Raw genomic sequence first — 72,089 nt, 5'->3', positions numbered from 1 at the left:
GTTCCTCTTACAGTTTTAAAATTGAAAAATGCTTTGGAGCTTTAATTTTTAAGCTTTAAAGGTAGCTCTAGTGAGTTGGCAGTGGACTCCACCCCACAGCGATGTGATGTTTTGGTCTTGATTTGTTCTTATTTTATTTTTTTTGTTCATTATCATGTCATTAATGTTCTATTAGAACACCAAAATTAGTGACCTAAATCATTGTTGTTTAAAATTAGAGCCCACAATCATTCTCGTTCCAATTATATTACGCACAAACGCAATATGTCTGACACCAGCATGGGTCTAGGAGTATTTTTTTTTTTTGTTTTTTTTTTTGGTCATCCTAAAGCAACCACAGAAGAGTGTCACTGAAAGTATCTCTAATGGAGCTATTAAAGAAGTTGCCAAAATTATAATTTAATAAGAGTAAAAATAAAATAAAAAAGAGTTTTCAATGACATGTTATTCCTCCTGTCAAATATAGGAGACGTCATTTCTGTTATCAAATTTAACAGGAGATTTGCCATTTATCAAACATGCCACATTATCAAAAATAACAAATTTTGGCTCCAAAGCAGTTGATTCTCTCCCAAAAAAAATCTCCCAAAATGTTAGAAGTTTTTTATTTTATTTTTTTTTATTTACAACGAAATTCACCATATTTTGTAAAAAACAGAATTCGTTTATTTATTATGTTTCTTCAATTCTTTTTTAATGAAAACAAATTTCACCAATTTCTGCATTTTCCAGACACAAAATTCACAAATTTCATAATGAAAGAACAAGAACTTGTTTCAAGAATTTCACAAATTTCGATCAAGAACAAATTACAAATTTCACAAATGTCAACAATTTCCGAATGACCAGTCAACAATTTCAAAAAATTTATATAAATTTCTGAAGCAATTTGAAACGAATTTAGAAGATAAATACCTGGATTCCAGCATGATTTATGAACTTTCTCTTCATTCAACCTCTATCGACCTCTAGGGCTTGATCTTCATCCACTTGTAGGGCTCATTCCCAGACCGATCGAGCTTCATTGAAGGCCAAACACTGGTGTTCCATCGAAGTCGGCGATCGACGATCAACGTTGGTGGTAGTGATCGAAATCAGAGAGAAAGAGAGAGAGAGAGAGAGAGAGAGAGAGAGAGAGAGAGAGATAGCCGATCGGTTTTGCCGATCGGTGCTGGTGGAGATGATGATCAAATGAAGATGGGGACAAAGGAGGTCGACTGCGATGGGTGGTTCAGGAAGAAGATAGGGATGGAGAGAGAGAGAGAGAGAGAGACTCAGCCTAGATGAAAATAAGAGTTTGCAGATGTAAAAAGTTGAAGAATATTACGTAGAGCCAATCTCAGCCGTTGGATTATGAAATCATCCAATGGTTTAGATGGTGTCTTAAAATGCAAATTTATAAAAATTTATTATTTATGGTGTTTTGGATGCTCAGCCTTGATTATTGCTTGCTTCATAATTTATGAAAATTTATGAGAATTTATTAAATGTTTTCTAATTTTTTATATTTATTTAGTCGCGTAAAATGTAAATATTTAATTTATTTTACAATTTTTTTTATAAAGGTCATAAAAGGAAAAAAAATAAATTATAAAAAATTCACTAAAAAAAATATATCCAAATAAACTTACAAAATTAGAGGAAAATTTGGTTAAGATTTACTAAAATAATATATGACCATTAGATCACTATTGCTATAATCTGACAATTTACTATTATTTATTATCAAATTAAAATAATAACAATACTATTACAGTAAATATCATTAGAAAAACTTTAATGGTGTCAATTGATTACCAATAAAAAAATAATGTTTTCCACTGTGGAAGTCACCACTCACACTAAAGGACCATATTGGAGGAATTGAGATTTTGTTGCTATGACAGGCTAGTTTCATTATTTATTATTTATTATTATTTTTTTTTTTGGTGGGTGACTTTTTTTTTTTTTTTTTTTTTTGGATAAATAACCAAACTTTATAAAAAGCATCAAGAAGATGCAAAGAATACAAGAAATGGCCTCAAGAGCCCATCGAAACTAACAAATCAAATTCTTCACAAAGAAAAATGCTTCATACCACTAATTTAGCATCACTAATGCATCACTAATGATGTGGCATCATGTGGACCCCACCACTGATGTGATAGTTTGGCCTTTGTTTTATTTTATTTTTTTTTCTTTACATTGCCACATCATTAGTGGTATTTTTAGAGTTTCAAATTTAGTGCTCTAAATCACCACTCCTTCACAAAATCTGTAAAAGTCAATACATCTGGATCCACTAATCCTGTCACCCAACTATACAGAACAGTAAGAAGGCGCCTCTCTAACCAAGTGATGGAATGAGCGACCCCATGAAACACCCGCTTGTTTCACTCCAACCAAATCAGCCAAAGTAAACAGTGTAAGGCAAGAATCCAAGCCTTTTAACGCCTCTGCTCCACCCTCCCCCCAACCCAACTCTGCAAAACTGCAAACAAAGAACCCGGTTGAACCCAAACCAGCCCAAACATTGCCACCATAAGCATCTAAAGACGAGAAGAGACCGAACAATGAATAAGCAAATGGTCAATCGATTCTGCATCATGACCGCACAAGCAACACCAATTCACCAAAATATGCCCACGACGAATCAAATTATCAATAGTCAAGATATGACCCAAACTCGCTGTCCACACAAAGAAGGCAACCTTGAATGGCGTGCCTGGCACCCAAACACTCTTCCACGGATAGACGAATGTGCCATCAACAACACACTTATCCTCAACAAGCGCCCCATAGAACGAAGACACCGTAAAAATACTTTTGGCCCTAGGACAATCTCAAACCAAGGCATCATTATCCGCATGTCCAAGATGTAGACCATATAAAAAACCAAGGAGATCCACTAATTGATCTAGCTCCCAGTCTTGGACATGACGACGCAACTGCACGTTCCACACCCTCAATTGCCCCTCCCCAACCCGCCCAGTACTCACCAACACCTCAGAATTCGCAGCAATAACAAATATCAAAGGAAAACGAAACTCTAAAGACAAGTCACCACACCACCTATCCCGCCAAAATCGAACTCTATCCCCTACACCAATTTTGAACCTCACGTGCCGCCAAAACACTTCGGGGACCCAACCAAATACCTTTCCATAACCCGGAACCATGAGAATGACCCACCCGTCCCGAGCACCACACCCCCTAACCACACCAAACTTAGCAACCACCACCCGCCTCCAAAGCCACTCACTTTCCTCTACGAAACGCCACAGTCACTTCCCTAACAAGGCCAAATTAAACAAGACCAACCTCCGAACCCCCAATCCCCCTTGCTCCTTAGACCGGTAAATCCGATCCCAAGACACCAAATGATAATGACCACCCTCACCCCACAAAAAGTCGCTTTGCAATTTCTCAATCCGCCTTGCTACAGAGACCAGGATCACATGAACAGACATAAAATAGGTAGGGATACTCGACAGAACACTTTTAATCAATATAAGCCGCCCTCCATTCGACAAATACTGACGTTGCCACCCTGCCAACCGACGACGCACCCGATCCACCACTCATTCCCAAATCCCTGTCGCTTTAAAAGGAGCCCCCAAAGGCAAGCCCAAATATGTGACAGGTAACGATACCACTTTGCACCCCAAAATGGCTGCCAAAACCGATGACCTCGCCACTTGCCCCACTGAAATTAATTCTGATTTTGCTAAATTAACCCGAAGCCCGGACACTGCCTCAAAACACAACAACACACATCTCAAATGTCCAATCTGGACCTCTTCCGCATCACAAAAAGTAAGCACATCATCTGCATAAAACAAATGAGACACCATCACATTCCCCGGAGCCACTCCTACCTCAAATCCATTCAGCAAACCTGCTTGCACCGCCCTTGCCAACAAACGCCCCAAAGCTTCCATAACTAGAATAAACAACAGAGGAGATAAAGGATTACCCTACCGCAGCCCGCGATGAGTCGGGAAAAATCCTGCCAGGGAGCCATTAACCAAAACTAACATTCGCACAGTAAAAATGCAAAACAAAATCCAACGCCGCCACTTCGCCTCAAATTGCATTCTCTCCAACAAATACATCAAAAATTCCCAATTCACATTATCGTAGGCCTTCTCAATATCTAATTTACAAATAATCCCCTCTTTCCCTTGACACAACCGCGAATCCACACATTCATTCACCACTAAAACCGCATCTAAAATTTGCCTACCCCCCACAAAAGCATTCTGGGATTCCGATACCACCCCTACTAACACCTCGCGTAAACGATTTGCCAAAAATTTAGCCAACACCTTATACACACTCCCTAGAAGACTAATAAGCCGAAAGCCCCTAATGTCCTCCCCCCTCCTTATTGGGAATCAAGGCAAGAAATGTAGCATTAAGACTTTTTTCAAATTCGCCTGACTGATGAAACTGCTCAAACATAGCTGTCACCTCCAACTTCACCACCCCCCAACAGTGTTGAAAAAATGAAATAGTGAACCCATCCGGACGAGGCACCTTATCCCTAAGCATACTTTGCAAAGCCTTAAACACTTCATCTTCTGTAAATGGCCTTTCTAGAGAAGTACATTCTTCATATGAAATTACATCAAAACTTACCCCATCCAAACCCGGACGCCACTCCTTCCCTACGAACTAAAATAAATGCTCATAAAAACCCACAATACATGCCTTGACCTCTTCTAAGGATGAAAACTCCACCCCATTTACTCGAATCCGACCAATTTGATTAACTCGCCGGTGAGCATTCGTCATACGATGGAGAAACTTAGTGTTACGGTCACCATCCTTCAACCACAGACATCTAGACTTCTGGTGGAAACTAATCTCCTCCATGTGTGCAATGTGACCAAATTCCTGCCGAACTTCCTCCCGGCGAACCACATCAACCTCAGACAACACCTCACTACCTTGTTTCTCCTCCAACGCCTGCAAAGCTTCTAAGGCTCTAGCCTTCTGCCCCTCCAATTGCCCAAAAACCTCCCTATTCCATATCTTCAAATCTAACTTAAGGAGTATTAATTTTTTTGCTAACCGTGAACTAGGCAATCCTGCCACATTGTAAGTCACCCACCAGCCTTTAACCATCTCCACAAAGCCCTTAGATTGTAACCACATGTTCTCAAACCGAAAAGGCAACGGACCACTTCTAATACCTCTACTATCCAACAATATTGGCCAATGATCTGAAGTTGGACGTTGTAACGTTGGATGTTGTAACAGCCATTGAGTTGTCTGAAAGAAATGCTCCTCCCAATCCCCTGTGACCAGAAATCTATCAATTCGAGACATAGCTCCACCCCCAGACCAAGTGAAACCACCGCCTTGAAGCTGAAAATCTACCAATTCCATATCATTAATGAAAGAAGAAAGACGCCGCATTGAACCCCTCCCCGAGAAAGCCCCCAATTTCTCCTCCAAACACCGAACTACATTGAAATCCCTACCCACATACCACGGGACCCCCCGGCGATAAACAATAATCTGTAGCTCCTCCCAAAAGCTTGGTCTCTCTACTCCCCGAATTGGCCCATAAACCCCTGTGAAGGCCCATGCAAAATCATCCTCTACACATCGAAAGAGGCAAGACAAAGAAAAAACCCCCCCAATTCTACATCCTCCTTTACCACCACTCGTTGATCCTAACATAGAAGAACATCCCCAGCCGCCCCCAGTGCAGGGAGGAAATCCCAGGCCACAAATCTACCACCCCAAAGATCCCGAACTACCGCCCCCTCAACACAGTCCATCTTTGTTTCCTGAAGACAAACAACATCTGCCTGTGCACTTCTAAGGACGGATTTCACCAAAACTCGCTTTCCCTTGTCATTCAATCCTCGCACATTCCAAGACAAAAATTTTAACCGCATGATAACAACAATGGCTGATCACGTCCTCGTCTGGTACATCGCACTCCACCTCCCTGAGACCGGTCATAATTAACAGTATATTCTAACCTACGTTATTCCCTAGCATTTTTGTCATTATGGCTAGCCGAAGCCATCCCTTGCTGAAGAGGAACCTCACCTCTCCAAGATTCCTCTAATGCCAAAAATAGTCTCAAAGCTTCTTCTTCATGGCCCTCAAAAGAAACCCCCAGTAATTGGCTTACCTCATTAATTCGAGACAAAACCCAAGCAGAAACCTCTTCTGGCACCGGTATATTAACATCTAAACCAACAGTAACACTGTCAAGCTCAACCTCGTCTGAACCAATCTCCCCATTCACACCAAGCTCCACAGCCACCTCATCCGAACCTGCCTCAGGCCTAACCACCATGGCCAACTCATCCATCATATTAGACCAACGATTTTCATCACCTACAGGTTGCTGCAGTTGCGATTTCGAAAGCCCGGCTAGACTAGGCCGCTGTTCCGTCACCTCGCCAACATGCCGCTCCACACCCTCTAAAACTGAAGGAACATCAACAACACCACCAGACAACAGCGGTGGACCAGTCGGCACCCTCTCGACAATACCCATCGAGTCACGCACCACCGGCGAAGACCCGTCATTTGGGCTTGGACCTAACCCAGCTATCAGCGAAGAGGAAACCCGACTGCACCGCTCCACTCCCTCTAAATCTGAAGGAACATCAACAACGATAGCAAACGACGGCAGTGGACCAGTGGTCACCCTCTCGGTAATACCCATCGAGTCATGCACCACCGGCGATGACCCATCATCTGGTCTTGGACCTAACCCAGCTTTCAGCGAAGAGAAAACCCGACTGAGAACTGGGTTTGCATGGGCTTCCACAAATTGAGCCCACTCATCTCTCCTTTGACTAAATAAGACACCTTGAGATGGCCAACTTTGAGTAACCCCTTGATGTTTGGTCCATTTCGGTTTGGGCAGACCCACATTCTTTTTAGCTTGGACCTTAGCAAAGCCCAAATGTCCCCTTTGATTACGTCGATTTAAATCTCGATCCAGACCGATGTGGGTCCATTCAAATAAATAACCACGTCCACCTTTATCCCCATTTGTCGGCCCAAATCTCTGCAGATATTTATTGACCCCCAGATTTCGCCATTTTCTTCAAGCTGATTGCAATGAATCTTGGCCATCCTTATCTGTTCCCCCTCCTCCACTGCGCACCATCTCTGGCACCGCCAGCTCCACCGAAGGTCCCTCCTCTACCCAAACAGGTAAAGAAAACTACCACAGACCCTATCGGACGACCACACGCGTCGGTGTGCCATGAGAGCTTCTAATTCGCAGCCGAACATAGCCTGGATCCACAGAGGATTCATCTGCTTCCACATAACCACCACACCGATCACCAATAGCACAGTAAACATCTTCCTCTCGAAGATGGATGGGCACCCCCATCACCCGAATCCAAACACTCTTCGCCATCAAGGTTGTAGCTTTCGAAGTACAAAGTGCTAAAGGCAACCACGATTCCAACTGGAGATCCCTCCCATCAGCAATCCACCGCTGTCGCAGCAACATCTCTGTTTCACATCTGCTTGACAAAACAAAGAGGAAGGCTTGGCTACCTAACGGACGCACCTTAACCTTTCCCGAAGTCTTCCACCAACCTTTTACCCAATCAGACATTGCAGCAAAGCTCATCCCCTTGCCACCCATCTCTCCCACTCTACCAACAAGTGACCTATCCAACATACGAAACCAATCCACCTCTGTTGCACTCCGTACTGACTTAACCCCGTCAGTCACTCCCTCCATGGTGGATAGCGATGGACAAGGTCTCGCTCCTTCCTTACCCTGCACTGGACCACCATTATGCAGCCTAAAACCTTCAAGGACCAGGGCCACTCCTTCTTATCCATCCCCAAAATCGGACATGGGAATGAAGACTTGCTCTCTTCTCTTCCCTGCAGTCACCACTATTTGAAAGGACGAACCACCACTTTTTTCGCTACAAACCCATACAACCACAGTCCTACTACCCCCAGTGAGTTGACCCAAAAATTGTAAGTTACCTGGATCCTGCGAAGCAACCTGCATTTGCGCCACCATCCAACGCACGTCATGACCATACACCACCACAGCCCGACGAAGCCCCGCACCCTTCTCCACAATTAACATCCCGCGACGTCCAGACGCTTCCACTGAAACCTCCTCAAACTCAAAAGATCGGTCACCAAGGAACAAAATCCGCCGGCGTGGGCCGTATTCATTCAATGCTGGAAACATCCGCCGCTCTGTTCATTGCCTAGTTATATAACTCTTCATGGTCTTTCTGGATTTGTGTTTTTTGAGTTTTTTTAATAATCAGGTGTTCGGAGTGTATTTTGACTAATTTCAGAAAACCAATCTCACTGCATATTTATAGGGGCCTCATTTACATTTACTTGTGAGGTCTATTTAAAGTCAGAACAAACGTCTTGTATGAATTGACCTCAAGGAATTTATTGGGATTAGTGAATATTAAACTTGAAACATGAAGAGAATATATCCCTGGCCCCAAGTTATGTTCACTAATCCAACCCCTTAAGATTGATTGGAGGCATTATTCAGTAATCTCATAATATTATATATATATATATATATTGGTATTCATAATTAATGACATAATGTAAATTTTTAAAAATAGAATAATGTTGACTCACATAACTTTTTGTCAAATGATATATGATTGTATTAGTTACTTTGTCATAGTGGATGATATACCTGTGGAAATTTGAAAATCCATTACAAATGTAATTGTTTATAAAGCTAAACTAAGGTAGCACTAAGTGCTTGTAGAAACATATATAATTGAGAGAAGTTGATAGAGAAAGGTTGGTTGACGGCCACTTCAGTTTCCTCCATCTCCATTAGTTATCTCTTCTTTGCTTGTCTTGTTTCCCTATTTCTTCACTTCTTAGAGAAAGGCTATGCTTTGCATGATGATAATACTCTACAAAGCCACCACCATACCCTTCAAGTTAGCTCTCTTCTACCAGCATCTGTTTGTAACTCATCTACCAATGGTTAATACACATACCTTCACATCTCTCTCTCTCTCTCTCTCTCTCTCTCTCTCCACACACACACACACACACATATATATATATATATATATATATTACAAATAGACAAATTATACATATAGCATGTGTGTAAGGCTAGGGATTTCTTTATTATTTTATTTCTAAATCCTAATGCATGGTTAACCACACAATCTAGTGAGAATTTTAAAACAAGGGACTTTCAAGAAATAATCATGGATTGAAAGTGCATTAAGAAGAGAGAAATTCAACATTAAAAATAAAAATAAAAATTTACGCGTGGGTAGGCTAAGGTGGGGGGCAATTGCCCTGCTAAACTTATAAATTTTTCCCTTTGAGATTTTATTTTTGCTCCTAAATTTTATATTGTGTGAATTTTTTAAATAAAGTCTTTGCAATTGCTTGTTTAATATTTTGCTAAGTAGACATTTTTTTTATTAGTAATGAAATTGACAATCCACTAATATTACGCACAGTCGCAATATGCATGACACCAACATGGATCTAGGAGTATACTCTTTTTTTTTTTAGGGGGGGTCATCCTAAAGCAATCACACAAGAGTGTCATTTAACGCGATATTTGGTTGAGAGATTTATGAAGGGATTTGGAAAGAGAAAAAGAAAAAGAAAAAATATGTGAAATTAGATGAACTATAGGTATTATATTTTACCTACTTTTTCCCTTTTTGTTTTCAATTTTTTTTTCAAATCTCCCAACAAAATACAGCGTAATGGTGTCAATTGATTACGAATAAGAAAATAATATTTCCCACTGTGGAAGTCACCACTCATACTAAGGGACCATATTGGAGCAATTGAGATTTAAAACATGTTTGGTTGAATTTTTTTTTTAAAAAAAAAGCGGGTCGCTATTAACACCTACCTTTATTCTTTGAACCCCTAATTTTAACTCTTTATTTATTTATTTATTACAATTATAACCTAAAGTAAAATTACAATAAAGGATAACTTTCAATGGAACACCCACCACTACATGAAGACAATTAAAATCACACTCTACAACATTGTACACCCACTTCCACCCTCACCAAACCATTTGACAGAGACCATTCACCAACCTAAACATTAAATGATATTCATCTTCTCATCACCATCCTAAACCCTAAACCAAAAATTATTGTTACTGTGGGTTGAAATCGTTGGTTCAAATTGTTGTCACCATTCGTTGGTTGAAATCGTTGGTTCAAATCGAAGAACCATCATTCTTAGCTTCAGATGAGTCAGAGAACCACAGAGATGCAATGGTATAAACGTGAAGAACTGTCGTTCATCGTCGTTTAGTTTCAAACGAGATGCAATGGTGTTTTCACTGTTAATGGGTTTAGGGTTTCAAATAATCAAAGAGAAAGGGGGATCGTCGTTCTTCAGTTTGTTGGAGGAGAGGAACCGTCATTCATCGTTCACTGATAGAGAGGATGTGCAAATGAGGTGGGTGTGCATAACTTGGGTGATGATATTATGGATAGGGGTAAATTTTGGTATTTAGGGTGGGGGTTCAAAGAAATGAATGGTCCAAAGAATAAAGATAGGCATTAATAGCAGCCCTAAAAAAAAATTTAAAACTACTTTCTTTTTATTACATATTAATCAATCATTTTTTTTTTCTCTCATTTCTTATTTTCAATCACTTTTTCTACCAACATAGATATAGGAGTAGTCCCTTTTTTTTTTTTTTTTTTTGGTAGTCATCCTATAGCAACCACACAAGACTGTCATGAATGGTGTTGATTGATTACCAATAACCACTCAATACTAAGGGACCGTATTGAAGCAATTGAGATTTAAAACATATTTGGTTGAATTTTTTTTTTTAATTATTTTTCTTTCTAATCAATCACTTTTCTCTCTCATTTTTCATTCTCAATCACTTTTTCTCTTACTTTTTCTCCCAGAATGGATCTAGGCGTAAACCTTTTTTTTTTTTTTTTGTCATCCTAAAGGAACCACACAAGAGTGTCACTAATGGTGTCAATTGATTACCACTGTGGAAGTCACCACTCATACGAAGGGACCATATTGGAGCAATTGAGATTTAAAACATGTTTGGTTGAATTTTTTTTAAAAAAAAATTCAAAATCATTTTTTTTACTCTATATCAATTAATCACCTTTTCTCTCTCATCTCTCAATTACAATCACTTTTTCTCTCACATCCATTTATTCAATTACAAAAAAAATATCAAATCATTCCGAACTCTAAAACTCCAAAACTATTTTTAAAATATACAACCAATTTTTTTTTTTAAATTTTCTAAACTCTCCCCAAAAAATTATTTTTGAAATAATATCTCAAAACCCAAACTGAAGAAGGCCAATGTGACTAAAAATATTACGGTTGTATTTAAAATTTGAATTTAGGGAGGAAAAAAAAATTTGATGATCTTTTTAAGTGGCTAACATGACCAATCTAAAGTAATTAAAATAATTTTATCTCTTCTTATTTTCTTTCTATAGGTAAATAATTGGTTTCATTTTGTTCATGAGAGGAAGCAAAGGAAAATATAAAACTATTTTTCTCTATTTGCTTACAAGAGAAAAATATCGAGGTAAAGAATAAAAGAGGAAATAATATGGGATAAATTTTTACTTCTAGTTCTAGAAATTATTTTTCTCTCAGCAATACTAGATATCTAGAAAAAAAAATCTAAAAAGTGTTATAAATTTAAAATATATTGATCAGATTATCTTAAGTGTGACTTATGCCACACTGAATTTAAATCTCCGCAACACATTCAAATTATTGACATTTTTCTAAGTATTTTTTTTTTCTTATGGGTAAATAGAATTTCAATTGTTTAAATATTTTTTTATTTTCTCTTTGGTTAAAATTAAATGTTAAATTACTAGAAATTGCAAGAAATTAATAATAAGATAAGGAAATGTGAAGGATGACCAGAGAAAATGTAAACTTAGAGCTTGTTTGGGAAGAATTAAAATGCCTAAATAAGCACAAAAATATAAAATAAGCTAATAAATTTATAAGATAAAGTGTCACATCCAAACTATAATCATTTCACATCTTTTTTTTGGATTTTTGTTTTTGTTTTTTTTAATAATCGGATGTACGAACTAATTTATGCGCATTTCGACTAATTCTGATAAACCAATCTCACTGCACATTTACAAAGGCACAATTTACGCTTACTTACGAGAGCCTATTTAAAGTCAAAGCAACAAAAAGCACATTTGGCAACCAAAAAATTGGTCACCAAAAGTACAAATTTCGCCAAAAAAATCGGCGACATGTACACAATTGGTCGCCAAAAGCCTGTCACTAAAAGTATTGGCAACCAAATCAGAAATTGTCACCGTATGTAGACATTTAGCGACAAGAAAAATTGGTCGCCAAAAACAATATATTTTGTCACTATAAAATTCTAATTTGCCACTAAAAGGTTAAAATTTGGATAGGCTATGTAGTTTTAGTGACAAATAACACCCTGTATGGATTGGTCTCGAGGAACTCATTAGATCAATTAGTAAATATTGAACCTGAGACCTGAAAAAAATACACCCCCTTACCCCAAGTTATGTCCACTAATCCAACCCCTTAAGATTGACTGTTGAGAAGCATTATTCAAGCCTCATTATGCAACACTTTTAGCCTAAAAGTCAAAAAATTACTAAAAAAATTACAAAGCTTATAATCTATACCAAAAAGTCAAAGATTTCATTTTCTCTCTACTTTTTGTACATATTTTCATAAAAAATCAAAAAGTCTATCCAAACATACTAGTTTTTTTTTACCTCATATTTTATTCAAAAAGCTAAAAAATTACTAAAACAGCATGTTTCCAAATGAGGCCTTAGTAATCTCAAAATATTATATATAACAAAGTGTAAATTTTAAAAAATAGAATAATGTTAACTCCCATAACTCTTTGTCAAATGATGTATGATTGTATTATTAACTTGTCATAGTGGATGATATACTTGTGGAAATTTGAAAATCCATTACAAATGTAATTGCTTATACAGTTAAACTAAGATAGCACAAGTGCTTGTAGAAAGATAATTGAGAGAAGTTGGCAGAGAAAGGTTGGTTGATGGCCACTTCAATTTCCTCCATCTCCATTAGTTCTCTTTTCTTTGCTTGTCTTGTTTCCCTATTTCTTCACTTCTTAGAGAAAGGCTATGCTTTGCATGATGAAAATACTCTGCAAAGCCACCATCATACCCTTCAAGTTAGCTCTCTTCTACCAGCATCCACTACAAGAATCCACACTTTTAACTACCACTTTCTGCGACCAATATAAAAGTTGGTAGCTAAAAGTTACCTTTTGGCGACAAAATATTAATTAGTTGCGAATGATCATTATTTTTGGCGACCAAATATGAGTTGGTCGCAGAAGGTCATATTTTGGCGACCAAAAAATGAGTTGGTCACAGAAAGTGGTATGGTTTTGGCGACCAAATACAAATTTGGTCGCGAAAAGTCACATTTTGGCGACCAAAAAATAAGTTGGTCGCGGAAGATCAAAAATAAGTTAGTTGTGGAATTGGCGACCAAAAGTTTGGTCGCCAAAAACTTATTTTTAGCAACAAAAAAAATTTTAGCCGCTGTATATTGAGTTTTGGCTACTAAAACAATGTAGTCGCTGAATGGAAAATAAAAAATTATTTTTTATCTTTTGGCGACCAAAATTTTGGTCGCCAAAAACTTATTTTTAGCTACTAAAAATATTTTAGTCGCCGTATATTGAGTTTTGGCTACTAAAACTATTTAGTCGCCTAATGGAAAATAAAAAATTATTTTTTTATCTTTGGCGACCAAAATTTTGGTCGCCAAAAAATTTATTTTAGTTGCAGTATATTGAGTTTTGACTACAAAAACTATTTAGTCACCGAATGAAAAATAAAAAATTATTTTTTTATCTTTGGCGACCAAAATTTTGGACTCCAAAAAATTTATTTTTAGCGACTAAAAATATTTTAATCGCCGTATATTGAGTTTTGGTTACTAAAACTATTTAGTCGCCGAATGGAAAATAAAAATTTATTTTTTATCTTTTGGCGACCAAAATTTTGGTCGCCAAAAAATTTATTTTTAGCGAATTTAGGAAACCCTGACTCGTACCTAAGGCCATGTGTTCGTCATCACCAAAGTTGTCTCGGCTCGGGAACTTGGGTTCGATTTGGGGAAGGTCATCTATGAGCACCCCCGCTCGCCCGATCAAAGATCGGCCACTACTAAACATGATATCTTGTTTTTGAAAACACATGCGTTCTTATTCCGATTAATTAGCTAGAATTATTATGTGATGTGCACAACACACAAGTATAGACTAGATCGCCTAATTTGGAACAAAGCATCGCACATCCGTTTGTTTGGAAATGGTTTGAAATTTGCTACTCGCAAGTAGGCAAAAACACGAATTTCAATGAATCATTTCAATTCAAGCAATCCAACCTTCACCCACAGACATTCAGGCAGTTATATCACATAAGCAATTAGCCTCATGGCAAGCATGCTGTCATGTTAACACTCACATACATGCAAGATACTAAAGCATAAGCACTTACAGTGTACTTCGAGCCAAAACAAGAAATTAGTTAGTAATCATTCATGATCCTAGTTCATGTTGAAATGGCTAATGCATCGCATGCAAAATGCAACTAGAAATAGGCTCGGCTATTCTAAGATGGCATATGAGATACGACAATTCGATATATGTATTCAAGTAGGAATTGAAATACGATGCAGTTAGTATGATGCGCCGAGCTCGGTTCATGCAATACGAATGAATGGATGCAAACATGTAGGCATAGGAATGCTAATTGAAACATGACCTAGAACTAACCACTGAAAGCAGGTAAGTAAAAGGGAGAAAGACGTGGGGTTGGAAGACATTCGCACACTCACGCACACTTATTACAAAATTCGCCATCTTGACGGAGGGTCCAAAAGAATAATACAAACCAACTAATTAACTAACTAACAAGCTAATTAATTATTACACAACCAAATCGAAACAAATAACTATTCTAAGTTATTAAAACACTGAAATGGCCTCGAGACGAGGGATAAATGCATGCTCGGATGGCTTCGCTTGGAAATCCATCGCCATGCTTCATGTGGCCCCTGTTTGCACTGCTCTGTACCTCTGAAAATTGTGCCAACTTCTGTGACACTTCTAAACCACCTTGTGGGCATGCTGAGAGGCCATCAGCCAAAAAACAAGGCCATCGGCCATGGGAAATTGGTCATCGACCAAATATAAGGATATCGGCCAAATGATGTTAGCCAACCGGCACTGAGTATAACCGATCGGCCATCTCTTCCCACTGAATGCTTCTTTTGCTATAACAGAGGACAGACAGAGCATGGCAATGCATTTGCAAGACAATGTTTGCAGCTACACCCCTTATCATGTTTGAGACTCAAAGGAGTGTAGTTCTCGACATTCGGACCACCAATCACGCATTTCAATGCATGATGGCCAAATGAGCCAAGTGTGCAATTTGATATCAAATGAAATGCACAAAAACACACAAGGGGCCCCAACCTCTATCATGCTTGATCAAAAGGTAATGCAATGTACACACAATGCGATGCAACCTAAGCATGCAAGAAAACATGCAAACAACTCAAGCATGCAACAACATGCAACAATATCATGCAATACAACTAATATGCAATAGGCATACAACCTAAGCATGTAAAGATGCATGGCATAGGTATGTGAAAACAATACCAACAATAAGCATGAGACAACATGTAATCCAACAAGTGTGCAAGATGGATGAATATGCAACAACATATCAATTAGCAAGTATGTAACAACATGTAATGTGCCAAGTATGCAACAAGCATGCAACAACATGCAAGGCAAGCACGCAACAACATGCGAAGATGGACTTAAACTAAAATGGACAGTTCTCAAACACGGCCAAATCAGTGGCCAATAGTGTTGAAATGATGACTTGAAAAGTAAGGAAATGTATGCTCATGCATTGGCCCATGACTTAAGCATAATAGCACAACTCTCAAATATGATGAAGATGTGACAAGTGTGAGCATGTAGCAATGAAGTAAGCTTTGAAATTACATTCCAAAGGAATCTAAATCATGCATATATGACAAATAAAGCATGCTAGTGGACTCAAAGCTTAAAACTAACCAAGGAACTTGCACCATGGCCATAACAAGCAAGCCCCAAAGGGCCAAGGTGACTCAAAACAGTCCCAAGACAGGCCAAAACAAGGCTAGAAACATACTTGAACAGGGTTAACTCATGCTAGAATGGAAGGCACAAAATATGACGCATACAAGGCCAATGAGGAGGATTGCACTACACCTACCAAAACCAAGCATGGGATGACTTTACCAACAAAAATTAGAGTCATGGCATGTCAAAATAACACCAAAAATGCACTGATACCAAGTCAACACATGCTAGAATAACAAGCTCACTCATTAGGCATGCAAGACTAGTAAAGAGGACTTACACTACAAGTGTAAGAAGCAAATGAGGGATGCTCTAACCAAGTAAAAACAAAGCTATATCATGGCAAAATAGGACCAAAGACACACTGAAATGGTGACCCAAAAGCCTAGGCAAGATGGCATACACAATGACCCATTCTTAAGGTATAAAACACCAACTATTCAAAGCATTGAAAGAGTGGAAAGTGTGAGGGCATGGCAATGAAACATGCTCTGAAATATCATTCCAAATGATGCTAAATCATGAAAATAGCCTAAGCAATGCATGCTAGTGGCTTGGAAACTCAAGGCTAGTGAGCTAAAATGTACTACGGCTATAAAAAGCATGGCATGCATGACCAAAACAGCATAAATCAGACCTTAATCATGCTAAAACATTGCCAAAATCTTATTGGAGTTAAGCTAAAATCACACTAGAATGATGGTCTAAAGCATGATGCATGTTAGGCTAGTGTGCAAGTTTACACTACAAGTGTATAAACCATGCAAGAGGTGACCAAACCAGCCTAAAACAGAGTTATGAAAGGTCCCAAAAGTCACAAAAATGAGCCCAAACAAAGCCACAAAGAAGTAAAAACACATACTCATTTGGTTGGCCATCAATACTAGCAAGCAAGACAAGAGGAGAGGGGACCACCCTCTCCTATTTGGGCCCTCAAAATAGGATTTTTACCACTGAAAATCCTCTGGATTTCAGTGGTTCTAAGGCCAAAAGGAAGTTGTTTGAAAAGTTTGAAAGTTAGCTCACAAGGCCTTACAAGCCAAGGAGTAAAAGGGAGGACAACCCCCTAGCCAACCAAGGCACAAACCAAGACTTTTAGGACTGAAAAACAGAGAAAAAATAGAGGTTTTTTTAGTTCAACACCACCCCCAAAAACAGCCCCAAAACAATGGAAAAAGGGTGGTGAAACAAGAATGCAAAACAAATACAAAAGAGAAGAGTTATACCTCTTGATACACAGCAGCAAAACCAGCCAAAATCTGAGCCAAGATCAGCCTTTTGGAGCTCAAACAAAGTCCCAAGTTACCTCAACCCAAGGATGATCAACTTTGGTCAAGGGTCTCTTTGCAAAAGTGTAGGAAATTCTCACTTCTAAGCCTAAAACAAGAGGAGAATGAGAGAATTGTAGGGAGGGAAGAAGTTTTGCTCACAAAACTTCTATAGAGAGAGGATTCTAGAGTGAGAAGCTCTCAAATTTCTAAGCCTTCAAGAAAAGTTCTAACCCTTGAAAATGAGATATAAGGCTTCATTATATAGCAATCCAAGAGTTTTTGGTCGAAATATCTCAATTGGAAATATCTGATGCAGTGTATAACAACTAGAGGAGAAATATCTGTCAATTCTGGGCTTTGTGGACACTTTTGGCCGACCGACCATCTTTGGTGCCGACTGGCCATCATTTTTGGCCGACATATAGCTGCTGAGGTCAAATTGTGGCCGATGGCCTTCCATAGAGGCTGATGGAAAAAATCAATGCTAGTCCCTGATTTGAAGCAAGCCTAATTCCTTAATCTGGACTCCTTTTCAAGTCATTCTTGAGCCTAAACTGTAGCCCCGGAAGTTGTCTTTCCAAATTTGGAAGCCTCACCTCAAAATTCCATGTGTGCTGAGAGATATCCTTCTTTTAGTGAAGGTTGCTTAGTTTCGGTCTAACCGGAATGATGCCCAACTTCAACCAATCATATCTCCCCCATCCGGACACGGCTTTAGGAGATTATTAAGTGAAAAACGAAGCCCCGGAAGTAATCTTTCCAACGGTGGTGGCCTGATATCTGAAATCCAAGTATTCAAAAGGATAGACCTGATTTAACGAGGGCTGCTCGACTCTCTCTTAACGATTCATGCCCAACTCCTTCCCCAACTGGGTTTCTTCCCTCTCCTCTTCTTTTCTTCAACTCCAAACCCCTAAGCAAGGTGTTTTGAAAGATTTTTCAAAGATTTCACCTATTTTTCATTCATTTCCACTTTGTCCTTGCTCGGTTTACCGAAGAGTGCAACATTTGACAAAATGCGAGCCTCGGAACATCGTAGAAACTTCATTTCAAAAATATTTTGAAAGAGAGAATTTTAAGGTCTAAAACCCATTCAAAATAGCGTTGGTCCAAAATGGGGTGTGAGGTTTGGATTTGACTCTCCTCTCGCTGAAGAAATTGACCATTTTGCACTACACATCTTTTACTACCAAGTAAACCATCAGTAGTGTCAGTCTTAAGGACGGTCAAAAATGAAATGTCTACAATGACCAAATTTATTTTTAGTCGGGAAAGGTGTGAAAATTTTGGAGGAAAATAACGCCCGCATGTTCTCTATTTAAACAAGAACAGATTGTTCACTCTCTCACACTAATTCTCCTTCACAACCAAACCCCATCTCTCTTTAAACCCATTCCTCTCTCTCTTTAAAATACGCAGAACAGAACCACCGCTTCCCCTTTCCTCCGGCGACGCGCCTCCTCCTCACCTACTTTGCCACTAGAACCACCATCTTTCTCTACATCTTCTATTTCATCTCTCTCTCTCTCTCTCTCTCACACACACACACACACGCACACACAGTTCTGATCGTAAAACCCTAGCCGATGCTATGAGATACGGTGGCGTCAGCCATGTTCCGGCGTAGGTCTGACAACCGTAGGCCGAGATCTGAGTCGATCCACACAGATCTGTGAGTGATCTACACAGATTGCAGATCCATACCCCATCTATGTTACAGCTAATTACCCTTTCCATGGAAGTAGTAGAGTCTTCTTCTTCATCTTACCTCTCTGCATCGGACAGAATTCATCAATTACCTGGCCAACCCCAAGTCAGTTACCAGCAATTTTCTGGGTATGTGACCATTGATGCCAAGAAACAGAAAGCTATGGTTCTTGAAGCTGAATCAAACCCGGCTTCCAAACCTCTTGTTATCTGGTTAAATGGAGGTACTCCAACTTCTCACTTCCTCATACACACCCACATTATGGGTATTTAGTTTTAATTTTAATTTTTTAAAATTTTGATTTTTATTTTGGTGGTAGGGCCTGGTTGTTCTTCATTGGGGGTTGGGGCATTCTCTGAAAATGGACTGTTTAGGCCTAGTGGGAAGGCACTGGTCAGGAATGAATATAGCTGGAACAGAGGTACTATACTATACCATACTTTATATATACCCTTACAAGTTATATAGATGATTTGGCTTCTAAGAATTGATTTCATGTGATTGTGTGCTTATTGATCCACAAAAACAAATATGTTGTATTTGGAGACACCAATTGGACTTGGGTTCTCTTACTCATCTGATTCTTCCTCCTATGTGGGTGTAAATGACAAGATCACAGGCATGTCTCTCCCATTTTACCCACATTTTCCCAACTTTCTTCAATTTTCTTGAAATTGTTTTCTAAAAACATTTATCTTCTTTCTATGCTCAAAATACAGTCAACTTGTTCTTCTTCTTTTACACTTTTCATTGTTTAGTAGTAAGCATCCTATAATGGTTTAGTACTGAATACTATGTAAACTTTTCACTTTTTTGTGATTTTTATGTTTACTGTTTTTGTTTTCTTTTTGGGGGTTGAAAAAAGTCCCACTTTATACACTGCCTTGGAATTTTAGAACTTTAAATCTAATTGTCTGAAATTTTTTGTATTATAGCCGGGACAATCTAATTTTCTTGCACAAATGGTTTGTCTAATTCCCACAATATAGAAACACAAGTTCGTTCATTATAGGAGAAAGCTATGCTGGTAATTTCTTTTCACTCATAACAATTTAGTTTTTCCAACTGGAAAATGATTAAGATTAAGAGTTGAGGACTGATACTTACTTTTTCTTTGCTTCCACACTCCATCTCTGTCCTGATGGTCGTGTTATTGGTGGTGGCATTGCTAGTTTGTTAATGGTTGCTAGCCCAATCCAAGTAAGAATTTATCTACATATATACACTTATGATTCTTACTTTCAATTGCATACTAATTATGATAATTGAGCACTGTTCTGCTAGATGTTAAATAAGACGGTGAATCATTATGTGGAGTGATTGTAGCATGCTATGAGAAACCAAGGTTCTGCTTGGATTAATGCATTTCAAATGAAGGGATTTCAGATTAAACTTTATAAAAATATGGGAGTGTTGATTATTATATACAGATTGACAAAAGGGAAAGATGGAGTAGAGTAAGAAAACAAAAATTTAATTGTAAATTACCCAATAAGAAAATAACAGAAAAGAGAGAAGAGAAAATTATTAGTTTCTGAGTAGAGTAATGAAATTCTCTCTACTACAGTCCTATGATAAAAATATTTTATGTTTCCCTCCTTCCTAGATCAAAAAGATGTGCTTTGGACCCAGTTTATAATTTTTGTGCACGTCTTTATAATAAGTCGTTAATAGCTTCAAGATGATGCCAACCATTCTCTCATGTATAAACTTCGGTTGGCAATTTATTTGGTTCAGGTATGAAGCTTTTCTTAAGCTTTCAGCATTTTGAATATTATATAAATAACTAAATTAAAAAGTCATCTTGTGGCTTCTCACTCACAGTGCTTGTGTTCACGTTCAACTAGTAGTGTCTTCACATCAAATCACGCAACTACATGGTGTTTGACATTGATAACGTTCTTCTTCCCGGGTGGATGGGTCGGGCTAGTCCAGGCTCTTCAGGTTCCGGTTCGGGGTGATGATTCCGTCAAATGACCTGCATGCAAGCCCAAAGGGGAACGGGGCAGTCCCCCAGTGAACCCTCCGGTGTGAGAATTAGTAAAGGAAGGAGTAGTGAATGTAGAGAGAGGAATCGAGAGAGAGAGATAACTTAACCTTGTTCTTGTCTTTCTATCCTTGCTTATATTCTTTGGTCATCATTTCCCTGTCTCTTGTGACGTGCTTCCTTTCGCCGAAAGCCTGTGCCGTAGCTTACCTTGTTCAGGGTGATGGGGCTCTGTTCCGACGGGGGGGTGTTGTCGTAATAAATGCTGTGATGGGATGCATTAATGGTGATGTGCTGTGATAATAACTCTGCAGATCTTTGTCTGCTGATGTGGCCCGTGTCCCACCTGCCATGTGCCCAAATGCCATTGGCCCTCCATGTCTAGATGGCCTCCAGCTGTCCTGGGCTTTGCCAACCGGGTTATGCCATTGGTCTTAAGCGATGGGTTTGGGGTGGTTTACTGTGGGCCGTATGCCTTGTGGGCCTATCCGTGTCAGTAGTCCCCCATTTTCGAGTGCAGCTTTAGCCCAACGAAGGGAATAGTAATAAGGAGAAGTGCGAACCGAGTGGAGAGGCCGACTGGAAGCCGTGCCGACCGCAAGGGTGGCTGAGCGGGGGAAGTTGACCGTGAGGCGTGCCGACCGCGAGGGGGGCCGAGCGGGAGGGGTCGACCATGAGGCGTGCCGACCGCGATGGTGGCCGAGCGGGAGGGGTCGACCGTGAGGCGTGCCGACCGCGAGGGTGGCCGAGCCGGAGGGGTCGACCGTGAGGCGTACCGACCGCGAGGGTGGCCGAGCGGGAGGGGTCGACCGTGAGGCGTGCCGACCGCGAGGGTGGCCGAGTGGGAGGTGGTGACCGTGAGGTGTGCCGACCAGGACGGCGCGGGGCTCAAAAATGTGATGATGTGAAATGGAAAGGACAGGGTAAGGGGAGGGGACAGTGTATCGTGGCCATACACGTGGCAATATCGTGGGGGGAATGAAACGTTGGAGCAGAAATGAAACGATAGGTCACGAGGGGGGGTTTTGAAAAGGCGGTTTTGGCGGTTGATTTGAAAGGTTTTGAAACGGGCGAAAATTAATGTGGATCCATGGGATACGGGTAAAACCGTGGGTTTTTGGTATAATGCGCTTCACCTACCTTTTTACAAAAACTCAAAATATCCAAGTGTTAATTCCTTCACTGCGTACGACATATCTGTGTAGCATTCTCTCACCTTCCTTGCGTCTGCGTCAGAAGTGTTTTGTAAGCAAACCCTAGAAATGGCGCAAGAAGAAGTAGACAATGTGAGGGTGGACCCGCTGGGGGATGATGATGCGGAGGAGTTAGCAGCGCGATACAGGATGGAGGTACGAATGGTGGGGGAAACGGTGGGAGAATCGCAGGCGTCGGTCCTGGTATTGGCGCCAAAGCCACTAAGCCAGGTAGAGCCAGATCAGTGGCATACTAAGGCGGACAGATCCACACTCACGGCGGCGGATTTGGAGGTGATTAGGGAACGATACCAGATTCTGGCGGAGGTAGAGTTACGGCTGCCAACATCAGGGGAAAGGCCGTCTACTGTGATGCCAGGGGAGTTTTCCCTGTACGAGGAGGCGCTGAAAGGGGGGCTGAGGCTGCCATTGCCTCAAGTGGTTGTTGACGTGCTAAATCGCCTGGAGGTAGCGCCGGGGCAATTGATGCCCAATGCGTGGAAGATTCTGATGGCCTGTGCGAGTGCGTGGCCTAAAGCGATTGGGGAGGAGGCCATGACGATAGACGAGTTCTTCTCATGTTACAAAGCGTCGGGGCAGCAAGAAACTTGGGTCACCCTACAGGCGGTGATGGGGAGGGGGTTGGTGGCAGGGCTGCCTACGTCGATCAAGGGGTGGCGGCCACGGTGGTTCTTCGTGTCAGTTAATGGGGGGATGGGGGTGCGCACCATCTGGAAGGTGCCAACCCGGTCGATGGAGTCGAGACTGGGGGCGGTGGCGGAAGAGAGGGTGAAGAGAGTGAGGGAGTGGAAAGAGAGAGAGAAAGCCAAATGGGACGATCTTGTCCAGCTGTCTGCACTGTTTGAGGCGGGGTTGGGACCGCAGCCGAAAGGTAGAGACCTCGGTCGGGCGGAGTTGGAGGGGAGGAGGAGAGCGCAGGAGGTAGAGGATCGAGCCGTTATGGCCAAGGCCGCGAAGTTGATGGAGGCGCAGAGGGACCGACCGCCTCAACCGATCGCGCGGGAGAGGATCCGACCGCGCCCCAGGCCGTTGGGGGAAAAAGACTTAAGCAGCTTTGAGCCGCGTCCGCCGCCTATAGACCCTGTAAAAGAATAGGCCAAAAAGGGGGTGGAGGCTCTGAAAAAGAAGAAGAAGAAGAAGAGGAGTGCCCCAGAGGAAGTTGCAGAGGAGTCTGGGGCCAAGAGGGCGAAGGTGGCCCCAACGGAGGTGGAGGTCCCTGCGGCAAAGGACGCCCCAGAGGTGGTGGAGATCATCCCAACGGTGGAGGTTGTGGAGATTGCTCCACCAGTGCAAGTGGAGGCTGGGGTGAGTGAAGCGGCGCCGAGCGGAAGGGAACAGGTCCAAAAGAGGCTTGGCCCCCAGGAAGGAGGGGTTCGTCTGGCTACGGCGATTTATCATGCCCGCGCGGTGGCTGGAAGGTTGGAGGGAGAAGAAGGCCCAGCCAGGGCGGGGGCAGACCAGTGTTGTGAAAAGCGTGCCTAGGCGCGCGCCTAGGCGCGAGGCGCAGCGCAGCGCATGAAGTGCGCCTTAAGGGGTTCAAGGCGAGGCGCATTAGATGAAGCGCGCGCCTTAGATGCGACTTTGGCAGGTGCCGAAAGGCGCAAGGCTCGTGCCTAAGGGGGCTTTGTTTTTGTTGTTTCTGCTGCTGATCTAATGGCTATGATTTGTCTTCGAAAGGCTCAACCACATAGGATTACAACTCATTCAATGAGTTACTCAACCCAAATCAGTAATACGACTCGCAAAGCCCTAATCGATTGAACAAATCTGTGTCGTCTCTCTTCCTCTGGGCTTCTTCTTTCGATTTCGACTTCGACTTCGATTCAGGTCAGTGTCGTCTCTCTTCACTATTTATTGCTTTTTCTCCTTCTTCTTCGTCTCTCATCGACTTCTTCTTCTCGATTTCGATGACGACCTCCCGTCGACTTCGTCTTCTCAACTTCGACGATTTGACCTCCCTTTGACTTCGATCGCTCTCTCTATCTCTCTCGTCTTCGCCTCTCTCTCGCTCGCGATCTCTCTCTCTCTCTCTCTCTCTCTCTCGCTCACGATCTCTCTCTCTCTCGGCTTTTCTGCCCTTATCTATTCTCTGTTAGGTTTTTATGTTAATATATATACGTAGTAGTATATATATATATATATATATATATAAGTATAAAATAATTTTACATATATCTTATATAATATATATAAGCATATATTGTCTTATATCTTATATAATATATATTTATACATATTAATAAAAAATATATATATATATATGTATGTAAAATAAAAATTAAAAAAAATTTAACAAGAACATATTATTTAAAAAATATAATAAATAAATGATTAATAAGAACATATTATTTTAAAAAAAATTGCCTTATTACTTTCTATTCTCTGTTTGGTTTTTATGTTAATATTTATACGTATTAGTATATATATATACATATATATAAGTATAAAATAATTTTACCTATATCTTATATAATATATATTTTATTTATATATTATATATATACCTTTATAAATTATATATATGTTTTAAAATAAATTATATATATGTTTCAAAATAAAAATATTTATAAAAAAAATTTTAAAATTTAAGAAATAAATAAAATACTATATATATTAAAAAAATTAATGATCCACATAAAAAAAAAATAAAAAATAAAAAAAAACCCAAAACCATTTTCCAATTTGCACAACAAACCATAATTTATTCATCTCCGGGATTCACCCCGATCCACATTTTACACCACAACCACACAAAAAAAAAAAACAAAAACAAAAAAAAAAACAAAAAAAACAAAAAAAAACCACACAAGATCACCATCACCACCACAACTGATTTGTTTTCTTTTCTGCCGACGGCCACCCACCGACCTACTCTGCCGCCGGTCTCTTCTTTTTGCCTCCGTCCTGGGCGGTCCTTGACGGTGCTGCCTCTGTGCTTCCTAATCCACCAAGCACATTCACTCCCCCCTGCTCCTCCACTGCAGCATATGGCGGACCTCCAAATCGAAACATCACGGTGGCCTTCCGTTTCAGCTCCTTATTTTCCGCCTTTAGCACGCTTATCTCTGCTCGCGCATCCTTATACATGCGTTGGAGCAGAGCCAGCTGGGAGTTTAACTGCTGCACCTCATTTGCCCTACTCTGCAGCCGGTTCGACAAGTTTGTGACCGCCGTCATGGACTCCACACATGCTTTCAACGTATACTGATTAGCCTCCACATCCGTTTGCACCGCCATTTTTTGCTCCACCGACCGCATCGGAAAGTTCAACGGCGCAAAACCGGCAGTGTTTGGTTGAGGTTCACGGGCCACCGCACCAGTTATCTCTCTTGTTGACTCATTGAGGTCGGGAAAGAGAGTGAGCAGACCACGGGAAGACGAGGCCATTTTCTGGGCAACAGCGTATTACAGAGTGTTACCGAGTATCTCTCTCCGAAAACGAAGCGTTTTTCAGAGTTTTTTAGCCAAGGCAGAGTTTTTTCAGAGTTTTTTATCTCTCTCCGAAAACGAAGCGTATTACAGAGAGTTTTTTAGCCAAGGCAGCCTCTGCCTCAGCCTCGGTTAAATAGCCAACGCAGATACTTGACGCCAGACGACACGCCTTTTGAAAGATTGGGCACGCCTTTTGAAAGATTGGGCACGCCTTTTGATGGCGCGCCTTTTGATGGCGCGCCTTTTGATGGCACGTCTTTTGATGGCGCGCCTTTTGATGGCACGCCTTTTGATGGCACGCCTTTTGATGGCACACCTTTTTATAATCATATAATCATAATAATTTTTATTTATGAATTAATTATTTTTTTTTTATGTATGTATGAATTAATTTATTTATTTATTTATGTATGTAATAATCATAATAATTAATTAATTTATGTATCTATTTTTTTTATTTATGTATGTATGAATTAAATAATTATACTAAAATTGTTATTTAATTTAAACATTATACTGAAATTGTTTAAAAACACTCTATATTAATTTTTCTATTTTTTACGAAGACTGTGCGCCTTATTTCAATAAAGCTCGCGCCTCGCCTTGCGCCTTGCGCCTAGGCCCCGAGAGACCTTCAGCGCCTTAGTGCGCCTTGAGCCTTTAAAAACACTGGGGCAGACCGCCTGGTGAAGATTGTGGAGGAGGGAGCTCTGCGCGCGGCATTTGGGTATAATGAGGCTGACCTGCTGAGGGGGTTATGCTCCGCCCAAATGGAGGTAACTACCTTGGCGGGGGCCCTTCTTAGGAAAGCTGGGGCTGCCAAGTTGAAGGCTGAGGAGGCCAGGGCCCAGTTGGCCAAATTAAGGAAGGACAGTGCCGACTAGAAGACTGCCCATGCCGATCTGCCAGCAGTCAAGTTGGAACTGGAGGACACACGCCGTAAGGTTGTGTCGCTTGAGTTCCAACTGGCTGGTGAACAGAAAAAGTTGGAAGAGTCTGAGAGGGCCTGCGCTGTGGCAGTCGAGCGGCATGAAGAGGCCATGACCAGCAATGAAGAGCTGGTTAGGCAAAAGGATGAAGCGGACTCCAAAATTGGAGATCTGTTGAAGGAGTTGGGGGAGGAGCGCGCCAGAGCAGAGGAGGAGAAGGGGAGGCTTCTGAGGGAATGGAAGATAGAGAAGGTGAAGGCGGCGGCGGAGCTGGAGAGTCTGAGGAAGGGGGTGGAAGAGGAGAGGGCGACGGCGGCTGCTGAAAGGGGGGCCCTGCAAAGGGAGCTGGACGAGGAGAGGGCTAAGGCGGCGTCTGAAAAGGCGGCCTACCCTGATCTATGCGTCGCAGCAGTGGAGCAATATAAAGGGTCCCCCGAATTTCAGATGGTGGTGGATGCTGCTGTCGCCAGGAGTCTGGCTGGTCAAGAGTCTGGGGGGGTGGGCCCATCAAGGAAGACTGCTGGAGGTAGGACAGAAGCAGAGGTGATTGAAAGCTTCCAGCAGTCAGACTTCTATAAGCACGAAATGGCCGAGTTCTGGGACAGCGGTTGGAAAATGTTCAAGCGTAGAGCTGAAGAGCTGTTCCCACACTTGGACCTGAGTAGTGTGACAATAGGCGAAGATGATGTGGCCCAGACCCCCCTGGACGAAGGCGTTGAAGAAGAGGATTTGGCATCCAGCGAGGAGGAGTAGCCAAGGAGAAGAAAAACTGGGCGTGCTCTGTGTTTGTTTTTTTTTGTTAAACTTGTAAACACATTGTAAAGGAATGAGTGAATGAATGAAGGTATGGAGAATTTAACTGTAATGAAGTTGTGTACAAAGATTATTTAATTGTAATGGATGAATGTATAACCAGTTGAATTTTGTGTATTTTGCTTATGTTGCCAGCATGAATGAAATGTTGTGATTAAAATTGGTCATAAAGATTGGGTCAATAAATTGGAGTTGTATGAAATTTGAAAAGATAATGGAAAAATTGGAGTAAGAGGCAGGTTGTAAATTGTAACTAAATAGTTGGCAAATAATCTGATCAGTAAGTGAAATACGTGAGGGTATGTGGAGAATTTAACTAGGTAAAGACGTGGTCCTGGAACTGTGAAGAAGCTTCAGAATGTGACTAAGTGTTGAAAATGTGGTTCTGCTTTGAAGTGCTCAGTCAGGCTGAGGCAGTTGAAATGCTCGGTCTGGCCAAGGCTTTTGAAGTGCTCGGTCTGGCCGAGGCTTTTGAAGTGCTCAGTCTGGCTGAGGCTTTAAAGTGCTCGGTCTGGCCGAGGCTTTTGAAGTGCTCGGTCTGGCCGAGGCTTTGAAGTGCTCGGTTTGGTCGAGGCTTTTGAAGTGCTTTTGAAGTGCTCGGTCTGGCCGAGGCTTTTGAAGTGCTCAGTCTGGCTGAGGCTTTGAAGTGCTCAGTCTGGATGAGGCTTTGAAGTGCTCGGTCTGGCCAAGGCTTTTGAAGTGCTTTTGAAGTGCTCGGTCTGGCCGAGGCTTTTGAAGTGCTCAGTCTGGCTGAGGCTTTGAAGTGCTCAGTCTGGCTGAGGCTTTGAAGTGCTCGGTCTGGCCAAGGCTTTTGAAGTGCTTTTGAAGTGCTCGGTCTGGCCGAGGCTTTTGAAGTGCTTTTGAAGTGCTCGGTCTGGCCGAGGCTTTTGAAGTGCTCAGTCTGGCTGAGGCTTTGAAGTGCTTTTGAAGTGCTCGGTCTGGCCGAGGCTTTTGAAGTGCTCAGTCTGGCTGAGGCTTTGAAGTGCTCAGTCTGGCTGAGGCTTTAAAGTGCTCGGTCTGGGAGCGACATAGAGACAGTTGAATTATGAAAACCGAAATGACCAGGCGGAGTTTGCATTATGTATAAAAAAGGGAAATACAACGATATTGTCAATACAAAAGTACGAATTATTGATAGTAACGCTTCAAATGTTCCGCATTCCAAGGATGGGGCAGGTCTCGGCCTTCCATGTCTTGAAGTCGGTAAGTGCCTGGTCGTGGTCGGGTTTTCACAACGTAGGGCCCCTCCCATTTGGCTGCCAGTTTGCCCTCGGATGGATTCTTTGTGGCAGGAGTCACTTCTCGTAAGACAAGGTCCCCTACGGAGAACTCTCGTGGTCGGACTCGGCGGTTGTAGTGTGTTCTCATTTTCTGCTGGTATGAAGCCAATCGGACAGCAGCGGTCTCTCTGAGCTCTTCGACGAGGTCCAAGTCTGTCCGATGGAGTTCTTTGGCTGCGGCCAGGTCCGGATGTAAAACCCTGGGAGTAGGCAAACCGACTTCAACCGGAATAATTGCCTCAGCGCCATATGTTAGGCGAAAAGGGGTTTCTCCAGTGGGAGTGCGAGCAGTGGTTCGATAAGCCCAGAGTACGTTTGGTAGTTCCTCAGCCCAAAGGCCTTTAGCAGCTTCGAGCTTGGTTTTGATGATTTTCAGGAGGGAACGGTTGGTGACCTCAACTTGGCCGTTTGCTTGAGGGTGACCGGGGAAGGAGAAACATGGTTGAATCTGGAGGTCGGCGCAAAATTTTCTGTACTTTGCGTTATCGAATTGTTTGCCATTGTCAGAGATGATGGCCTGAGGGATGCCGAATCGGCAAATGATCGATTGCCAGATAAACCTGGTGGTGTTCCGCTCGGTGATTGTGGCAAGGGGTTCAGCCTCGACCCACTTGGTAAAGTAATCAATGGCAACAATCGCGAACTTGGTCTGGCCTCGACCGGTGGGAAGTGGACCAACCAGGTCGATCCCCCACTTGGCAAACGGATAGGGGCTGTAGAGTGTGATTAGCTCTGTAGGAGGGGCATGGGGGATGTTGGCAAAGCATTGACATTTGTCGCATTTGAGTACGAAGTCGGTCGCATCCTGATTAAGAGTTGGCCAAAAATACCCAGTACGGAGTATCTTCTGGGCAAGGGACCTGCCACCTGAGTGATTACCACAAATTCCTTCATGGATCTCCTGCATTACATAAGTTGCTTGGGCGGGGTTGAGGCATCGTAGATACGGCCGGGAGAAACCGCGCTTGTACAATATACCGTCCAGAATGACGTAATTGGATGCTCGGGATCGGACTTTGGCAGCCTGCTGCTGGTCGTCTGGGAGGGCTCCTGTGGTCAAGAATAGGAGGATGTCGGATGCCCAAGGGATGGGTCCATTTTGGATGTATTGTACGACTTGCAGAGCTGGTGAGATGGCTGGGTGGTGTAGATATTCAACGCGGACATCATGGCTGATAGTAGGGTGGTCAGCAGAGGCCAACTGAGCCATCTCATATGCTTTGGAGTTTTCCCTCCGGGGGATGTGCCTGATGTGGAAAGTATTGAAGAGGCGAGCAAGGGGGAGTGCCAGATCTCTGTAAGCTCGCATCGTGTCGTCCTTGGCATCAAAGTCCCCCGTCATCTGACCGACGACGAGTTGGGAGTCGCTGGATACTCGAAGGTGGTTGACCCCTATGTCCTGGGCAAGGTGGAGTCCTGCTATTAATGCCTCGTACTCGGCTTCGTTGTTGCTTGCTTCAAACAAGAAACGGAGGGCACATTTGAAGTAGCCGCCCTCCGGGGAGGTAAGGATGAGGCCGGCACCACTTCCTTCTCTTCGGGACGAACCGTCGACGTTAAGAGTCCAAGAATGGGGATCTTCTGGCTCTGTTGCAGTTGGTAGGAGCGGGGGTGCTGTGGTTGGGGTCGGCTTGGTGAACTCCATGATGAAATCAGCTACAGCTTGCCCTTTGATTGCTGTCCGAGGGCGGTAAGAGATGTCGAACTGACTGAGTTCTACGGACCACTGCATCAGTCTACCTGAGAGTTCTGGTTGCTGCATGACCTTCTTCAGGGGCTGGTCAGTGAGGACCACTATGGAGTGGGCTTGGAAGTATGGGCGGAGTCGTCTGGAGGCAATGGCCAAGGCCAGGGACAGTTTTTCCAGCAGGGGGTAGTTCTGCTCTGCGCCCCTGAGAGCCCGACTGATGTAATAGACCGGGCGTTGGATTGAGCCATCTTCTCTGAGGAGAGCTGCGCTGACTGCGGTTCCCGATACTGCTAGGTAGAGGAAGAGGGGTTCGCCCGTGATAGCTTGGGAGAGAAAGGGGGGGTTGGCCATGCATTGCTTTAACTGTTGGAAGGCCTCTTCGGATACAGTTGTCCATTCAAAAGTCTGTCGAAGAACTTTGAAGAAGGGCAAGCACTTATCTGTTGCACGGGAGATGAAGCGGTTGAGGGCCGCCACTCGGCCGGTGAGTCTCTGAACCTCTTTGACCGTCCTAGGCGACTGCATCTCAACCAAGGCCTTGATCTTCTCAGGGTTAGCTTCGATGCCGCGCTGGCTGACCATAAAGCCCAAAAATTTGCCAGACCCTACGCCGAAGGCGCACTTCTCTGGGTTGAGTTTCATTTGGTACTTGCGCAAGGTGGCGAAGGTCTCACGTAAATTAGTGAGGTGATCGGAGGAGTATTTGCTTTTGACTAGCATGTCGTCGACGTAGACTTCATATTCCGGCCTATTTGGTGATGAAAAACGGTGTTAACCAGCCGTTGATAAGTGGCCCCAGCATTTTTCAATCCGAACGGCATTACGCAGTAGTGGTAGGTACCTCGGTCGGTAATAAATGATGTGTGCTCCTGGTCAGATGTGTGCATCAGGATTTGGTTGTACCCAGAGAAGGCATTCATGAAGCTAAGCATTTGATGACCGGTTGTGGCGTCGACCAGCAGATCTATGCGAGAAAGGGGGTAGCTGTCTTTGGGACAAGCTCGGTTCAGGTCAGAGTAGTCGACACAGAGCCGCCATTTGCCATTGTGTTTGCGAACGAGGACCACATTGGACAACCACCTAGGATAGTCCACATTTTTGATGAATTGGGCCTCGAGGAGTTTGTCAACTTCGGCGGCTATAAGGGTGTTGCGCTCCGGATGGAAAATGCGTTGCTTCTGGCGGTGGGGTCGAAAATGGGGTTCGATGCTGAGGCGATGTGTTATGAAGGAGGGGTCGATGCCTGGCATGTCAGAATGGGTCCAGGCGAATACATCTCTGTGCTTGGTTAAGAGAGCAGTAAGGTCGGCCTTGGCCTGGGCGGGTAATTGACTGCCGATCTTGGTGGTTCTGATTGGGTTGGTGGGGTCGATGTTGACTTCAACAAGTTCCTCTACAGGTTCACCTCTGACCAGCTCGTCCTCGTCTCGGACGTCAAGCCCTTCGATGATCATGGCCTCTTTTAGCTTGACTTCCTTGAGTGAGGCGACATAACACTCCCTGGCCACGGTTTGTTCTCCTTTGACAGTTCCGATGCCGAGATCGGTGGGGAATTTCATGGCCAGATGATATGTGGATGTGATGGCTTGGAAGGCATTTAGGGCTGTGCGGCCAAGGATAATGTTGTAAGCGGAGGGGCAGTCGACCACAAGGAAGGTGAGCAACTTAGTGGTCTGCCGCGGGTGCTCGCCGATGGTGATAGGCAGATCGATGGAGCCGATGGAGGTCACTCGGTCGCCGGTGAAGCCGACCAGAGGGGTTTGGAGAGGGGACAAGCTCTCCTTCCCGATCTTGAGTTGGCGGAAGCAATTGAGGAAGATGATGTCTGAAGAGCTGCCGTTGTCTATGAGGACTCGTCTGACCTTGTAGTTGGAGAGGATGGCGGAAATGACAAGGGGGTCATTATGTGGGTAACGGACTCCTGCACAGTCGGTGCCGGTGAAGGTGATGGGTTCGATCCATTGTTTTGACTGTTTGGGAGGTCGGTCCACCGTCGCCACTGCTTTGTCTGAGCCTTGCCTGATTTTTCTGAGTTCTGCCTTCTGAGCCGAGCGGGATGGCCCCCCGCAAGCAAGGCCCCCCGAAATGACTCTGATTTCTCCGACTGGTGGAGGGGGATTGCCCGGAGGCCGAGGTTGCGGTGGCGGGCGATAGTGGCCTTCGTTTGGTGGGGCTTGATTGCGGGGTGGTGTGCGTCGGCGATTGTTCCTGGGATGGTCAGTTCTTTGCCTCTGTGGGGGGCGGGGGTCTGTGAATCGGCTGAGGCGGCCCTGGCGGATGAAGGTTTCGATCTGGTCTTTGAGGTTAATGCACTCGTCGGTGGTATGGCCATGGTCTTGGTGGAAGCGGCAGTATTTGGACTGATCTTTCCGGGTGGAAGGGTTTCGGGACGGTAGGGGCCACTTGAGGGGGTAGTCCCGTTGGTTTGATTGAGGACGTGCTCCATGGGGGAGTTGAGAGGTGTGTACCGCTCAAACCGACCGGGCGGTCGGGTCGGAGTCGACCGGTCGGTTCGGGGGGGGTCGGTCATTATAGTGGGGTGTTTGGCTATTATACTGGGCGGTTTTGGGCTCGGAGTCTTTCCTCTTTTCTCTGGGGGTCGGATTTTTAGGGGTTGGCTCTTGCCGAGCGGCCAGGGAATCTTCAGCATTCATGTATTTCTGGGCTTTGGATAGTAGAGCTGCCATGGTGGTTGGAGGGTTTTTGGAGAGGGAGAAAAGGAAATCAGACGACCGCAGGCCGGCCATGAAAGCGGTGAGGATGACCTTGTCGTCATTCTCCGCTACTTGAAGTGCTTCGGTGTTGAATCAGGTGACAAAGCTGCGGAGCGACTCCCCTTCGGTCTGACGAATGTTAAGGAGCTGGGTGGCTGGGCGTCTCTGACGCTGGGCTCCAATAAAGTGGCTCAGGAAGGAGTCGCTGAGGTATTGAAAGGTGGAGACGGAGTCCGCCGGTAACTGGCTAAACCACAGCCGAGCTGATCCCTTCAGTGTCACTGGAAAAGCTCGGCACATGATCTCGTCAGGGAAGGCATGGAGGATCATGAGGGTGCGGTAGGTTTCCAGATGGTCGACTGGGTCCGTCGTGCCATCGAAGGAGTCAACGGTAGGCATCTTGAACTTGGCAGGCAATGGTTTGTTGCGGATGGAGGCAACAAAAGGCGAGTTGGTGGTGACTGAGGGCTTGTGCTGAATGTTCTGCATGACCCCTTGTAGTTGGAGTTTCATAGCTCGGATTTCAGCGTCCCATAGGGGAATGTTGTCGCCATGGTCGGTCAATGGAGGCTGGACACTGCTAGCTTCCCCCTCAGGAGCCAGTGCTGCGACTGGCGGGCGTGGAGGTGGAGGTGGTAGGTTTTCATGTTGGGGAGGAAGGAGCTGCGAACCTTCTGGGTTAGGCGGAGGGGGTTGTGGAGCAGTATGGCCTGGGGTTGTTCCTTGGTTGGGTGGGATATTTGGAGGTGGAACGGGAGGGTTTCTTTGGAGTAACACATTGATCAGGGCCTGGTTTTGCTCGGCCATGCGGTTAATGCTGTTGGTGAGCTCGATGATGTATTGTGGTGGGTTGGTTGGGTGGGAAGGATCTGTTTGGTGATCGGCGGCGTTGTGGTGAGAAGCCATGGACCTAGTCGTGACCATACACCTGGACGGGCAAGAGGGAAAGGTGATGGTGAGAAGGGAGGGCTCCGGCGGTAGTGAACACAACTAGCGCACGGATAAACCACTAAGTTCCCACAGACGGCGCCAACTGATAACGTTCTTCTTCCCGGGTGGATGGGTCGGGCTGGTCCAGGCTCTTCAGGTTCCGGTTCGGGGTGATGATTCCGTCAAATGAACTGCATGCAAGCCCAAAGGGGAGCGGGGCAGTCCCCCAGTGAACCCTCCGGTGTGAGAATTAGTAAAGGAAGGAGTAGTGAATGTAGAGAGAGGAATAGAGAGAGAGAGATAACTTAACCTTATTCTTGTCTTTCTATCCTTGCTTATATTCTTTGGTCATCATTTCCCTGTCTCTTGTGACGTGCTTCCTTTCGCCGAAAGCCTGTGCCGTAGCTTACCTTGTTCAGGGTGATGGGGCTCTGTTCCGACGAGGGGGTGTTGTCGTAAAAAATGCTGTGATGGGATGCATTAATGGTGATGTGTTGTGATAATAACTTTGCAGATCTTTGTCTGCTGATGTGGCCCGTGTCCCACCTGCCATGTGCCCAAATGCCATTGGCCCTCCATGTCTAGATGGCCTCCAGCTGTCCTGGGTTTTGCCAACCGGGTTATGCCATTGGTCCCAAGCGATGGGTTTGGGGTGGTTTACTGTGGGCCGTATGCCTTGTGGGCCTATCCGTGTCAGACATTATGAAAATTTCCTGTTGTGTTGATTGTTTCTTTTTCCATTTTTAATTGTGTGCATTCATATCTGGAAATCATAAGATCTTTTTTCTATTAATTTGCCTTGTGATTGCAACATCTGCCTAAAAGTGCCAGGATATTTAACTAGGGACAATTACTTGACAGTTGGGTCAGTGGAAAAAAATTACAAATTAATAAAGCTCTATCTTTGAGAAGCTCTGCTTTGATTGGCCTTGTGATTGCAACATCTTCTTTGAGAAGCTCTAGCTTCGGTTTGTTTAGAGCTTTGCCAAACTTGTATTATGTCAAATACATGAACCTCAAGCCTAGACTCCAAGCTTCTTTGTTCTATATGTGAGCATGAATTCTGCAGTTTGCTTTGCTGGTTGCATTCCTTATCTTGGTTCACGAACACATTTTTCCCCCTGAATTTGAATTCTTCTACTGTGAGCATCGTTTTCGTATTGATTGGCACTTTGGCCGCAGGTCGATCCTATTTCAGCTGGGGTTCAGTATGATAAGATAAAGAATTCATTGTGTGCTCTTTGGACTTGTTCTCTGGACTTGCTGAAGGTCTTGGTAGTGGGATAAGGAGTTTGGTATTCCCCCTTCTCTAATTCTCTCTCTCTCTCTCTCTCTCTGTGCAATATGTTTTTAGTTTTTGCTAAATGATGCTCCATGAAAATGAAATGATGCAAATAAATTTTGATTTCTGATGGTCATTTATATGTTGTTGCACACTGTCATTTAATTGTTTTTTACATCCTCATTCATTGTGTCAGGAAAAGACAAACCTATTGTCCCTAGATTATGGTAAATCTGTCCATGTGTTCATAATTTTATCTTCATAGACTGTCATTATGGAGGAGCCTGTTGTGTTGCATGTGCTGTGGATGTACCCTGTGCATTAAAATTTGTTGGCCAGACATAGTCTTGCCAAGTGTAAGCGTTTCTATATCACTATCAGTCTACTTGCAGCCTTATGCCATTAGCAAATTGTGGCAAGATACGTGACGATATTGAGGAGGATGCCTTCCGAGGTCTATGTGCCATGGTATGCCTATACTTTCTTCATCTTCCAATTAAGCTGAGATTAGAAATGTAATCCTAGTTTGGTGTGCAATTGTTTGCAGGTTAGAGCAAACCCATCAGGGGCTTCGAGTTCACTTGTTTTCATGTGCAAAGCTATTGCAAGTTGGCATGTAAGAATGACATTTCTGAATTAATTTTTTTGAGTAGAAAATAAAAACAAAAAAAAATATGATTTTTTGTATTTTCTTTATTTTAATACAGGAAATAAGGAGTGAAGAACTACACAATGAAGTTTGCCAGGTGTTGCATGGTTATAAACAGATCAGCGGTGTTTTGGTTCTCTGTCAGTAATAAAAACAAGCACTTTTTGAATTGTGTGTTTTATTGGGGTGAAATACAGGTTCAAGATGTGGCAGGAGTTGAACTATGCGGGACCTTGAAAAATGTTGTGGCATTTGCAGCAGGTTTTGGCAGTCCACTGTTTGTTTCGCTTTCAAGTATTCTTTACTATGTTTTATGAGTTAATGAAACGATTTGATGTAAAATTGAACAGGTTTTGTGGATGGTTTGGAGATGCGAAATAACACAAAGGTAAGGCCAAAAAAAAAAAAAATTATAGGTGCTTTAAACTCATTATTCCAAGTCCACACACATTACCTTTGGAAAATTTTGCATTTTGACCGTTTATATGATTACTAGGCTGCAATAATGAGAATTGGTTTGAGAGAAATGAAGGCCTTTTCCAAGTTGCTGTTCTCATCTGTCAAGGATAGCACCTTTTTCGAAAGCTGTGGTGTGGTTGACCTTATAACAACTTGCTGTAAGTAGCCAGATAGATTTCTTTGCTTTCCTAGTTATACAAATTTTTCCTTCATAACATCGGTTGCTTATGATAGAAACATGCAACCTTATTATGTTGTTTTGATATGGCAATAGGGGGAAGAAACAGGAAATGTGCGGAGGCTTTTGCTAGGAATGGCAAGAAACGGTCTGCATCTGTTAGATCCATTTAGTGCTCAAAAACTTTTAGTAGAGATTAATCACTAATCATGTTTGGCCTCGTTGGTCTTCATCTGCAGGTCTTTTGATGGTTTGAAGAAGAGATGTTGCAGGGCCAGAAATTACAGGTACATACAAAAAGACTACTTTAGTGAAGAGCAGCACTGCTATTAGTTAAAGAATAAATAAATAATAGCAGACTGCTAGGGTTAATGTCTTGTGCTTGAATTCTTATCAAAGTAAATGTGTACAAAGAGGGTTTATGAGATGATTGAAAGACTTCTAGCTGAAAACGAAATTGTTTTGAAAAATGTGCACATTCAGAATCTTGAAAAACAAGCTTGAACTACCTGCTTGTGTTGACAATTTGTGTGTTGTTTAATTTTGAGCAAGAAGACCAAACGGCTTGGTGATGTTTTTCCTAGCACAGGCCGAATTATTCCCTAGTTTTCATTGAAGCTTGAAGCTAATTTATTGTAATCTTCAAGGCTGCCCCTGGATTGACTGTCACAACGACATTTGGTTTGGATTGAAGGTCGAAACTGATGATTGCAACTTAGATATGGTGTACATGGTTGTGATTTTTCAAGCATTTTCCGTGAGTTTTTTTCCCTTATCCAGGTTTTGAATTTAAAAAGAGTTTACTACATCTCATTCAAGATCTAGATTTATATTTTTCCTAGCTTGGCTAGAGTCTGGTATACACCTTATTGGCAAATAGATTTCAGTCTGTGATTTCCATAGATTTTGTTGAAGAGGTCAAAATGTTGATTATTATAATTTGTTTTCCTTTATATTTCACATTTGGGCATGGGGATCGTTATTGCCATTTGGAGGTGGAGCGGAATTTTTGTTATCACTGAAATCTCATTTTGCTATAATATTTTTTGGCTTTCCTGGGTGTATCATTGTATTGTTTGCTGTCTTTCTTATTTATTTATTTTTATTATTATTTTGCCAATTTACATATCAGTGCACATTTATTCTTGTACTGATTTAGAGGGTGACTGGACACTGTACAGAAATGGAACTTCTCTGTTTTATTTTTATTTTTTTGTTACATTTTAAATGAAATCTATATCTGTTTCATTTTAAATATGTTGAATATTTGATTTTAATTTATTTTTTACAGTATTTTGGAGTGATGCTTTTGTCTAATATAAACATATTTACGCATGTCACTCACATTATATATATATACACGTTAAAACATAAGCTCATAATGTGTAATATCATATTTTGTTATGTAATGCAAAAAATGAGGACATTTCAAGACCGTTTGAGACATGACCCCATAAGAGCGTGCTAAATTGCTGACTCAAGTTGCCAGTTTCTTAAGAAACAAGGTTTCAACGGACAATTTAGGGGAGGGGCATCCCTAGATTGCCTTTTTGGTAAGTCTATCTTGCTTTATCTTTTCATTTTTCTCATGTTGGATAGTATATATTGGTTAAAACACAACTGTTTAAGAAAGTTACACTTGCAACATTGTTAAATTGCTATTACAAACTTTGAAACATTGAACATGATCATAACATACTAAAATGCTTAGTTTTATATTGTTTATGTCGATCTATCTTAGTTCAAATTTTGTGAAATTGAAAACCCATTAAAAACATTCAACCCATATTAGTATTCTCATTTCTTTCTAAGCAAAGTTAGAGAAACAGTGAGTGAGATAGTAAAGTTGTATCAAAGGGACATCCACTGGTAGATAGTGAAATTTGTGGAGATAACTGGAGTTAGTAGAACAAAGATCCAACTTTCATTGAACCATTCTATATGACAATAAAACTCATCAATATTAGCAGGTTCATTGTTGTTCATATAACTTGCAAGAGCTTGCCCCCAATTAGATTAGCTGTTGTTTTGTGATTTAGTATAGATGAAAGTCAAATTTCGGTAGAAAATGCATTTTTGCTAAATTGGTAATTGATAATATATTAATGTTTTTCTTTTTTATTTTCTTTGCAAATTGATTTTTGATGACATTTGGAAGCATACTTGGACGCAAGGTTAGATATTTAGACAAAAAAATGTGATGAAAAAAGGTGAAAACATGTCGTTTGGGGTCAAAAATTGAACACCAGTTATCTTTCCATACCTTTTTTTTATCTAATTTCAAAGCAAGCGTGAATTTTTTTTTTTTACTCGTTGGAATAATTTTCAGTCTTTGTTCCATACCATTACAAAACTAAAATATAACACGTGGGGTAGTATAGGGTTTACAATGATCTTTGTACAATTTTAGTAGGCTAGTTAAAGGAGATACATAAATCTCAAACACAACATGCTTTTAGGTAACCCAGTAAATGAATAAGGACAATGTGGTAGCATAGGCAGGTGCACCAACATACCCAAATAGTGGGCTATCAAATTTTGCAATACTTTGTAAGACTAAATTCCAAAAAGAACATAAACTGATGCAATGAATTTTTAATTGAGGTTCCACTCGGTGATCAACAACAAACATTTTATCATATTGTTTAAGTTAACGAAAATGAATTACTTACCCAAACAAAATTAAAAAATTATTAATGAAAAGACACTGTTTAGTGTTGGCCCCAAGTCTTCCGAATTAGGAGGGAAACCTGATCTCTGGTTTCTATTAAGTATTAATTAGCTAGATGTAACTGCCTCTAAACAATGTGATAAAAAATGCAAACACCGGCCGTGAGAAGTCCATTGCATATTATTGTGAACTGTTGTTTTATTATTGTGAACTTAACTTTGTTTAGTGTTGTTTAGTGTTGGCCCTAAGTCTTCTGCTTATTTGCTAGTTGAGAAGTCCATTGCATATTATTGTGAACTGTTGTTTTATTTAATTATTTTTAACTTGTTCTTCTTTGAATTGCATTTAAGTCCGTTCAAAAAACTAAACAATGAAATACAAAAGTGGTAATGCTATAGACATAAGAATGTTGTTGTTTTATTTACAATTTGATAATGATAGTCATTTAATTTGGTAATGTGACCTTAACTTTTCATGGACATTTTTCATTATTTGTCCAATTTTACCTGACATTATTTCTCTTTTTCGGCTGTACAGATGGATGAACTCGCGCACAAAGCCAAATTGTACAGGATAAATTGGCACTTTTTTATATTTTTGGAAGGATTATATATTTTTGTATAGATGTATATGGAAAATATTAGGGTAGACTAGTAGTTATATTTTTAGATACACTAGTAGTTATATTTTTGGATGGGTGTGTATGGAAAATATTTGGTAGACTACTAGTTATATTTTTGGGTTGATGCACATGGATAAAAATTTAAAACATAATAATAAGTACTTGTTATATTTTAAATTTTTATGCTAGATGAAATATGTAATTTGGAATTACTTGTGGATGAAAACTTATAATAGTTGCTGACTTAATTAAACAGGTTCAGAAATGGTTGATATATGTATTTTGTTGAATGTTCATGATTTAATTTATTTATTGGTTTGAATGATTTTTGTAAATTATAGATTATATTAAATAAATTGGATGGATTATTATAAATTACATGTTTATTTTGTTGGATGTTAGCGACCAAATTTTGGTTTTATTTTTCTAGTTTTGGCAACCAATTGATTAGTCGGGAAAGATAAGTTATATTTTTGCAGATTAAATAAAGTAGTCAGTGTATCACCAAGCACATTTGGCGACTAAATAATTAGTTAAAATTATTAATTTTGGCAACCAAAGGATTTGGTCGCGAATAGGTCTATTGCCGACTAAAGTTTTAGTTGCGCAAACATTTCTTTTGGCGACAAACATGTTTGGTCGTGGAATGTGACAATTGGCGACCAAACAATTTGGTTGTGAAATGTGACAATTGGTGACCAAACTAAGAGGTCGTATAATGTCACAATTGGTGATCAAAATTTTTTGGTAGTGGAATGTCACAATTGGCGACCAAACTTTTTGGTCGTTGAATGTGATAATTTGCGACCAAACTTTTTGGTCGTGGAATGTGACAGTTGGCGACTAAGATATTTGGTCGGGAAAATATCACTTTTCACGACCAAAGTGTTTTAGCAACAAAATGGATTAGTCGCAGCAATAACATATTTAGCGACTAAAAATTTAGTTGGCAAATTCAACTTTTCTTGACCAACTAAAATTTTGGTCGTGAATTACTTTTGCCGACCCTCAATTGGCGACAAAAGTAGCGACCAAAAAAATTGGTCCCGGATAACTTTTACCGACTAAAAATGGGTTTTTAGTGACAAATTTTTTGGTCGGCAAATGTATTATTTCTTGTAGTGATCGTTTGCAACTCATCAACCAATGGTTAATACATATACCTTCACATCTCTCTCTCTATCTCCACACGCACGCGCGCGCACGCACACACATTTATTACAAATAGACAAATTATACACATAGTATGTGTGTATGAAGGCTAGGGATTTCCTTGTTTTTTTTTTTATTTCTAATGGATTGTTAACCACACAATTTAGTGAGAATTTTAAAACAAGAGACTTTCAAGGCATAATTTTAGATTGAAAGTGCATTAAGAAGAGAGAAATTCATTATTAAAAATAAAAATAAAATTTACACATGGATAGGCTAAGACCTTGTTTGGGAACAAACTATTTTAGTAATTTTTTAACTTTTTACAAAAAAAGTAGGCAAAAAAAGAAAAAAGAAAAAGAGAGAGAGAGAGAGAGTGATGTGACAACTTATAATAACTTTTTAACTTTTAGCTAAAATTGAAGGTTGCCAAACGAGACTTAAGTGGGGGCAATTGCCTTGCTAAACTTATTAATTTGCCCCTTTGAGATTTATTTTTGCTCCTAAATTTTATGTTGTGTGAATATTTTAAATAAAGTCTTTGCATTGCTTGTTTAATATTTTGCTAAGTATACATTTTTTCATTTATTTTTATTTTTTATAGTTGTATGGAAATTGACAATCAACTGATATTACGCACAGACGCAATATGTATGACACCAACATGGATCTAGGAGTAGACATTTTTTTTTTTCCCCGCTCATCCTAAAGCAATCACACAGGTGTTATTAATGTTGTATTTGATTTTTGATTGGGAGATTTGAGAAGAGAGTTAGAAAAAGAAAGATAAAAAGTGTAAAATTAAGTGAAATATAGATATATTTTATTTACATTTCACCTATTTTTTTCTTTCTATTTTCAAATCTCTTTCTAAATCTCCTAATAAAACACAACGTAATGGTGTCAATTGATTACCAATAAGAAAATAATGGTAGCGTTTGGTAAAGTTTTAAAATTATGATTTGAGAATAGAGTTATATTTTGAGTTTGTAAGTTTTAAAATTATGATTAGAAAAAAGAAAATTTGTTTGGTTATGAGTTTTGAAAAGAGTTTTGAATTGAGTTTTGAATTTTTGATATGACATATGAAATGAGAAAAGTTGTTTGGTTTTCAAAACTTAATTAAAAAACTTATAACTCATAACCAAACACACCACTCAAAATTCTATTGAAAATTTTATTCAAAACGCATAACTAAACTTTTTTTAACATTCAATTCAATTTTTTTTTTTTTGTCATTTTGATCTAAAAAAATAATTTTTATATTTAAAAAATATTAAAAACAAATATAATTTTTTTATCCAAATAACAGGTGGCAAATGGTGATTGGCAATTGTAAAAAATAAAAATAAATAAATAAATAAAATTTACACTGTTCCGGTAAACCGGTTGGACGATTGGCCGAACTTTTGGGGGGACGTCCGAGAGGATGACCGGGTGGACCCAAAATTCAAAAATCATTTGCTTTTCAGAATGAAAAAGACAAAAGAGTAAAATAAATTGATGTATATTATTGATTGATGTATTACAAGATTGTTGTATTTATTTTGTATATTACAAGCTATTATATAGGAGAGGATTTGGGAGTAGGTGAGGTAGGTGAGTGGTGGTAGTGGATGGTAGTGGAGGTGGTGGGTGGTAGTGGAGATGGTAGGTGGAGTTGGTGGTGTGGTAATTTACACAATTTACAATTTACATTAACAGCCCCCCTCAAACTCAAGGAGGATAGGAACTAACCAACTTGAGTTTGAAGAGAGTAACAAAACAGAAAAATAAACTGATAAATAAAATAAAACAGGATAGGAGACACGGTATGGTCGTGTCAGACCGATGTAGCAGACAGTTTATGGGGTCATGTCGGACCGTTGTAGCAGACAGTTTACGGGGTCATGTCGGACCGTTGTAGCAGACACTGTGTGGTCGTGTCAGACCGTTGTAGCAGACAGTTTATGGGGTCATGTCGGACCGTTGTAGCAGGACAGTTTACGAGGTCATGTCGGACCGTTGTAGCAGATACTGTGTGGTCGTGTCAGACCGATGTAGAAGACAGTTTACGGGGTCATGTCGGACCGTTGTAGAAGCTGACCGGAATCAATGTCGGGACAGTTTACGGGGTCATGCCGGACCGATGTAGAAGCTGACCGGAATCAATGTCGGGACAGTTTATGGGGTCATGTCGGACCGTTGTAGAAGAACAGTTTACGGGGTCATGTCGGACCGTTGTAGAAGACAGTTTACGGGGTCATGTCGGACCGATGTAGCAGCTGACCGGAATCAATGTCGAGACAGTTTATGGGGTCATGTCGGACCGTTGTAGAAGAACAGTTTACGGGGTCATGTCGGACCGTTGTAGAAGACAGTTTACGGGGTCATGTCGGACCGATGTAGCAGCTGACCGGAATCAATGTCGGGACAGCTTATGGGGTCATGTCGGACCGTTGTAGAAAATTGTGGTGGTGCACCAAGGGGGTGACTTAGGGAGTGCGCCATGGGCGATTTATACATGATGACTTATACATGATACTGTGTATACATGATGACTTATACATGATACTGTGTATAACCCCCCCTCAAACTCAAATAGGTGTGAAGATAGAAACCTATTTGAGGTTGAAACAAAGGGATTGATAAAGCTGACTGGTGTAGAAGACACTGTATGAGTGTGTATATAGACTGCCCAAAAGATATACATGGATGTAGATATCGAGCCCTCAAAAGTCGTGCCCTCAAAAGGTGTGTCATCAAAAGGCGTGCCCGAGTCATGAAAAGGCGTGCCATGAAAAGGCGTGCCAGGTTGTCGGCATCAAGAAGCGCGCGATGCGCGTGGCTGCCTCGGCTATTTAACCAAGACAGAGCCTGAGGCCGAGGCAGAAGCAAAAAAACTGCGAAATCCTCTGTAAAACTCTTCGTTGTGCTGAGAGAGAGAGGCTGTAACACTGTTGTGCTGAGAGAGAGAGTCTGTAACACTCTGTTGTGAGAGAAAATGGCTTCGTCGTCCCGTGGTCTGCTGACTCTCTTTCCCGACCTCAACGAGTCAACAAGAGAGATAACGGGTGCGGTGGCCAGTGAACCTCAACCAAACACTGCCGGTTTTGCGCCGTTGAACTTTCCGATGCGGTCGGTGGAGCAAAAAATGGCGGTGCAGTCGGATGTGGAGGCCAATCAGTATACTTTGAAGTCATGTGTGGAAACCATGACGGCGGTCACAAACCTGTCGCACCGGCTGCAGAGTAGGACAAATGAGGTGCAGCAGTTAAACTTCCAACTGGCGCTGCTCCAACGCATGTATAAGGATGCGCGAGCAGAGATAAGTGTGCTGAAGGCGGAAAATAAAGAGCTGAAGCGGAAGGCCACCGTGATGTTTCGATTTGGAGGTCCGCCATATGCTACAGTGGAAGGGCAAGGGGGAGTGAACGTGCTCGGCGGACTAGGAAACACAGAAGCAGCACCGTCAAGGGCCGCCCAGGACGGAGGCAAAAAGAAAAGACCGGCGGCAGAGTAGAGAAGAAAAATCCCGCCTGTGGATGTGGTGGTTATGGTGTGGATTGTTGTTGTTGTTTTTTTTTTTGTTTTGTTTGTTTGTTTGTTTGTTTGTTTTTTTTTTTTTTGTGGTGTAAAAATGCTGATCGGGGATGATCCCGGTCATGAATAAGGACAAGTTGGAAAAACGAGTTGGTTGTGAACGTGTTTTTTTTTTTTGGAAGAATAATAAGAATAATAAAAAGAATAATAATAATAATAAAAAAAAAATGTATTAATGGGGAAAGCATGGGCGCTGATGAGTGGAATAAATGAAGGCAAAGGAGGAATATGATGAAAGTGAGTGGTAGTGGGAGAGGGAGTGGGGTGATTAAAAAAAAATGTGGTCAGCAGAAAATGCATCTGTGTCTGGCAATCCGTGGGTGTGTGTGGGAGTGGGTGGTGTGGTGGGAACTTTGTGTTGTTTGAAAAAAAAAGAAAAGGTGTCTCTTTATGCATGTGCGTGTCGGCCGTGTGTGTTGGGACGTGGACTGTCCTGGGACCCCAACACCGTCCATATACCCAGATTAAAGAAAACAAGTTTCTTCTTCCCTACCACTGAGTCCACTCCTTATTCTTCTTCCGTTCCTTGTTTGCTTTTCAGCTGCAACAGAAGCCTCTTCTAGGCCTGGGTTTCTTCGTTTGACAGACTTCAATCTTGTAGTTTATGAGTTTCTAGAGCTGGACTGTGGAGTGCCATGGAGCTACAAAATGCGGCCGAAAGAAAAGGCCACACTGGAGTGATGGAGGCCGTAGAGAACACTTCTCATTCTCTGTCTCGTCGACAGCTAGTACGACTCGAACGCTGGACAAAGCGTCGTCCGCTGTCGATCAGAACTCCAGATCGTATAGAGGATTGTTGCCGGAATCTCAGATCTGTGTCGGGCAACGGCGGCGTCGTTATGGTCTCGCCGTCGGACTTGTGGCGGAGTTCTCGGGTTAGTTGGAAGATCCGGGCGGCGCAGGTGGCGGGGATTCGGATTCTCCGCCCTCGGCCCTCCACCTTGGTGTGGCGGTCCTTGGGAGGCATAACCTGAGACAAAGACCTCGAACCCTTGGAGTCAACGCCGAGGCTCGAGCTGAAGAGACAGCTGTGTGCAACGGAAGCAGAGATTGAAGAGAACCCAGTTGCGAAAGTGACCTTGGAAGTGTGGCAGGTGAGAGAGGGGTCCGAAGACGCTGTGGAGAGTGGAAGGTATGGGATGAAAATCCGGCATGCAGAAATAGTTGGAAGATGAGAGGTCCGGCGGGCGGCCAAGGCGAGGCTGCCGCCCGCCGGTGAAGCGAAAATACTAGGTTCTTAACTTAGCTCTGATACCATGTAAAATAAATTGATGTATATTATTGATTGATGTATTACAATATTGTTGTATTTATTTTGTATATTACAAGCTATTATATAGGAGAGGATTTGGGAGTAGGTGAGGTAGGTGAGTGGTGGTAGTGGATGGTAGTGGAGGTGGTGGGTGGTAGTGGAGATGGTAGGTGGAGTTGGTGGTGTGGTAATTTACACAATTTACAATTTACATTAACAAGAGAGAATAGACAAACATGAAAGATAAACACGTTTTGAAATGTGTGATGAAATTATATTTCTAAAACTCCATCCAAATAATACATGGAAACGGAAGGGTGAAATTATGATTACAAAACTGTCACTGTGGAAGTCACCACTCATACTAAGGGACTATATTGGAGCAATTGAGATTTAAAACTTGTTTAGTTGAATTTTTCTTTTTTAAAAAATTTAGTCAATTTTCATTTTATTACATATCCATTATTGATTTTGCACATTGCTTTCTCATTCTTAATCAATTTTTCTCACTTTTTCTCCCAACATCGATCTAGAAGTCGACCTTTTCTCTTTTTCTTGTTTTTTGTGGTCATCCTAAAGCAACCACACAAGAGTGTCACTAATGGCCTCAATTGATTACCAATAAAGTCATCACGCATATGAAAGGACCATATTGGAGCAATTGAGATTTAAAACATATTTGGTTGAGTTTTAAAAAAAAAAAAAATTTAAATTTTATTTATTTATTATATATCAATCAATCACTTTTTCTCTCTCATCTCTCAATCACTGTCACTTTTTCTCTCACACCTATTTATTCAACTACAAAAAAATATCAAATCATGCCAAATTCCAAAATTTCAAAACTATTTTTAAAATATGCAACTTATTTTTTAAATTTTTTTTCTAAACTCTCTTCAAAAAATTATTTTTGAAATAATATATCTCACAACACAAACTATACAAGGCCAATGTGACTAAAAATATTACGGTTGTATTTAAATTTTGAATTTAGGGAGGAAAAAAAATAATTTGATGACCTTTTTAAGTGGCTAATATGACCAATTTAAAGTAATTAAAATAATTTTATCTCTTCTTATTTTCTTTCTATAGGTAAATAATTGGTTTCATTTTGTTCATGAATTTTGTGAGAGGAAGCAAAGGAAAATATAAAACTACTTTTCTCTATTTGCTTACAAGAGAAAAATATAGAGGTAAAGAATAAAAGAGGAAATAATATGGGATAAATTTTTACTTCTAGTTCTAGAAATTATTTTTCTGTCAGCAACACTAGATATCTAGAAGGAAAAAAAAAATCTAAAAAGTGTTATAAATTTAAAATATATTGATCAGATTATTCTGAGTGTGACTCATGCCACACCAAATTTAAATCTCAGCAACACATTCAAATTATTGACATTTTTCTAAGTTTTTTTTTCTTCTTATGGGTAAGTAGGATTTCAATTTTTAAATATTTTTTATTTTCACTTTGGTTAAAATTTAATGTTAAATTACTAGAAATTGTATGAAATTAATAATAAGAGAAGGAAATGTGAAGGATGACTAGAGAAAACGTAAACTTAGAGCTTGTTTGGAAAATTAAAATGTCTAAATAAGCACAAAAAGACAAAATTAGTAAATTTAGTCAATAAGATAAATGTTACATCTAAATCATAATTATTTCTCTTTTTCTCTCACAACCATCGCATTCAAAGTCAAAAATTCTTTTAAAAAGGAGCTAATTTAACCAAGTTAATTTAACTAAAAAGTCAGGCCAAATTAAATCTTCCCAAACGAAATCTTAATAATATCGAAAATTTTGTCTTAGGAAGTGGAAGGTTGAACATCCATTATAAATTCAATAGTTTTTTACAACACTCATAACACAAGAAGGGCTTTGAAAAATAACATAATCGAGAGAGAAAGGCTTTTGTTAATGATGGCCACTCCAATAGCTTCATCCATAACCATTAGCTTCCTCTTCTGTGTTTCTCTTTTCCCCCTTCTCTGCTCCTCAAAGAATGGCTATGCTTTGGATGGTGGAGAGAGAAAGACTATGCAAAGCCACTTTCATACATTTCAAGTCAATTCTCTTTTACCAACTTCTGTTTGCAGCCCTTCTATCAAAGGTCATTTACATCAACTCTCCCTATATATTAATTATCATAGCATATCATACTATATTAAAAATAATGTGTTTGGGAAAAAAAAAAAATTCCCTCTCCTATGAGGTGTATGAGGTGGAAGGAAGGGGATTGAGAGTGGCTATGCCGCGCCTCAATTTTAAGAAAGTCTTTAAAACGGTTATTTGACGGTCTTGCAGTAATACTTTACACAATTCAATATATAACATTTGTTATTTTATCTCTAAAAAATTAAATTAAAAATAATAAATCTCACTATTTTAACCAATAAAAGTCATAAATTTTCCTTTGCTTACGGAATATGCAATGAAACACCACATGGTCCCCTGTGAGACCACAATTGACTTAGATCTCGATCTACTTAAAAATATATATAATTCATTCTCACATACTTTCGTGTATAGAAAAGTTGTTAATGCAATAATTCTTTTGTTTAAAAAAGGGTGATATTAGAAAAAATTTAAATTTATAAACGTAATAAATTTAGGTCTCAAGCATTTTTATAAAATTTTACATAATTATTTTTAATATTTTGTCCATAAATGTCTCCTAAACCATCCTTCCTACTAATCAAACTGGAACAATTCCATTATCTTTGTATAATTTATTTTTATTTAAATATTTATATTTATAATTAATCAATTACATTAAGTTAATAAAGTTTCATAAATTTATCATACATATAATTTAATATTAGAAAAACTAATCATACAAATAAAATAAAGAATCACTTTTTAACTTACGTTGTTAAGAAATAATTAATAATATTTTATTTCATTTAATAAGTATTGAAACTTGTTAAATTTTAAACAATAGGTTAAAAATAGGAAGTTGTTAAACCCAATAACAAATTAATACAATAGTAAATAAAAATTAACAAGTTCAGAATATAAAATAACTACAAATTAATATAGATTAAATGTGTTTTTTTAGGGTTCTTACAGCCCAGTGGAGGGCAGAAAAAAATATAAATTTATAAAAAAATTACAATTTTAATTATTAATATTTATAAAATTTCTCGCAAATTTATAATTACTTTTTCAAAACCTCATTGATGTGATATTTTTTTCTTATTTTTACTCATTATTTCTACTATAAATGAATATGTATTTCTCTTTTCTTTTTCTTTTTTATGAAAGATCGGTTATGAATACTTTAATATGAGAAATGTAAGAGATTGTCAATTTAAATTCCATAATTCAGTTTTTCATAATCCTTTTTCCCATAATTTGAGATAAAATTATTATATATATAATCATTAGTAATATTATAAAAATGAACGTAATATATACCCAAAAAAAAAAAAAATCTGTTATGGTCTTTATTGTAATGTTATTTATAATTTGGTTAAAGTATGATACTATTGGTTAGAGACTTTTTGACTAAAATAATGATAAAATAAAATAAATTAAAATAATTAATAAAAAAAATGTTATATAAAATAATTTTTTTTTGTTACTTTGTTTTATTTTTATTTATTTATGAGATAAGAGGAAAGACTGGACAGTGTCATTGAAAGTAGTTCACAAGTATGGTCCATGCTCTCATCTACGTCCAGAGAAAGCGAGTGCTCCTCCAACGCTGACTGAGATTCTGACTCGTGACCAGTCCCGAGTCAACTCAATCCAGTCTCGACTCAAACAAAACAGTCTGGAAAAGGACTCCTCCTCCTCCTCCTCCTCCAACTCCAAGGCCGCCACCACCATCCCTGCGAAGTCGGGCCCAATTGGCAGCTTCATCTACATCGTCACAGTCGGACTCGGAACCCCCAAAAAACAACTATCCCTCATCTTCGACACAGGCAGCACTTTCGTCTGGACTCAGTGCAAACCATGCACCGTCTTCTGCTACAAACAAAAACAACCAATCTTCGACCCATCCCACTCAACAACATACAAAAATTGTTGGAACAATCTTCTGTGTAAATAAAATAAATTGAAACTGAAACAAATAAATAAAAAAAATAATTTAGAGAATTTATTTTATCCAACCGAATAAAAATTAAAAGACCAAGTCGAGTGTGTGTCACTCTGTCCTTAAGACAGATTCGCCCCCGCTACGGTGCTTACGGTTGAGTGGCGTCTATCTCCCAGCATACAATGATCTTCACAAACTTGTAATAACACTCCACACAAATTTGTACGGCGAACTAGAACCTTGTGTTCTTATACTCTCTTTAATTTTTCTCTAAAACTAGAATGTAGATTATAAATGCAAAGGAGAGAAATAGGACAGCAAATATATAAAATGTAGACTCATTTTCGGATCATGAGATTGCTGGAACAGATCTGTATATATAGACCCGAACAGGTGCTTCATTTGAAATGAACAAATATGGATTTCAAAAGAACAGGTGCAACAGATAACTGAATCTGTCTACAATCTGTAACTGCTGGACAGTTTGAAAACTGTCCAAATTTGAACTTGTAACTGCCTAGGCAGTTTGAAATGAATCTGTCCGAAATTCTGTATGGAATTTGAACTGTAGGAGGCACAAATTTTGGACTAAAATTTGAATTCAAATTCAAATTATAAAGATGCAAACTTTAAATTAATTTTTCCTGCAAGAAATTTGGAAAAAATTTAAATAAATTGTCCAAAAAATTAATGTTAGAATCAACCTGACCCACAACCCACACCCGCGCCCGGCACGGCCGGACGGACGGCAACGGCGGCGCGCGTGTGTGATGGTTTGGGCTAAGGTTCACTTTGTTCATAACCCCTCCCTTCTACAAACTTGGGGTGCCCCTTGGGGCCCAACCCAAGTGTTGTAGGCTAGAGCTTATATACACAAATAAACTCTCTTAAAGTTTCAATGTAGGACAAGCCTCACAAGGAAACCCACATTTAAAAGTTAAATGTTTAATTTCACGAACTCGGAAACGACGTCATGTTTCCATTCACTCATAAATAGTTTTGACGAACCGTCTTCACTGTGTGACTTGCCACGCGGCAAGGAACACTTCACCTCTTCCGACCCGCCCCAAAAGATGTTCGGGCCCCACTCAATTTAGGCTCAAAGTTGGCCCAAAATATGCCTATAATAAACTATTTTTCCAACAATCCCCCACATGAATGGAATTTGACGGAGAGAAAATGCAACAACATGATCTAACTACAGAGAGTACAGAAATTAGAAATATTCTGCAAAAGATAGGTAGCTTCTGGCTTTGAACCTTCATTTGTGAGACACTATCAGATTTACTAGCTAACCAGTGAATATGATGTCTTGAACTGTTTAGCCGTTTGTGTAAACCAAGACAATAGAACTCACACAGTATATCCCCAGACACAGTTTAGTTCTCACTATTGTGTTCATTTTGGCCCTAAACAACCTGGTCTTTCATGAGTGCTCTAGAGAATTGTAGCCTTCACAAATCTCATAGAACCGGCCCAGTTCACACTCATATAGGTGATTCTTATGAAGAGTATCTTGCCATACTCCACTAGGTATACCTAGATATAAGAATCATTAAAAGTATTACTTAATCTAAAACGCTGCAGACATCACTATTTCATCATAGAAATGGGTAGGAGTTAGACTCCCCAGTGATCCTTCTGAGTCATACACAACTCGGTTGTCCCTTTGAACCTAGATCTTGAGATCTCCAGTCAACTAGGCTGGATTGCCGTTGTGGTAACTCTTATTTAATAGGCTTTAGTCTCATTTCCCTCGATGAATTCTCAACTAACTATTTTACTAACTCTTTGGTTAGTGGATCCGCTATGTTATCTTTAGACTTAACATATTCAATGGAAATAATTTCATTAGAGAGTAGTTGTCTCACGGTGTTATGTCGACGACGAATATGTCGTGACTTACCGTTATACATATGACTCTATGCTCTACCTATTTGCTAATTGACTATCACAATGTATGCATATAGCAGGCACTGGTTTAGGCCACATTAGAATATCTTCAAGGAAGTGGCGAAGCCATCCTGCTTCTTCCCCAGTTTTGTCTAAAGCTATGAATTCTGCTTCCATAGTAGACCTAGCAATACAAGTCTGTTTGGAAGATTTCCAAGATACAGCCGCCCCACCAAGAGTAAAGACAAACTCACTGATAGACTTTGAGTCTCTAGTATCTGATATCCAATTTGCATCACAGTATCCTTCAAGTACTGTTGGATATCTAGTATAATTAAGCCTAATGTTACGAGTAAATCAGAGATATCTTAGAACCCTTATAATCGCTTTCCAGTGTTCTACTCCCTGGTTACTCGTATATCTACTTAATTTACTTACTACATAACCTATATCCGGGCGAGTGCAGTTCATCAAGTACATTAAGCTTCCAATAATTTGGGCATACTCCAATTGAGAAATACTTTCATGTACATTCTTAGAAAGATACAAATTAATATCTACAAGTGTTCTAGCAAGAAGATCATCATCTTTGCTAAATTTGTCAAGTATTTTCTCAATGTAATGAGATTGTGACAAAGTATATCCTTCTGATATTTTGGTAATTTTCATACCGAGAATTACATCAGCAATGTCCATGTCTTTCATGTCAAAATGTTTATTCAATATTTTCTTAGTAGTTTTAATCATGTAATTATTACTACCTATGATGAGCATATCATCTACATAAAGACATACAATGACATAACCTTTGTCTGTGTTTTTAATATAAACACATTTGTCACACTCATTAATTTTAAATCCATTTGACATCATTGCCTTGTCAAATTTCTCATACCATTGCTTTGGCGTTTGTTTTAAACCATATAATGATTTAACCAATTTACACACTTTCTTTTCTTTCCCTGGAACAGAAAACCCTTCTGGTTGTTCCATGTAAATTTCTTCCTCTAACTCATCATTTAAGAAAGCAGTTTTACATCCATTTGATGAATTTCTAAATTGTATAAAGATGCAATGGCAATTAGCATTCTAATAGATGTTATTCTAGCCGATGAGTATGTGTCAAAGTAATCAAGACCTTCTTTTTGTCTAAAACCTTTGACCACAAGTCTTGCCTTGTATTTGTCAATTGATCCATCTGCTTTCATTTTTCTTTTGAAAATCCACTTGTATCCAAGAGGTTTACAACCTGGTGGCAAATCCACCAATTCCCAAGTGTGATTTTGCAAGATGGATTCAACTTCATTATTGACAGCTTCTTTCCATAAAGGAGCTTCAGGACTGGACATAGCCTCTTTAAAAGTTAAAGATTCATTTTCTAACAAATATGTTAGAAAATCTGGACCAAAAGATTTTGAGGTTCAAGCACGTTTGCTACGCCTAAGTTTCTTTTCCTCATTTTGATCTAACTCTTGTTCATGATCATGTTCTTGATCCTGACTAGTAATAGCATTATGCGATCTTTTATTGTTACTAGTCTCTTTTCCAGTCTTATTTGAAAATATATATTCAAAGAAAGATGCATTTCGAGATTCAATAATAGTATTTACATGCATTTCAGAATGTTCTGATTTATGAATCAAAAACCGATATGCACTACTATTCTTGGCATAACCAATGAAAATGCAATCAATGGTCTTAGGACCTATCTTAGTCTTTTTAGGACTAGGAATAACCACTTTAGCCAAACACCCCCACACTTTTAAGTATTTGTAGGATGGTACTCTTCCATGCCACAATTCATAAGGTGTTTGATTCACTTTCTTTCGGGATACTTTATTTAAAATATAATTAGGAGAAAGTATTGCTTCCCCCCACAAGTTCTGAGGTAATCCAGAACTTATTAACATGACATTTATCATTTCTTTTAAAGTCCTATTTTTCCTTTCAGCAATTCCATTTTGCTGAGGTGAGTAAGGAGCGGTGGTTTGATGAATTATTCCATATTCTTTACAAAATTCACCAAAAGGTGATTCATATTCACCACCTCTGTCACTTCTTATTTTCTTAATTTTCTTACCAAGTTGATTTTCAACTTCATTTTTATATTAAATGAAAGTTTCTAAAGCTTCATCCTTGGTTCGAATTAAATAAACATAACTATATCTAGTATAGTCATCTATAAAAGTGATAAAATATTTTTTCCCACCTCTAGTTTGAATTGATTTAAAATTACAAATGTCACTATGAATTAATTCAAGTGGTTCCGTACTTCTTTCAATTGAATGAAAAGGAGTTTTAGAAAATTTTGCCTCAACACAAATTTCACATTTATGATTTGAATCAATGTCAAATTTAGGTAAACATCTACGCAAAGATCCATAATTAACATGTCCTAGTCTACCATGCCATAAATTTGAAGACTCAAGCAAGTAAGAAGAAGATGTATTATTATTAATAACTGAGGGTACAACGGTCATTATATTTAACTTGAAAATGCCATCAGACATGTAACATTTCCCTACATACATTCCGTTTTTGGTAAGTACAAACTTGTCACTTTCAAAAACCAGCCTAAACCCATTTTTACTCAACAAAGATCCGAAAACTAAATTCTTGCGAATGTCCGGTACATGTAACACATTGTTGAGAGTGAGTTCCTTTCCAGATGTCATCTTAAGTACAATCTTTCATTGTCCTTCAAATTTGGAAGTTGAGGAGTTGCCCATAAAAAGTTGTTCACCATTGTCCACTGTAGAATAAGATGTGAATATCTTTTTTTCGGCACAGATATGGCGAGTAGCACCAGTGTCCACCCACCATTCTTTAGGATTTCCGACAAGATTTGCCTCGGAAACAACTACAGAAAGATTTATGATATCTACACCATTGAAAATTTCATCCATTTCGGTCATTTTGGCTTTAACAACCTTTTTACTTGATCTTCCTTTGCCTTTACGTTTGTAATGGCGATCTTTGAGCCGATGTCCCTCTTTGTTACAAATGTAACACATGCCATTAAACCTGTATTTCTTAGTTTCCCCTCCTTTAAATTGCATTCTCTTCTGCCATCTTTTAAAAACAGTTCCTAAGAACTTCTCTGATTTTCCACCATGATTCACTGGCACAGTTCCAACATAAGGACAGGTTGGCGTAATGGCAATCACCATACCAGTACTGGTTTGAACATTAGTTTGACCAGTTTTAGTAGCCATAAATTTTAAATTATAAAATAAAATTATAATTAGAATTTTATACTACACAGAAAATTTAAACTAAAAAACACAAAATTTTAAATTCTATAAAAATAAAAGAAATAAGAATTGTAACTTTTACTTCCAATTAATTTGAAAATAAAATAAAATTTTATTTAAACAAATTAAACCAAAACTACATAAATAAATTCTGTTAAAATAAAAGAAACAAAACAAAATGTAACTTTTATTTTCAATTAATTTGGAAATAAAATAAAATAAAATAAAATTTTATTTAACCAAATTAATTCCACACAGAAAATTAAATTTCTGTAACACTTCAATAATTAAAAATCTAAAACATAATTTTAATTAATGAAAACTCAGAAAACAATTTCTAAAAACCAAAATTAATTTCTGAAAAAATTTCACAAAAATATATTCTGAATTGTTAATGACACCAGTATATTATTACTAGTTGTCAAAGAAAATAGACAGTATATTACTACTATCTGTCAAATAGCATATAATCACTATTTGTTTTTCCAACTAGAATATTATTTCGTAAATCCACAGAAAATAATTTTTTTTTTTATAAACGAGGAAAGAGAAAAGGAAACAAACGAAAAATTCTATAAATAGAATAATTCGAATTTGTCTTAAGATTGTTGGAACAATCTTCTGTGTAAATAAAATAAAATGAAACTGAAACAAATAAATAAAATAAATAACTTACAGAATTTATTTTATCCAACCGAATAAAAATTAAAAGACTAAGTCGAGTGTGTGACACTCTGTCCTTAAGACAGATTCACCCCGCTACGGTGCTTACGGTTGAGTGGCGTCTATCTCCCAACATACAATAATCTTCACAAACTTGTAGTAACACTCCACACAAATTTGTACGGCGAACTAGAACCTTGTGTTCTTATACTCTCTTTAATTTTTCTCTAAAACTAGAATGTAGATTATAAATGCAAATGAGAGAAATAGGACAGCAAATATATAAAATGTTGACTCATTTTCGGATCTTGAGATTGCTGGAACAGATCTGTATATATAGACCCGAACAGGTGCTTCATTTGAAATGAACAGATATGGATTTCAAAAGAACAGGTGCAACAGATAACTGAATCTGTCTACAATCTGTAACTGCTGGACAGTCTGAAAACTGTCTAGATTTGAACTTGTAACTGCCTAGGCAGTTTGAAATGAATCTGTCTGAAATTCTGTATAGAATTTGAACTGTAGGAGGCACAAATTTTGGACTAAAATTTGAATTCAAATTCAAATTATAAAGATGCAAACTTTAAATTAATTTTTCCCGCAAGAAGTTTGGAAAAAATTTAAATAAATTTTGTCCAAAAAATTTATGTTAGAACCGACCCGACCCACAACCCACACCTGCGCCCGGCACGGACGGCGGCAGCAACGTGTGCGCGTGTGTGGTGATTTGGGCTAAGGTTCACTTTGTCCATAACTTCTCCCTTCTACAAACTTGGGGTGCCCCTTGGGGCCCAACCCAAGTGTTGTAGGCTAGAGCTTATATACACAAATAAACTTTCTTAAAGTTTCAATGTGGGACAAGCCTCACAAGGAAAGCCACATTTAAAACTTAAATATTCAATTCCACGAACCCGAAAATGACGTCATGTTCCCATTCACTCATAAATGGTTTTGACGAACCGTTTTTACCGTGTGACTTGCCACGTGGCAAGGAACACTTCACCTCTTCGGACCCGCCCCAAAATATGTTCGGGCCCCACTCAATTTTGGGCTCAAAGTTGGCCCAAAATATGCCTATAATAAACCATTTTTCCAACAAAAACATCACCTGTACCTCCCGACAATGCTCTCAGCTTTCCTCCTCCACCAGCACCATCTTTAGTTGCTCAACCAACACCTGCGTCTACGGCATCCGGTACGGCGATGGCTCCACCTCCTATGGTTTCTTCGCATCCGAAACTTTCACATTGACACCCTCTGATGTTTTCCCCAATTTCCTCTTCGGTTGTGGCGAGAACAACTAAGCTAAATTAGACGGCGAGGCTGGGTTGATCGGACCTGACCAATCTCAATTGTCTCTCGTCTCACAAATATCTTTCAAATACGGGAATTACTTCTCGTACTGTCTGTCATCAACTCCCAACTACACCGGATCCCTAACTTTTGGAAAAGGAGGAAGAAGCTCCACTGGATCATCTCTGCAATTTTCTCTATTGCTATCGAAATCGAAAGATCCTTCGTCGTACTACATCGATATAATCGGAATCAAAGTCGGTGGCAAGACATTATCGAGCTCTCAATCGGTGTTCAAGACCCCCGGATCTATAATCGATTCCGGCATCGTCATTACTCGGCTTCCTCTGGCAGCGTACAATATGTTGAAAATGACTTTTCGGCAACACATGACGCAATATCGGATGGCTAAACCCCTGTCGATACTCGATACATGTTACCGTGTGAAAAAGAACACGACGGCTGAAGATACCGAGTATAAGCTTTGTGTTCGGTGGCAACATCGAGGTTGCGATTGACTACTCGGGGATACTCATTCCAGTTTTGTCCAAGGCCTGCTTGGTGTTCCTCGGAAATAGTAACTCCTCCGATTTGCTTATTTTCGGAAATGCACAGCAGAAGACTTTGGATGTGGTCTATGATGTTGCAGGTGGGAAGCTGGGGTTTGGCTATCGAGGTTGTTCTTAAGCTTGCTTAGACCTCTATATCACAAGGAAAGAGAATCAGAAAAATAAATCATACAGTGGAGTAATATAAATGGTATGTATTATATGAATCCAGCGTTGAATCGTTTGTATTTCTAGTCCTATCGTTTGAATGAATCGTATGCATTGTTAGAATAAATCATATGAATCCAGAGTTGAATGGTATGTATTTGTGCTCTTATTGTTTGAATGGAAGGTGTAAATAAACTGATGTATTATTATTGATTGTATTATTATATATTTACAATGTTTACAATTCCTATATATAGAAGAGTGAGTGGTAGTAGGTGTAGGTGGTAGGGGGTGAAGTGGAGGTGGTAGGTGGAGTGGGTGGTAGTGGAGGTGGTAGGTGGAGTGGGTGGTATGTTTACATTTTACAATTTACAATTTACATTTTACATTAACAGCCCCCCTCAAACTCAAGGAGGATAGGTACTAGCCAACTTGAGTTTGGAGAGAGTAACAAAACAGAAAAATAAGCTGACAATTAAAAAATGGGATAGGAGACACTGTATGGTCGTGTCAGACCATTGTAGAAGACACGGTATGGTCGTGTCGGACCGTTGTAGCAGACAGTTTACGGGGTCATGTCGGACCGTTGTAGCAGACACTGTGTGGTCGTGTCAGACCGTTGTAGAAGACAGTTTATGGGGTCATGTTGGACCGGTGTAGCAGGACAGTTTACGAGGTCATGTCGGACCGATGTAGCAGCTGACCGGAATCAATGTCGGGACAGTTTATGGGGTCATGTCGGACCGATGTAGCAGCTAACCGGAATCAACGTCGGGACAGTTTATGGGGTCATGTCGGACCGTTGTAGAAGACACTGTGTGGTCGTGTCAGACCGATGTAGAAGACAGTTTACGAGGTCATGTCGGACCGATGTAGAAGACAGTTTACGGGGTCATGTCGGACCGTTGTAGAATATTGTGGTGGTGCACCAAGGGGGCGACTTAGGGAGTGCGCCATGAGCGACTTATACATGATACTGTGTATAACCCCCCCTCAAACTCAAATAGGTGTGAAGATAGAAACCTATTTGAGGTTGAAACAAAGGGAATGATAAAGCTGACCGGTGTAGAAGACACTGTATGAGTGTGTATATAGGCTGCCCAAAAGATATACATGGATGTAGATATCGAGCCCTCAAAAGTCGTGCCCTCAAAAGGTGTGCCCAATCTTTCAAAAGGCGTGCCATCAAAAGGCGTGCCCAATTCATCAAAAGGCGTGCCATCAAAAGGTGTGCCCAGTTTGTCTGGCGTCAAGAGGCACGCGATGCGCGTGGCTGCCTCGGCTATTTAACCAAGACGGAGCCTGAGGCCGAGGCAGAGGCAAAAAACCTGCGAAATCCTCTGAAAAACTCTTCCGTTTCTGAGAGAGAGACTCTGTAACACTCAGTTGCCCAGAAAATGGCTTCGTCGTCCCGTGGTCTGCTTACTCTCTTTCCCGACCTCAACGAGTCAACAAGAGAGATAACGGGTGCGGTGGCCAGTGAACCTCAACTAAACACTTCCGGTTTTGCTCCGTTGAACTTTTCGATGCGGTCTGTGGAGCAAAAAATGGCGGTGCAAACTGATATTGAGGCCAATCAGTATACTCTGAAGTCATGTGTGGAGACCATGACGGCGGTCACAAACCTGTCGCACCAGCTGCAGAGTAGGACAAATGAGGTGCAGCAGTTAAACGCCCAACTGGCTCTGCTCCAGCACATGTATAAGGATGCGCGAGCAGAGATAAGTGTGCTAAAGGCGGAAAATAAGGAGCTGAAGCGGAAGGCCACCGTGATGTTCCGATTTGGAGGTCCGCCATATGCTGCAGTGGAGGAGCAGGGAGGAGTGAATGTGCTTGGTGGTGTGGGAAACACGGAGGCAACACCGTCAAGGGCCGCCCAGGACGGAGGCAAGAAGAAGAGACCGGCGGCAGAGTAGAGAAGAAAAATCCCGCCTGTGGGTGGGTGTTTGTGTGGGTTGTTTGTTGATTTTTTTTTTGTTTTTTGTTTTTTTTTTTTGTAATTGTGATCGGGGTGGATCCCCTGAGATGAATAAAATGAGTGTATTGTGCAAATTTTTTTTTATTTTATTTTTTGTTTTGTTTTGTTTTGTTTTGTTTTGTTTTGTTTTTTTTTTTTGGTGGAAGATAGGGTGATGCTCACGAGTTGTAGAATAAGGAAAATGGATTGAAAAAGAAAGATAGAAAAAATAAAATAAAATAAAATAAAATAAAATAAAAGTAGGAGTAGTGGAAATATATTATATATATATATTTAAATAAAAGAAAAGTGGGAAAGAGCGTGGGTGCAAAAGTGTGAAAGAATGTGGGTGCACATGGTTTTGGGTTTATGATGTATTATTTTAATATATATATATATATATATATTGTTTGTTTTTGTTTGGGGAAGTGAATGTGTGAAACCGTGTGAATAGTTCACATGGGGCTGTCTCCCTTGTGTGATAAAATAATAAAAAGAAAGTTGGGTGTGTTGTGTAGCTCAAAAAAAAAAATGCTGTCTGTCATCTCCTTCTGTGTATGATAGGAGAGAGAGAGAGTCCAAGACCAAGAAAGGGAAGGGAAGCATCAGATACGGGACCAGGGAGGGCCAAGTGGAATAGCTCCTTGACCTACAGGGATGCCTGGAGTGCAACCTGGGACACCTAGACTTGCTCCTCAGCAGGTGTATGTTGGTCAAGGGACGCCGGGTCTGCTAGGCGCCAGAAGAGGTGGGAACCCCCAACAGAGGCAGCAACAGTTGGTGCATCGAGCATGAAAATGCTGGAAAAGTAACGGGCCACGACATGGACGCGGGCGAGCATGGCGTCAGCGAGACCGCGGACTAGGGGGGGTGGCGCCGGGGCCGGAGGTGGAGAGGCAGACGCTGGGGAGACCGGAGTGAATCAGCCGCAGTGATGGGCGATGTCGCCGTTGGTGACGCTGGTTTTTGATGTGGTAGCGAGGTCGATCTCGTCGTTTGTGTCGGCGTCGCAGCCGGTGGGTGGTGGGGTGGAAATTAGGCCCCTGTCGCCGGCGGTGTCGGGAGCGACGTTTGGGACGAAGAAGTCGAGTATGGCTCCGGCGAGCGTGAGCTCTGGGAGCAACAACAAAGCTCAGATGCTGAGGGACTTTTCTTTGGAGATTTATGACAAAAAGGAATTGCAGGTTTATGACTACAGTTGCACACATCTTTGTTGATTTTATCAGCGGAATAGGTCCGGCGGGCGGCCAAGGCGAGATTGCCGCCCGCCGGGAAAGCGAAACTATTAGGTTCTAAACCTGCTCTGATACCATGTAAAATAAATTGATAGAGAGAGAAGGAGAGAATAAATTGGATGTATTATAATTGATGTGTATTGATTGATAATTTTACAATGTTTACAATTCCTATATATAGAAGAGTGGGTGGTAGTAGGTGTAGGTGGTAGGGGGTGAAGTGGAGGTGGTAGGTGGAGTGGGTGGTAGTGGAGGTGGTAGGTGGAGTGGGTGGTATGTTTACATTTTACAATTTACAATTTACATTTTACATTAACAGAAGGAATGTGAATTTATTACTATCAAGAATCATATTGGATCTGGGATTTTTTTTTTTAGTTTGGTCATGTAAAAATTATTTTGGTGTGGAGGTTTGTTTCTCTTCTTTGTGTTCGTCTATGGAGACTTTTATCTTTCCTTTTATAGAAATTATTTATCTCTTTTTTGAGATCTTGTAATATTGTTGTATGAGATTGATCCGATTTTTTATCGATTTTACAATGAATATTTTGTTCTTAATCTAAAAAAAAAAAATCATATTACTAGAAATAAAAATTAAGTGTTCATTCAAGCTCAAAATAAAAAATTATAAAATTTTAGATAAATTATATGATCCACCTTTGATATTTTTAATAATTACGAAGATCAAACTCCCTTATAATTTTTAAAATTACATCTGATAATATATTATCAGGCATATATATGTCTTCAATAAATTTTATAAAAACAGGTTAATGTTACCATTTTGGGCCTATTGGTGTAATTTCTATTTTTATTTTTCAAATCATCAACTTGTTTGGCTGCTGAAAAATAGCTAGAAGTAAAATGGTAAAAATGTGAAATCACTTGAATATGTTATCAGCAATTACCTAATAATCTTGTTAGACTTATCTATTTTGATGATTTATTTAATTATATTTTAATTTATTTGAAATAGAAAAATAGAATCCAAAATTTATTTTGATGATTTATTTAATTATATTTTAATCAAAATTTATTTTGATGATTTATTTCTCACCTAAACCTTTATCCTAAATGTTGTTAGAATGTATTTAATAGTTGATTAAATCAGGAGTTCAAACAGCCCAAAATAAAGGTTCAAACAGCCTAGCACAGCAGCAGGCCAAAAGGTTCAAAAGTTTCAAGTGAAAGATATTCAAATTAGTAATGATGGAAGTACAACGGCTATAAACGGTTATAAAGGTTCAAAAGGCCAAAAGGTTCAAAAGGTTCAAGTGGAAAATATTCAAATTGGTAATAATGGAAGTACAACGGTTATAAACGGCTATAAATTCAAATGACTACAACGGCTATAAATTCAAATGAATACAACGGCTATAATTTTCATTATATATACCGAAGTCTCTAATGTAAACAAGTTAAAAAAAAACTAGAAAATATTCTTTGATCTCTAATCACTCACATCTATTCTCAGAAATTATACACTGAGCCTTATAGTTTTAAGCTCATCTTTCCTGTTTGAGATTTACAGAAAAATCAAAGTTTCATTTTATATATCTATCTTTGAGAGATATTTATTGTAAGCTTTCTTTGAAAGCAAAAATACCATTTCATCTTGTAAAAGTGTTGCCAACACTGTGTTCTTGAAATTTTGAGAGTAATTGTGAATCACCTAAGATTTGTAAGGGTTTGGGCCTGTGAAGTGTGTGTAAAATCCATGAAAGATTGCTCCATTTGTAAAGAGATTGCTAGCACCCCTGTGAAGCTAGAAGATAGTGAAAAATCTCAAGTGAAGTTTGAGGAGTGGACGTAAACCGAGTTAAAACTGAACCACTATAAATTTGTTTGTCTCTCTCTCCTTTATCTCTTTATTTTATTTTAAATTGTCATAGTTATATTTCACATTTTTACTGTGCTAAAATCATTAACTGACATAGTTGTTAAGACACTTGTTTTAATTATTTTTATTTCATTAATTATATTTATCTATTGTACTAGTCATAATTTTTATTAGGGTGTTATTAATTTCAATTGTAAAAACCTAATTTACCTCCCTCTTAGGTTGTCTTTTGGATAACAATTGGGTATTGTAACGCCCCCATTTTCATGCCCAAATGGTAATACAATGATCATGGCTCTTTAAGATAAAACTGATCATAATCCTCATACTTGCATTACATTAAATAAATAGTTTTCTTGTAAGAATAAAATTAATTTAACAACAATTAATTAAACAACAAATACCTCTAAGGGTTTACAAGTTTCCGAGGCTTGAACCTGATTACACAAAATAGTTATTCAAACCCACATTATGCTCTCTACACACACTATTTAGAGTCACAGCAAACGAGCACATTATGCTCTCTACACACACTTTCGCGCCTTTAGTTCGGCGGAATCACCACATCCTTTCCTACACAAAAATCTCATAGGGTGAGCACAAAACCCAGTAGGAAAATCCTTCACAAAGTATATACATTTTATACAAATCTCATGAGATGGAATGCTTAAGCCATGCCATGCCTTTTTTGATAGTAAAACACACATTCACCTTTTGAAAACCAACATGCTCAATGATTCCATATAATTCTCCATTGTTCAAAACTTAACAATTTAACTCAAGGGCGGTAAATACAACTCTGGTAATCCCTAGGTCAGTGTCTGCAAGTAAACTATACAAGTACTACCAATTTGTCATTTTTACCAGTATCAACTGGAGGGCTCAACACCCATAATTTGTCATTTTTACCAGTCACAGCTGGAAGGTCCGACACCTATCATCTACACTACCTATCAAGACTTACCGCCGTATTTACCCCAAAACAATTTCATGACAACTCATTTCTCAACATTCTTTCTCAATGCAAGTTTTCAAATCAACTTTCAAAATTCAATGCAATTTCACAAGATGAATGACTCTTCTTATTTTAATTCATGCAAGGGATAACATAATTTCCACATTTCAAACATTTCTAATAACGTAGTCATCTCAAGACCATATCAACACTTTTAAGCAACAATTTCCAAAACCTCATCAATTAACATATTCCATAGAAAATCATCATTTATATGTAATAAATAAATAATTTTTAAACATCATTTATTTTGGCAAATAAAATAAATATAACAACATAATCTAAAGATTTTCAACACCTTCCTTAAAAATCCCCAATTTATGGGTTTTCTCACCAAAACCATTCATTTTCAAATATTTAAGATCTCACCAAAACTTCTTTCTTTCATCAACATAGTTCAAAAACTCCCAATTTCTATCTCAAAGGATCAAATAGTAAACCCATTTCCAAAATCACTCTTTTTCTTGAATCAACAATAAATTTTCAAAACTAAACAAATGATGATTTCGAAAATCATCTTGATCTTGCAAAAACATATATATAACTCAAAGAAAATCCCTACTTCAAGTGTAGAAAACCCAAGCAACAAGGTGGGACTCCAAAGATGACGAAACCCACTTTTATTTAGATCAATATGAAGCTCTTGAAGCCTTCTACCTTATTCTCAAAGACACTAGAGTCAAGAACACAATGGATCTAGATGAAATCTTAGAGAGAATGTGAGTTTTAGAGAGAGAATATGAAGATCTTCGTTTATGGAGAGTTTTTGAGAGGGAATGGGCTGCTAAAAGTTACCTAAAATGTCACATTCACGATCTGATATGAACAAGTCTCGCTCGAGCGAAAGAGTTCTCGCTCGAGCGACTAGACACAAAAAGGTCGCCTCACTCGAGCGAAACAATGCTCGCTCGAGCGAACAATGCAAAGCTTCAGGTCTGCAACGCAGAAGAACGCTTGAGCGAAGGAAAGCTCGCTCAAACGAAGAACACCAACCTTCAGGTTTTTCAGAGACGCAGACGCACGCTCGAGCGAATACACATTTTATAGCGACCCCGGTCTTTTCCCATTTGTTTATAGTATCCGGACTTAGGTTCCGTAGCTCTTGCCATTGTATTATGATTGTTACCGTCCTTTATTTTCCTATTTCTGAGTTGGGGAATGCAATGGGCAGGTTTGTAGCAGGTTGGTTGGGCTTGGGAGCAAAGGGTTGCTGCCCAGAATTTTGACCCTTCGCTCGAGCGAGCAGTTCTTCGCTCGAGCGAACTCTTTGTTTTGGTCCGTCACTCGAGCCAGGGTTTCTTCGATCGAGCGAGGATTGCATTTTGTAGTAAGACCTGAGAGCTGAGGTTTTTGGCTCGAGCGAGCTTTTCTTCGCTCGAGCGAGTTAGTTCGTTCTTCGCTCGAGCGGGAGTTCCTTCGCTCGAGCGTGTGTCTGGTTTCAGACCTGAGGGTTTGAGTTCTTCGCTCGAGCGAGATTTCTTTCGCTCGAGCGAGATTTTGGGTTGTTGGCTCGAGCAAGGCCTCCTTGGCTCGAGCGTAGTTTTTCTGTGTCTGGTCGCTCGAGCGACCAAGTCTTCGCTCGAACGAGCCTGTCAGATTTAAATAGGCAGCAGCGTGTTTCAGATCAGTTTTTCATCCACTTTCAGATTCCAAAACCCTAAGTACGAGTTCTCTCTCCCTCTACACACCTTCTCTCTTAGGATTGATCTACTTAGAGTGAGTTTCTACCTTAGATCCTTTATTAAAAAGATAGAGTGGGTCGAGGGCTTCCATTTAATCTGAATTGTTGGTAGTTTGGAGCATTTTGGAGTTTGGGTCTTCATCTCCATCTTCTCTTTTGGGGCTATTTCTTCGAGGTAGGGATTTCCTACTCCATTCTATAAGTTTTGTTCTAAGTTTTGGTATTTTGATATGTTGGGGATACTTTGGTAATTTTGGGAAAAACCCTAGTGGTATTAATAAGTTAATTTGTATAATTAATTAAAGGAAATTGGGAAAATATGGTTAAATTCATGGAATTGAGGAATTCATTGATTAAGAGGTGTAGTTGGATAATTTAAATCACTCACCCATTGAATTGTTGATATATTTATTTTCAGTCTAGAAATAACTGTTTTGGGCTATCGGTGGAGGATTGCTGTGATTGTTGTAGACACTGCATGTGGATTAGGGATAACTGAAACTAATCATTGATTAAATCATCAATTTTAATTGTTGAATTAATACAGACATTATGTGTATTGATTGTGTGTTGCATATGTTATGTGTTTACATACATTGTTTTGTGTGGGAGGAGATAGGGGATGTACTCCACGGTTTAGAGGAAGATAGGGGATGGACCTCTAAACCGGATTTTGTTTGGGGGGAGATAGGGGATGGACTCCATTAGCATCACTTTTATGTGCGCTTATTTATATAGAAGTGTTTTTATTGATACAGCACTAAAATGTGTATCAATCTGGAAGTATGAAGTGTTTTGATTTGAGCTTGAGTCTCATTTGTTTGTTGATATTGGAAGAATGTGAATATGATATATATAATTCACTGTTGTAAGTTTGGCCAGGTTCTGAGCCATATTGATAAAGTTGGAAAATAAAACGTGTCTTAGACAATAGTGTCATAAGACTGTAAAATGAAGTAATTGATTATCTTGGTTAACCATCTGTTGAATGCTATTGCTTTATTCATTGCTTATATGTGGTTTAGTATATTTCTACTGGGCTGTGGCTCACCCTTTATGGGAACATCATTTTCAGGTTCAGGTGATAAGCTACCTCCAAGGACTTAGCTTGGAAGGACTTGGATTTTGAAGACTATTTCTAGTTATTTGTTTTTCATTGTTAGTACATGTAAACACTCAAGCCTAGGGCTTTATTTATATCTGAGTTAGAACTCATACTTTTGTGTCCAAGTGTTAGCTTGGAAAGATGTAAGCCGTTAGGGCATTTAATTTGATGTTACATGTAATGCTTTTGTTTAGTAAGACTCTGATGAATAATATAATGAATTATTGAAGTGTTTTCTTTAAATAATGCATGTCATTGATATATATAATGGGTTAATTTTTAGGGCGTTACACATTTTCACAAAACTCGCTCGAGCACAAGAAGCCTCACTCGAGCGAAGAGGCAAATTTCTGAACAATAAGGTTTTGGAAAAACAAGCAACCAACATGTTCTAAACACACAACTACAATCCAATAACCAACATTAAGGGGAAGACAAGGGAAACAAGATGTGAACGACAACCATACGAACCTGAGTCCGAAACATCACAAGATACGGGTCAAAACCAGGGTCGCTATAGGTGTCAGAGCCTAGACTCTTGTTTTAGATTTAACCATCTATGAGTTTCGATCCATGGCAACCTTAGCTGAAGGACAAGCCACAAATAGGCCACCATTGTTTGACGGAAACAACTATAGTCATTGGAAGGATAAGATGACCCTATACCTACAAGCCACTGATTATGCCATGGGGATTATTGTCATCAAAGGTCCAAAAATTCCTACCAAATTAGTAGATAATATTAGTGTACCTAAAACTGAAGATGAATGTGATGAGAGAGATCATAAATTATTGCAAGCCAATGCTGAAGCCAAACTCACCCTTGTTTGTGGATTAGACTCTAAGAAGTATAATAGAATTTCAAGTTGTGATCTGACAAAAGAAATTTGGGACAAACTTGAGGTAACGTATGAAGGTACAAACCAAGTGAAGGAATCTCGTATTGATATGCTTGTTCGTAGTTATGAATTGTTTAAAATGAACTCTGATGAATCTATTTCAAGTATGTTTACTAGATTTACTGAAATTGTAAACTCTTTAAAATCTCTTGGAAAAATTTATACTAACAGTGAGTTGGTAAGAAAAATTCTTAGGTGTCTACCAAAGAATTGGGAAACAAAGGTCACCACCATTATAGAAGCAAAGATCTATTGGATTGGATAAGCTTATGGGTTCCTTTATGACTCATGAGATCGCCATGAAAGGACATGAGTATGCTGAAGACAAAAAGAAAAGTGAAATTGCATTCAAAGCATCATCAAATGAAGAAGAACATGAAAACTCCAGCGAAGATGAAAGTTATGCCATGTTTAGTAGAAATCTCAAAAAGCACTTCAAGAAAAACAATTATGGAGAAAGAAGACCTTTCAAAAAGGAGTACAACAAAGATAATAAGAAGGAACCTATTATTTGCTATGAGTGCAAAAATCCTGGACATATGAAGATGGATTGTCCAAAATTAAAAAATCATGGAAAAGATTACAAAAGAAACAAGAAGACCATGGTAGCAGCTTGGGGAGAAAGTGAAGATAAAAGCTCAAGTGATGAAATTGAAAATGAAGTAGTCAACTTGTGTCTCATGGCTCTTGAAGATGAAGGCTCTACTCAAGATGGGGTAACTACTCTTTATGAAGAACTTGAAAGTGCATTCCATGAACTAAAAGATGAATTTAGATAAGTTTGTGCAAAAAATAATGTGTTAAAAAAAATCTATTGCATCTTTATCTAGTAATGTAGAAAAATTAAAGAAAGAAAAAATTGTTTTGAAAAATAATTTTGACACCATCTCTAATGAGAAAATTGCTTTAAAAAATAATGTTGATGATTTAACAAAAACACTTGAAAATTTTGTAAAAGGTAGAAATAATCTTAACATGCTTCTTGGAAATCAAAGATGTGTTTTCGATAAAGCGGGCATTGGATATGACCCTATTAAGAAACAAAAGAATCACAATATAATTTTTGAAAAGACACCTCTCACGACACACCCTCATATTACTTGTCATTATTGTAGAAAGAAATGTCATTATATATCTTATTATCCATTCAAAAAGAATATGAACATGGGAATTAAAAAGATTTAGATTATTAAAGGATCTAACAAAACTAACCAAGAAGGACCCAAGAAATTATGAGTACCAAAAACCAACACTTGATTGTTATCTTGTAGGTTTGCTTTAAGTCCAAAGCTAAAGAAGGGAAGTGTTATCTTGATAGTGGATGTTCCAAACACATGACCGGAGATAAATCCTTCTTTACTACACTATCATCCAAAGATGGAGGACTTGTTATTTTTGGAGACAACAATAAAAGAAAAATCATCGGTATTGATAGCATCGGTATTTCTCATAACCCTTCTATTGAAAATGTTTTACTTGTTGATAGACTTCAGCATAACCTACTTAGTATTAGTCAATTATGTGATAAAGGTAATCGAGTTATTTTTGATAAATTACATTGCATAATTGAAAACACAAATGATCATAAAGCTTTATTCGTTGGTAACCGCCATGATAATGTTTATATTTTTCATCTTAATGATCTCTATGCCAGTGATGTTAAATATTTATATGTTAATAATGAAAATAGTTGGTTATGACATAGAAGACTTGGTCATGCTCATATGGATTTAATTGCTAAACTTTTGAGAAATGATTTGGTCATTGGACTTCCAAAAATTAAATTTGAAAAAGATCATCTCTGTAGTGCTTGTCAACAAGGAAAACAAACTAAAACATCATTTAAATCAAAATCTCATATTTCCATAACTAGACCTTTACAACTATTGCATATGGATTTTTTTGGTCCCTCAAGGACATCTAATCTAGGTGGTAAACATTATAGTCTTGTTATTGTTGATAATTATTCAAGATTTACATGGGTTATGTTTTTAGCACACAAAGATGAAACATTTTCTTCTTTCACAAAACTCTGTCGTAGAATTCAAAATGAAAAAGGCTTTCTTATTTCTAATATTCGAACCGACCATGGTAGAGAACTTGAAAATGAGAAATTTGAATTGTTTTGTGATGAGCATGGTATTGGATATAATTTTTCAGCATCTAGAACCCCTCAACAAAATGGTGTAGTAGAAAGGAAGAATAGAACTTTAGAAGAGATGAGTAGAGCAACGCTTTGCGAAAATAATCTTCCTAAATATTTTTGGGCCGAAGCCGTTCACACCGCATGCTATATTTTAAATAATGCATTAATTAGACCTATTCTCAAAAAGACTCCTTATGAACTTTGGCATGATAGAAAGCCCAACATTAGTCATTTGCATGTTTTAGAGATTTCAAACGTCATCAAATAGATGTAAAAAGTGCCTTCTTAATGGTTTTATAAATGAGGAAGTTTATGTTAAACAACTCCCAGGTTTTGAAGATCATGCTTTTCCAAATCATGTTTTTAAACTATCAAAAGCTTTATATGGTTTAAAACAACACCTCGTCCATGGTATGAACGATTAAGTACATTTTTGATTAAAAATATTTTTTCTAGAGGAACGATTGACACAATACTTTTTGTTAAAACTAAAAATGATGATTTAGTTATTGTGCAAATATATGTGGATGACATTATATTTGGTGCTACTAACGAAACCTTGTGTAAGGAATTTGCTAAGTGTATACAAGGTGAGTTTGAGATGAGCATGATGGGGAAGCTAAATTATTTCCGTAGGCTTCAAATCAAACAATGTAAGGAAGGAATTTTTATCAATCAAGCTAAGTACACAAAAGAACTACTCAAAAAGTTTGGTATGTATGACTCAAAAATAGCTGGAACACCTATGAGCACATTCATTAAGCTAGACAAGGATGAAAAAGGTAAGTCCATTGATCAAACAAAATATCAAGGTATAATCGGTTCACTTCTTTATTTAACTGCAAATAGACTCGATATTATTTTTAGTGTTTGTATGCGTGCTAGATATCAATCAAATCCTAAGGAATCACATCTCAGTGCTGTTAAAAGAATTTTTAGATATCTTGTTGACACTCAAAATTTGGGACTGTTTTATCCTAGAGGTGTTGCATTTAATATAATTAGTTACTCGGATGTCGACTTTGCTGGTTGCAAACTTGATAGAAAAAAGTATCAGTGACACTTGTCACTTTCTTGGTAACTCATTAGTACCTTGGTTTAGCAAAAAGCAAAAATTTGTTGCTTTATCAATGACCGAAGCTAAATATATAGCTTCCGAAAGTTGTTGTGCTCAAATACTTTAGATGAAACAACAATTGGAGGACTTTGATTTGCATTATGATCATATCCCTATTAAATGTGATAATACTAGTGCTATCAATTTAAGCAAAAATCCAATTCAACACTCATAAACAAAACATATTGAAATTTGACATAATTTTTTAAGAGATCATGTTCAAAAAGGGGATATTGTACTTGAATTTATAAACACCGACAAGCAATTGGCGGATATTTTTCACAAAACCCCTATGCGGGGATCGCTTCAATTTTATTCGTGGCAAGCTTGGAATGTCGATTTCTACTTAAAAAGTTTTGTTATGACTGTGAAACATGAATTTTTGTTAAAATGATATATGTGTACTGTTACATTGATATGAAAACATTTATATCAGTTGAATGCTCTCAAGTCCTTCATATACATTTATTCTCCTTAACAGTTTGCTATTCTCAACTGAGTAATTTTTTTTGGGTTCTGCATCTTAAGGTAAAATTAACTTTACATACATTGATTTTTTTAAACCATCATGGTATTTTTTTTTACATTATCATTCCAGCAACACCAACGTCCCATTAAGTTTAATTTCTGTTGGTATTATTTTATTTTGATTTTTTTATTATTATTTTTATTTTGCTATTAGGCTTAATTTCTTTTATTTTTATTTTTTTCTCATTATTATTTTTTGTTTGGGCTTAATTTTCTTATTTTTTTTTCTGCTTTTTAATTTTATTTTTCAGTACTTAAACATAAACACAACAACAAATCAAAATACAAATATTTATATACAAAAAAAAAAAAACACCATTCATTTTTTTTACGGCTACACGCCGATCAAAATAAACATTAAAAAAAAAGCCTTAATTTTTTTTCCAACCATACACTGATCTTACTTACTCGCCTCTTCTATCATTTTCTTCTTCTTTTTATCACCTTGGGCAACCCTTGACGCCCCTGCCCCGTGCTTTCGTCGAGAGCGACGACTCCCCGCTGACTATCAAAGGCCAAGAACGACGTTGTTCCAAATCGGGCCATGGATGTGGTCTTCCGTTTAAGCTCTTTATTTTCGGCCTTCAGTGCGCCTATTTCTATTCGCGCACCCTTGTACATGCGCTGGAGCAGAGAGAGTTGGGCGTTGACCTGATGGAGCTCACTCTTCCTGTTCTGCATTCGGTGAGCTAATTTTGTGATTGCAGTCACCATC

The 72,089-nt window shown here is 39.3% G+C and overlaps 3 protein-coding genes, 1 long non-coding RNA gene and 2 pseudogenes across 30 annotated transcripts in view; 3 read left to right on the top strand and 3 right to left on the bottom strand.

Annotated features, from left to right (window-relative positions):
• The window catches only part of LOC145805907 (uncharacterized), an 11,839-nt gene extending 10,522 nt beyond the window's left edge, over window positions 1-1,317 (bottom strand). For both annotated transcript variants that reach the window (XR_014348184.1, XR_014348185.1), the window contains exon 1: window positions 916-1,317. This is a non-coding gene — a long non-coding RNA (uncharacterized LOC145805907). The remainder of the gene's footprint in view (window positions 1-915) is intronic.
• A 3,339-nt stretch (window positions 1,318-4,656) lies between these two features.
• LOC145805188 (uncharacterized) lies at window positions 4,657-5,891 on the bottom strand. The gene is made up of 2 exons (XM_082900246.1): window positions 5,669-5,891; window positions 4,657-5,561 (listed from the first exon to the last, which is right to left on the bottom strand). The coding sequence occupies exons 1-2, from the start codon at window positions 5,889-5,891 to the stop codon at window positions 4,657-4,659; spliced, it is 1,128 nt and encodes a 375-aa protein (XP_082756372.1).
• Window positions 5,892-18,791: 12,900 nt separating this feature from the next.
• LOC114319093 (glycerol-3-phosphate dehydrogenase [NAD(+)]) lies at window positions 18,792-40,180 on the top strand. 26 transcript variants are annotated; one of them, XM_082901334.1, is made up of 16 exons: window positions 18,793-19,376; window positions 19,473-19,574; window positions 20,089-20,180; window positions 20,326-20,353; window positions 35,325-35,437; window positions 35,817-35,892; window positions 35,972-36,040; window positions 36,132-36,170; window positions 36,271-36,334; window positions 36,424-36,461; window positions 36,570-36,690; window positions 36,807-36,858; window positions 36,950-36,997; window positions 37,358-37,467; window positions 38,144-38,263; window positions 39,919-40,180. In XM_082901334.1, exons 6-14 carry the CDS (start codon window positions 35,821-35,823, stop codon window positions 37,371-37,373), a joined length of 519 nt encoding a protein of 172 aa, XP_082757460.1. In that variant the 5' UTR covers window positions 18,793-19,376; window positions 19,473-19,574; window positions 20,089-20,180; window positions 20,326-20,353; window positions 35,325-35,437; window positions 35,817-35,820; the 3' UTR covers window positions 37,374-37,467; window positions 38,144-38,263; window positions 39,919-40,180. The 26 variants fall into 26 exon arrangements, with proteins under 26 accessions (XP_082757454.1, XP_028121897.2, XP_082757451.1 ...); XM_082901329.1 differs by having other exon boundaries at window positions 35,621-35,892; XM_082901333.1 differs by adding an exon at window positions 19,700-19,772 and having other exon boundaries at window positions 20,089-20,353.
• Window positions 19,181-20,102, top strand: LOC145805187 (serine carboxypeptidase-like 45 pseudogene; annotated as a pseudogene).
• Window positions 27,782-30,570, bottom strand: LOC145805186 (uncharacterized). Its single transcript, XM_082900244.1, has 2 exons — window positions 29,787-30,570; window positions 27,782-27,801 (listed from the first exon to the last, which is right to left on the bottom strand). Exons 1-2 carry the CDS (start codon window positions 30,568-30,570, stop codon window positions 27,782-27,784), a joined length of 804 nt encoding a protein of 267 aa, XP_082756370.1.
• Window positions 40,181-45,372: 5,192 nt separating the features above from the next.
• LOC114319117 (aspartyl protease family protein At5g10770 pseudogene) lies at window positions 45,373-57,951 on the top strand (annotated as a pseudogene).
• The last annotated feature ends 14,138 nt before the right edge of the window (window positions 57,952-72,089 follow it).

The sequence above is a fragment of the Camellia sinensis genome, chromosome 13 (assembly GCF_055761805.1).
Source record: "Camellia sinensis isolate YWXY chromosome 13, ASM5576180v1, whole genome shotgun sequence".
Lineage (NCBI taxonomy): Eukaryota > Viridiplantae > Streptophyta > Magnoliopsida > Ericales > Theaceae > Camellia > Camellia sinensis.
This window is presented reverse-complemented; position numbering and strand designations above follow the sequence as displayed.

What these genes read in the sequence shown, in the direction of transcription:
- LOC145805188 (XM_082900246.1), bottom strand. Translation starts at nt 5,891, where the DNA reads ATGCGGTTAAAATTTTTGTCTTGGAATGTGCGAGGATTGAATGACAAG. An exon ending in GGCTGGGGATGTTCTTCTAT is followed by an intron (nt 5,562 to 5,668) that starts GTTAGGATCAAC and finishes GGGCCTTCACAG; the next exon opens with GGGTTTATGGGCCAATTCGG.
- LOC145805186 (XM_082900244.1), bottom strand. Translation starts at nt 30,570, where the DNA reads ATGCAGCAACCAGAACTCTCAGGTAGACTGATGCAGTGGTCCGTAGAA. An exon ending in CAATTACGTCATTCTGGACG is followed by an intron (nt 27,802 to 29,786) that starts GTATATTGTACA and finishes CTTACTGATCAG; the next exon opens with ATTATTTGCCAACTATTTAG.
- LOC114319093 (XM_082901319.1), top strand. Translation starts at nt 35,821, where the DNA reads ATGCCATTAGCAAATTGTGGCAAGATACGTGACGATATTGAGGAGGAT. An exon ending in AAGCTATTGCAAGTTGGCAT is followed by an intron (nt 36,041 to 36,131) that starts GTAAGAATGACA and finishes ATTTTAATACAG; the next exon opens with GAAATAAGGAGTGAAGAACT. An exon ending in TGACCTTATAACAACTTGCT is followed by an intron (nt 36,691 to 36,806) that starts GTAAGTAGCCAG and finishes ATATGGCAATAG; the next exon opens with GGGGAAGAAACAGGAAATGT.